The sequence below is a fragment of the Eucyclogobius newberryi genome, unplaced genomic scaffold (assembly GCF_026437365.1).
Source record: "Eucyclogobius newberryi isolate DKJ021-1_F unplaced genomic scaffold, fEucNew1.0.hap1 SCAF_7, whole genome shotgun sequence".
NCBI lineage: Eukaryota > Metazoa > Chordata > Actinopteri > Gobiiformes > Gobiidae > Eucyclogobius > Eucyclogobius newberryi.
Window position 1 is genome coordinate 18797303 of NW_027316389.1, and position 71267 is coordinate 18868569.

The 71267-nt window shown below is 42.1% G+C and overlaps 4 protein-coding genes across 5 annotated transcripts in view; 1 reads left to right on the forward strand and 3 right to left on the reverse strand.

Annotated features, from left to right (window-relative positions):
* Positions 1-1595: 1595 nt before the first annotated feature.
* Positions 1596-21198, reverse strand: slc6a13 (solute carrier family 6 member 13). Of its 2 annotated transcripts, none has more exons than XM_072435187.1 (14): positions 20998-21198; positions 18716-18850; positions 11605-11745; positions 10466-10547; positions 9715-9847; positions 9506-9640; positions 8298-8401; positions 7633-7757; positions 7248-7360; positions 6000-6137; positions 4741-4843; positions 3802-3902; positions 2897-3067; positions 1596-1775 (listed from the first exon to the last, which is right to left on the reverse strand). In XM_072435187.1, the coding sequence occupies exons 1-14, from the start codon at positions 21113-21115 to the stop codon at positions 1617-1619; spliced, it is 1758 nt and encodes a 585-aa protein (XP_072291288.1). In that variant the 5' UTR covers positions 21116-21198; the 3' UTR covers positions 1596-1616. The 2 variants fall into 2 exon arrangements, with proteins under 2 accessions (XP_072291288.1, XP_072291290.1); XM_072435189.1 differs by having other exon boundaries at positions 10466-10571; positions 11554-11745.
* An 8120-nt stretch (positions 21199-29318) lies between these two features.
* LOC140349155 (aldo-keto reductase family 1 member D1-like) lies at positions 29319-39338 on the reverse strand. Its single transcript, XM_072435387.1, has 9 exons — positions 39203-39338; positions 36010-36177; positions 34706-34822; positions 33747-33824; positions 32768-32890; positions 31421-31530; positions 31178-31343; positions 29583-29665; positions 29319-29501 (listed from the first exon to the last, which is right to left on the reverse strand). The coding sequence occupies exons 1-9, from the start codon at positions 39293-39295 to the stop codon at positions 29459-29461; spliced, it is 981 nt and encodes a 326-aa protein (XP_072291488.1). The 5' UTR covers positions 39296-39338; the 3' UTR covers positions 29319-29458.
* A 1292-nt stretch (positions 39339-40630) lies between these two features.
* Positions 40631-52430, forward strand: irak4 (interleukin-1 receptor-associated kinase 4). Its single transcript, XM_072435755.1, has 11 exons — positions 40631-40815; positions 43419-43564; positions 44117-44245; positions 45132-45322; positions 46264-46328; positions 46720-46834; positions 46941-47050; positions 48123-48309; positions 49472-49534; positions 50067-50231; positions 52108-52430. The coding sequence occupies exons 1-11, from the start codon at positions 40655-40657 to the stop codon at positions 52159-52161; spliced, it is 1386 nt and encodes a 461-aa protein (XP_072291856.1). The 5' UTR covers positions 40631-40654; the 3' UTR covers positions 52162-52430.
* A 13156-nt stretch (positions 52431-65586) lies between these two features.
* twf1a (twinfilin actin-binding protein 1a) overlaps positions 65587-71267 on the reverse strand; it is a 12803-nt gene continuing 7122 nt past the window's right edge. Inside the window, exons 6-9 of the mRNA XM_072435186.1 lie at positions 69517-69642; positions 67685-67835; positions 66386-66507; positions 65587-65789 (exon numbers count right to left, since the gene is read on the reverse strand). Of these exons, the coding sequence (XP_072291287.1) occupies positions 65622-65789; positions 66386-66507; positions 67685-67835; positions 69517-69642 (567 nt within the window). The 3' untranslated portion in view covers positions 65587-65621. The remainder of the gene's footprint in view (positions 65790-66385; positions 66508-67684; positions 67836-69516; positions 69643-71267) is intronic.

The window sequence follows — 71267 nt, forward strand, 5'->3', positions numbered from 1 at the left end:
TTAAAGACTTAAGGCATACTAAAGAGTGACTGCGTAATTTTAGGGTTTAATTTATTTATTTATCTATTTTCTATTGTGCAAAGTAATATACATACAACGCAAGCAATAGATAAAATTATATATATACAAAATAGAAAAACAGGTTTAAAGACAGTTTAGGACTTAAGGCATACTGAAGGGTGACTGCGTAATGCATGGCCATATAATAGATCCATGTGCCGTGTCCGGTACGGTTACCATGATCACTGAATGACGAAAACGCGTATTATGACATCACGCCCGGTCATGTGGCGATATATATCGTCAAAGCGGAATCCCAAATTAATTTTAATGACAAAAATCTGTCAAGAAACGCGACCCGTGAAACAGTCCAAAAACGTGTTTCTATATAAAAATAATAATGATAATCTTCTAGAACTAATGGTGACTGCGTAATGTATTACAAAATCCCTCAATAAAAGGCTTCTGGTCATTTATTAATGTAAAATGTTTATCTGGCAAAAAAAAACATTCTCCTCCACACCCCCATCTTCTCACTGACTCACAAAGACAATAAGAAAATTATAATTCTTGTGTTTTATTAAGTCATTGAACTGTAATTTCATTATAAAAGTTATACAACAATCCTATATTCAAGCTCAACATAATATACATTTGAACAATATCACATTTAATTCAATAAAGAGAACAAAAAAGCAGCGCAATTCCAGGACATTTATTGAATTAAATTTAATTCATTAATTCATAGGGGTTAGGGTTAGGGTAGCCCAGCAGTTTCAGGAGCCGCGGCACGGCCATACCCTAACCCACAACCTTAACCTTAACCTTAACCTTAACCCTAACCTTAACCCTAACCCTAACCCACAACCTTAACCTTAACCTTAACCTTAACCTTAACCTTAACCTTAACCCTAACCCTAACCTTAACCCTAACCTTAACCTTAACGCTAACCCTGACCCTAACCCGGCGCAGTCAAATAGCGCAGCAGTTTCAGGAGCCGCGGCACAAAATAACACGCCGCGGCTCTGTAGACACTCCCTTAAAGATAAGTCCTCATATGGACCAAGACCAAATGAATCAGTAAATACTAATCAAAATAAAATACAGAGTTTAGTTTAGCATTCAATTTAAACGTTTGAATATATTAACTTGTATATATTAGCTTGATCATTTTATTCTGATTAGACTTGACAATGGCGTCTTGGTTACTTTTGGTGCCGTGTAATAATCTGCACATAAAGAAAAAACAACCAATAGTGTAATTTGAACATTGGAAATGCCCATAATGTAAAGCTTCCTTAGAAAGCAGACTTGTTCAGATAAATTCTTAACCACTGTGCAAAACAATGATTATGGTCATCGTTGCTGCAAATACACAAATACCACCAAAGTCTGGAAGCGGGGTAGAGCAGCCAAACAATGTACTTAAGTAAAAGTACTCCTATCTAAGTGTACTTGAGTAAATGTTACTGAGTACTACCCAACTCTGTCCTAAGGCACTGCTTGGAGCTCCCCCTGTTGGTGAGTTTGTTCATCTACCTTTTTCCATGAGGTATAGTAAGGTTGACACTTTCACGTCTCGCGATCGTTCATGTCCTTGTTAAAATAATGTGATTTAACACTTGGACTCTTGGTCATCGGAGTGGTCATCCTTATTGAGCGATGTCCTCTGTGTGAGGCGCTCCTCCTCTGCCCCGAGCACGGCCAGCAGCCTCTGTTGCTCCTGCCGTGTCTTTGGCAAGTCTATGGCTGGTGTGATCAGATGATTAAGACGCTGGGGGAAAAAAAAGTCATTGATGATAGATATTGCACTGAGATTAACAAAGCACTGGAGACTGTTTTTGACATCACCATCACTAGATTTGAGAACTGTATCTGGGCCTCAAATCTCATGGACACAATAATAAATGAATTCCTTTGGAGCATTCTTTGGTGGCAGGAAAGAAGGTCATTACAAAAAAAAGATGACTCAAAGTGCACTGACAATCACAAATTGGACCCAAATTATAACTGACATTCCAAAAAAAAAATACTTCGAAAATTTACCTTTTTTTTGACAGACTCAGAAGATGTTTTATTGTTGCTTTGTGTTATTTATTTTCTCTCTCCATCATGTGTCAATCAGGCTGCCTTACCCTCTTGAGTCTCAATATGATTTACCAAATAATATAAGTATTCAGGTTTTTTTTCTGTAGTGGTTTTATAAGGTGCACATTTTAAGGAAATAGTTTTTTTGAGTCAGTAGCAAGAATAACTTCATCATGTAACTTTTGGTTTTGAAATCTCTACAAATGACGTGCTGACATACATGTAGAGAGAGTTACAAGGTTAAAAGAAAATTTGTGCTGAACAGGTGTAATATGAAGATAAGGTTTTTGATTGATTATTTTTACATTTACTTCAGAGCAACAAAGCAACGAGTTGACATTTTCTCTTTGGCTTACCCATGTTTTATGCCTGAATAATGGGCAGATTATTTTCCAGGATGTGTGGGGACCCGGTTGTGAATGTTCTTTTATTCATATTCTCTAATTCATGGCCTTGCACCTCCTGTTTATAGGGAATTTTGTATATTCAAAATATTCTTGCCATCACTTCGAGACCCTTGGATGGATTCCCATCCAAGGGTCTTTATGGCTTTATGATCTTTATTATTTTTAATTTACTTTGACTGAATAATGCAGGTGTAATGTGTTAAATTATAAAACCACTAGAGGGCAGTATAATACGGACTTACAAATCCAGCCATGTTATGTGTTAATACAGTTGAGACCCATTTCACCCTTTTCACTTTAATGTATTCATTTGTAATTGCATTTGGCTTATAATACACAGGTTTGGATTCATTAAAGATGAAATAAAACAATTGTGAACGAGCAGACTGTAAAACATTACCTCCTTCAGGGTTCCAGGAGTGGTGGAGACTTTGAATATAATCCACAGAGGAATACACATGATGGAGGACAGAGCCAGGACCCAGCCAATGCCATATCCCCACCACGGATATACGTACACGCCATTGTACTTCAGAGGGGTGTATTTGATCAGAGAGAAGAGAAATGTCCCCTGAAAAACACGGGACGGACATTAAATAAAGAAATGCACGATCAGATTAAAGGTGCACTGTGTCACTTTTCTCATGGACGGACCAAACACGTCTGTGGAGATGTCGCTGTTGTGCTTGTAACGTTATCGTATCTTATTAAATTTATGCAGTTTACGCAGTTGAGCAATTGAGTAAATGCACGACGTATGTTTAATGCTACTATGGAACATAAAGTAGTAACATCTTCACGCCGACATGCTGCGCAAGTTGAAGCACCACATCAAATTCAAATCATCTGACGAAGAGGATTTTATTTCATGTGAGCAATTTGCTGTTCGTACGTGATTCTAAAATGGAAAAAACAGCACATGTTTGGGTTCCCGTTCCATGCAAATCTCCACATTTAGTGCAACGCCGCCCTCTGGTGGACAGAACCCGTGCAGAATTTAACGCTTACAAATATCACCTGTCCCAGTGACTTTGGAGAGCGACAAAGAGACACATACAACCACTCACTCGCACATTCATTCACGAGGGGCAATTTAGAGTTTCCAATTGATCCGACACAACCACGGTGACGCGAAGAACGTGCACGCTCCACCCAGAGAGATCACGAGAAGTTTGGTCCGGCCCGGGAATCAAACACATAATCCCGAGGCCATGTGCCAAAAAAAATATTCAAATAACAATTCATATATCAGTCAGTGGGTTATTTTAAAAGACAAATTTTAAGGAATAAATCACGATGACTTACCAAGCACGTGGCCGGGGTGAAGAAGAGCCAGCAGTATTTAATGATTGGCCCAGGACGATAGCCGATCATGTCCTCTATGTTGTCGTAGAAACGGTCGGCGCCTTTAACCGAAAGACGGAGAGTTAAAACAATGAGCAGGGACTGGATTAATACGTTTTTAAAAAAGGGTACATTAGCCTATAGCAAAAGGCCAGCTCATGTTTAGACGGTTTGGACCTGGACGCAGGAGGAACAGTGAACATACGGGTGGAACAACCTCGCTGAAGATCAAAGAGGAGATTTATGGATGTAGTGAAAGATTCTTTAAATTTGTCTAATCTTTAACACTTTCTGCACATACGATAACCAACCAGCTGACTAATGGTTAACGAGTCCAGTCCAGACCAGTCCAGATGAGTCCAGACGAGTCCGGATCAGTCCAGTCCAGACCAGACCAGTCCAGTCCAGACCAGTCCAGATGAGTCCAGACGAGTCCGGATCAGTCCAGTCCAGACCAGACCAGTCCAGTCCAGACCAGTCCAGATGAGTCCAGACGAGTCCAGACCAGACCATTCCAGACCAGTCCAGTCCAGTCCAGACCAGTACAGACCAGTCCAGTCCAGACCTGTCCAGACCAGACCAGTCCAGACCAGACCAGTCCAGTCCAGTCCAGATCAGTCCAGACCAGAACAGAACAGACCAGTCCAGGCAAGTCTTGACCAGTCCAGGAGAGTCTAGTCCAGACCAGTCCAGGCCAGTCCAAACCAGGCCAGTCCAGTCCGGTCCAGACCAGACCAGACCAGACCAGACCGCACTCACATTTAGACCGAGCAGCCAGCGTCCTTTTTGTGCTGTGGGATGTGGACAGCGTTCATTTAATGATATTTTTACACCTCTTTTTGCGACCGTAAGGCAAACCGTATCTTTGTGTGACGTTGTGGCAAACGTCCATAAACCCACCGTAAATCCAGGCGACGCAAACGGTTTCAAAGATGGCCACAAACAGGAGGCACATCCCACTGGCGGCGTAGTAGTCAAACAGCTGGAAGATGTACAGGCCGCCCTGAGAGGTAAGAACATGCAGTTTGACCTTTGATGGACGGAGGTGACAGCGTGGATGATGTGAGTCGTGTCGATGCTCGGCGGCGATTTACAGGGATGTCACGGTGTCAAATTTTACATCGCGATTTAACGATTATTACGATTATTGAGTGAGTATTAAGTGAAATCTTTAATTTTCTTTCAGTCCCGTGGTCTAATGTGTGACTGTTCCTCAAGTTTGTGACACAATTTTACTTTCTGAAAGGCAAAATAAGGTTAAATTTGACAAAAATTGCCAGTTAAAAAGTTCTTTACATTTAGGTCTATTTTCTGGGCTGTATATTAAACAAAAAGCACTTAATTTTGCTTCTAAAATTGTCAGGATTTTATTTATTTTTTTCTGACGATTATATTGCAGCCTGAATAATCGCGATTGTCGATTAACCTAACCTCGTGACATCCCCATTATTACCGAAATATAGTAGATTAAACTTATATACATTGTTTGTTCTCTCTGTCCTTAAATGTGCTGCTTCTGCTTCTTTTGAAAAGTGTTCTTTCAATGTCTGATCAGTTATTAAACGTTTCACACAGAACATTTACCGTATTTTCCGGACTATATGTCGCCCTTTTTTTCATAGTTTGGCCGGGGTGCGACTTATATTTATACTTATACTCCAGAGCGACTTATATCTGATGTTATTTGTAATTTTCACACTTGCAACCTTATTTCATACTCCAATGCAATTTGTATATGTTTTTTCTTCTCTATTATGCCATTTTTGGCTGGTGCGACTTATAGTGCTGAAAATACAGTAGCTCTCAGCGTTATGTCGCGATTGTAAACAAAAATAAATACTTTAACAAGAACCAATACAAAATGTCAGGTAAAACAATTAAAGTGTTGCTGGATTTAAGATGTCAATATTATATGTTATGAATGTGGAGATTTTTGTGTGGAATACATGGACCTCAATATTAATTGTTTTTTTGTATCATATGTGGACATAATATTAGGTGTAGAGCTTTGCAAACTTTATACACATTCTTCCAGCATTTTATAGGATGAATTTTCCAGTAGAGCTTTGTAGTTGATCGATATTTACGTGCACTTGCCTAGCTTGTGTTCTACCGTGTGTACCGATTCCAGGGGTATAAAAAAAGTGTTCTGACTCGACCTCGGTTAGCATGATGAGGCCCACGAGGAAGGACACTATGGAGACGCCCAGGATGAACAGCTCCCGGCGGTTCTTGCGGCGAAACATGGCCGGATACATGTCCACCATCGCCGTGACCAGGCTCTCCACGCACACGAACTGGCACGACAAGAAGAAGAAGGAGAAGGAGAAGGATTGTTAAATGGATGTTAAGAATACGTGGTGTTTATCCCGATATAATGCGGTCGTACGGAAAGTCGTCTCAAGTTTGAATGACTAAGAATAACAAAATGTCACTTTATCTTTATAAATTGTTTTGTTTAGTTTAGATTTGTTTAATAAAGGTGCGTTCAAACTTCCTGATTACCGTATTTTCCGGACTATAAGTCGCACCTTTTTACATAGTTTTGGCCGGACTTATACTTCGGAGCGACGCATATGTGATATTGTATTTGTTATTTTCACACTCTCAACCACAAGAGGGCGCTCTAGGCTCTAAGCGACGCAGAAGAAGAATCTGCACTTCCTCTTCCTCTGGAGTTTGTGGAGTTGTTTAGAAGTGACACAGAGGAAGAAGAATTCAATGGATTTAGTGATTTGGGGTAAAACTGATGCTTTGGTAAACTTGTTAGCATGTTCTTTATGCTATACTTATCTGAATAACTGTTAATATGTTACATTAACATACCAGACACTTACCACAGTTCTGTCTGTGCGTCATGTAGCTGAAGGTGTTAGCGTTAGCATACGTACACCTATTCACCATGTTCTCTCATCTGTTATTATTTTAAACTGCATTTCAAGATTAAATGTCTGTTCTTGGTCTTGGATTTTATCGAATACGTTTCCCCAAAAAATGCGATTTATACTCCAGTGAGACTTATATATGTTAAAAAAAATTTCTCTATTATGCATTTTTGGCTAGTGCGATTTATAATCCGGAGAATACGGTAGGTAAGATGTATTTATTAAAGGTGCATTCAAACTTCCTGATTTGTGATTTTGTTTTTGCTATTGTCCCTTTTTTCTAATCCAAATCAAATAAATAATACACATTTTGATGGCCTGTATTTTCTGTTTCTGATTCAAATAAAATCTACATGAACTGTCCAAAAACTAATACATCTATAAATGAACGCACCACTGCAGTTTTCCAGTCATGGACGCCATTATGTAGACTTTTGACGACAAATTATTAATTGCAAGAATAAATAGGATGATCTAACAACCAGACACACACATAAATCTTTCAAATGGTTTGAGCTGCACCTGACTGTCCAAACCGAGAAACACAATCATGACAAAGAAGCAGCAGGCCCACAGAGGAGAGAAGGGCATCATGGAGACGGCGCGAGGGTACGCAATGAACGCCAAGCCTGGCCCTGCAAAACAGAAACCATCTTAAAAACAAATCATAAGTTTATTTAATACCGTCGCCAAGAACAAACAGCGATCAAAATCTCATTAAACAAACAAACAAACCCTAGAGCAATGGAATGCAAAGTGCTGCACGTGCTTTGAAGACGTACAACTACAGAAGACGTACAACTACAGAAGACGTACGATTACAGAAGACGTACGACTACAGTAGGTGGCGGTAATGTAACACTTGGATACCAACCACCATAAAACACCATAGAAGAAGAAGAAGAACCTGATTCTGCCACTTCCGAGATGGGAACGTTTTGCTCGTACGACATGAAGCCCAGGATCGAGAAGATGGCAAACCCTGCGATGAAACTGGTGCCACTGTTCAGGAAGCACAGGCACAAACAGTCCCTGCAAAACACAACATGGCAATGCATTTATTTATTTACATTCATTGAGTAGATTTTTGCGTGTGTTTCTCCACTGTCGGCTTTGATTTTTTGTAAAAAACACTGTTGTAAAATTGTACTGAAAATCGTACAGATGCAGCGCATAGTTATATATAGAATGTAGTTACAGGTGTTTTTATTGCTCAAAAATATGCAAAAACATGCAAAATCACTGTGAGTGGGGTCGCCTCTCCACAGATCTAACCTTTAATTTGGCTTTGTGGGGTCATCTGCTCGTCTCCATGGAGTTTATTTTAGCGTGGAATATTCATGGCAAAGCAATAACACCTCTATGGGAACAAGCAGGTCTATTTAAACTAACATAAGCTTGAACATTTATAATATCTGAGCGCCAAAGTGGCTTGTTAAAATAAAAGGTTGGTTGATTGGTTGGTTGAGTGGTTAGTTGATTAGTCAATCAGTTAGTCAGTCAGTTAGTTAGTTAGTTGGTTGGTCAGTGTGAATTTCCTGCAGATCAGTTGCCACGTCGTTCCATTTTCACCTGTAGCAGTTGTTGTTGTATTTGTTGTAGCTCCCGAGGGCAGTGAGGCAGCCCAGACAGATGGCATAGGAGAAGAAGATCTGAGTGCCAGCGTCCATCCACACCTGAAAGAGCAGATCATCAGGATCACACAGAAGCAGTGCTTTAGATGAATAATATAACATTTTCTGACATGTGTTATTATGTTTTAAAAACAATATTCAGCTCTCTGAGCCCATTTTACCGTTGTAAAGCCCCATTATTATCCAATACATATGGGACAAATGTTGGGGTATTTGTCCATCCATCGAAGAAATGTGGCCATCTGGACAATGTTTTAAACATTAAGACTTCCATCCAAAAGTCATTTTCAATCAACAAAATGTATTTATCGGGTATTTTATTTAAAACATTTTTATACTTTTCATTATTATTGTGTAAAAATAAAGTGCATATTTATCATCTTTGCTCTTCTACTTTTAATGTAACTCTCTAGTCTTTTTACACTAATGGACTGAGACAAACTAGAAATGAAACATGGAAGACTGGGTCAAATAAAATAAATATTGGCTCAATATCTTGGGGAAGTTTTCCGATACCAAGAGCTTATATGAAAAATGTAGCTCCAAAATAAAAAACTATCCTATAACTAAATCGGCAGTCACAATTGTGCACCTCCTTTCCCCTCGTTCCTCAGCCTTTTAGACCTGACATAACGAGAGCAAAAACCTCATTAACTCTCACAGACACTCCAGTGCCAGAAGAGCAGCACTTTCTACTCTGAAAAAGCCCTTCAAATTTCAAATGACCTCTGTGTTCTGTGATGGAGAGGTTTCCCAGCTCAAGGAGCTGAGAGCAGAGGCTGTGAATCCAACAGTCTAACAAGAACTTGAGATTTGGTGTACAAAGAGAGATATTCAGCCCGACAACTTTACATTTGCTGGTTTTGGCCTCAATGACCTGCCAAAGACGCCTGAGTCTTGGCAGGTCATTGGGATAGGGAAAATGTAGCTCAAACTACCATTATTCAGAATGCAATGAAAAGTAGATGGCTACAAGACAGGACATCAATGGCTGCTCATTTTTTTTCTTCTTCACATTATTGTTATTCCTTCTAAAATTTCACACCGGATCCATGAAAGAAGTAAATAAGATCTGTTTGAAAGCTGTGTTGTTTCCCAGGTTGTTTCCCATGTATACATGTCTCTGTCAGTTACACCGTACCGTACCTGAGGGTCGGACAGCCTGCTGAGGTCTGGATACAGGTAAAAGTATACCCCTCTCATGGCCCCTGGCAGAGTCACGCCTCTGATCAGCAAAACCACCAACATCAGGTACGGGAAGGTGGCGGTGAAGTACACCACCTGCACAGATGCATATCATATTAAACATGAGCAATATAGTCACTGTAAAAAAAAACAGAAAACCTGTTCCTCACCTTCCCTGTGGACTTCACTCCTTTCCAGATGCAGAAGTAACAGATGATCCAAGCCACGAGTAAACAGAGCACCAGGTCCCAGTTCAGAGAGCCGATGTGGTGAAGGCCTGAGGAGAGACGCAGGACCCTGCGCCTGGAGGTCACAGTGGGTGCTATAAAGCTATCTTTATTGCGAGTGGGTTTGCATCTCCACAAACCTGACTCGTACTTGGCCTGGAGGAGGAGCCTCTTCTTGCTTTTGTTCCATGGTTGCTTTTGGTTAATATTCCACAATATGGCATAAAACGTGTCATTCTCCATGAAGAATGTTGTGGAGTCTGGTTTAAACTTTCTTTTTCCATGAAATCATACAGGCAAGTATCCACCTCCAGAAAGTTACATACTGTCCACAGTAAAATATACTACTTCAGTGAGAGTAAAAGTATGCTGTAACAGTAGCTATCTGCTCTTGCAATTTAACTAAGGCTGCAACTAAGAATTATTTCCCAGATTATTACCTCGCTAACGGCCCAATAATATGAGATTTTTTTTTCATATTTGACACAAATGAATCCCCGCGGATGGATGGATTGGTATGAACCTTAAAAGTTCAAATTTCCTTCTCTCAGCAAAATCATGGCATGTTTTGGGGTCTGGGTAAAACCAAGATAAGAATTATTCGATTACAATGTTAGTTGCTGAATATGATAATAATCAATTAGTTGTGTATCTCTCTAACATGTCACATCAGGTCACAAACGAAAACACTTACTCCCAGAACTCAATGACGGGAGAGGTAGCGTTGTCATAGTAACCCGTGGAGCGGTTCCCCCTTTGAAACTCCTTACAGGAATCTTGAAAGAAGAGGGCACAAAAAGGGTGTGAATGAAGCATAGAAATCCAAGCGTTCTCTGAGGTTTCCAAAGTTACACAGAGGCCACTGGGACAAAGTTTGTGATGGGAACGGAAAGGATGAAAGGGACAGGACGAGATGGAGTTTTCCCAGAAGTATGACAGGCCACGGTTTGGGGCAAAATAAATTACCCGTATTTTCCGGACTATTGGTCGCACCTTTTTTCATAGTTTTGGCCAGGATGCGGACTTATACTTATATTTATAATTATATACTCCGGAGCGACTTATATGTGATATTATTTGTTATTTTCACACTTGCCATCGCATTTCATACTCCAGTGCAACTTATGTATTTATTTTTCTTCTCTATTATGCATTTTTTGACTGGTGCGAATTATTCTCCGGTGACTTATAGTCCGGAAAATACGCTATTACGATTTTTCTGTGTTGCGATTAGATAATGGCTACGTTTTTGAATCGCGATATACTGTGCAGCTCAAGGTAAAAGAAAAATAAAACCATGAAAGACAAGAAAGTGGGCTTAAAAGTGATGAAGGTAACAGTAACTTATCTGGATTCCATGATAGTGATGGGCAATACCAGGGATTTTTTAGTTTTGTGTTAAAATGCATGGTAATAATTTGGAGTGTTGTTTTCGCTCCATCACAGCTTGAACTGATCTAAACATTAAATACAGTGGGCTATATGTGCACAAAACTAACATTTATCCATGTATTTCAAAATAGTTAGTTAGCTATTGATATTTTTGCACTTTGGAATGCTTTTTGATCCCTCTGTCAGCATCACTATTCGATAATGAAAAAAGTGTAATGTAATAGCTTAAAACAAGTTTGAAAAACATTTTAACTGCACTGTAAGTAACATATGTAACGTATATCTTGAGAAGTAACATATCTTGAGAAAGTAATGTGTGATGAAATTTTTCTGATAACAGTTGGTAAAATACAAATTGTAGAGTAGCAGTAGCAGTAGTAGTAGTGGTAGTAATAGTAGTAGCAGTAGCAATAGCAGTATTGTAGTAGGAGTTTGTCCTGCCTGTGTTCCAGGTGTTGTTGCAGGAGGCCCAGGGCAGGTCCCAGGTGAAGGAGTTGGACAGGTAGAAGATGGCCCAGGCTAACACTATGATGTAATACACATTCAGCAGAGCCACGATCACCTGCGTCGCATAGCCCACTCCTGCAGAGACCAGAGAGAGACCAGAGAGTGAGACCAGCGAGAGACCAGAGAGAGAGACCAGCGAGAGACCAGAGAGAGAGACCAGCGAGAGACCAGAGAGAGAGACCAGCGAGAGACCAGAGAGAGAGACCAGCGAGAGACCAGAGAGAGACCAGAGAGAAGCCAGAGATAGACCAGAGAGGGACCAGAGAGTGAGACCAGCAAGAGACCAGAGAGAGACCAGAGAGAAGCCAGAGAGAGACCAGAGAGGGACCAGAGAGTGAGACCAGCAAGAGACCAGAGAGAGACCAGAGAGAAGCCAGAGAGAGACCAGAGAGGGACCAGAGAGTGAGACCAGAGAGAGACCAGAGAGTGAGACCAGAGAGAGACCAGAGAGAGACCAGAGAGTGAGACCAGAGAGAGGCCAGAGAGAGACCAGAGAGAGACCAGAGAGTGAGACCAGAGAGAGACCAGAGAGTGAGACCAGAGAGAGACCAGAGAGTGAGACCAGAGAGAGACCAGAGAGAGACCAGAAGGGGACCAGAGAGAGACCAGAGAGAGACCAGAGAGTGAGACCAGAGAGAGACCAGAGAGAGACCAGAGAGTGAGACCAGAGAGTGAGACCAGAGAGAGACCAGAGTGAAACCAGAGAGAGACCAGAGAGAGACCAGAGAGTGAGACCAGAGAGAGACCAGAGAGAGACCAGAGAGTGAGACCAGAGAGAGGCCAGAGAGAGGCCAGAGAGAGACCAGAGAGAGACCAGAGAGTGAGACCAGCGAGAGACCAGAGAGAGAGACCAGCGAGAGACCAGAGAGAGAGACCAGCGAGAGACCAGAGAGAGACCAGAGAGAAGCCAGAGATAGACCAGAGAGGGACCAGAGAGTGAGACCAGCAAGAGACCAGAGAGAGACCAGAGAGAAGCCAGAGAGAGACCAGAGAGGGACCAGAGAGTGAGACCAGCAAGAGACCAGAGAGAGACCAGAGAGAAGCCAGAGAGAGACCAGAGAGGGACCAGAGAGTGAGACCAGAGAGGGACCAGAGAGTGAGACCAGAGAGAGACCAGAGAGTGAGACCAGAGAGAGACCAGAGAGTGAGACCAGAGAGAGACCAGAGAGAGACCAGAGAGTGAGACCAGAGAGAGGCCAGAGAGAGACCAGAGAGAGACCAGAGAGTGAGACCAGAGAGAGACCAGAGAGTGAGACCAGAGAGAGACCAGAGAGAGACCAGAGAGAAGCCAGAGAGAGACCAGAAGGGGACCAGAGAGAGACCAGAGAGAGACCAGAGAGTGAGACCAGAGAGAGACCAGAGAGAGACCAGAGAGTGAGACCAGAGAGTGAGACCAGAGAGAGACCAGAGTGAGACCAGAGAGAGACCAGAGAGAGACCAGAGAGTGAGACCAGAGAGAGACCAGAGAGAGACCAGAGAGTGAGACCAGAGAGAGGCCAGAGAGAGGCCAGAGAGAGACCAGAGAGAGACCAGAGAGTGAGACCAGAGAGAGACCAGAGAGAGACCAGAAGGGGACCAGAAAGTGAGACCAGAGAGAGACCAGAGAGTGAGACCAGAGAGAGACCAGAGAGAGACCAGAGAGAGACCAGAGAGTGAGACCAGAGAGAGACCAGAGTGAGACCAGCGAGAGACCAGAGAGAGACCAGAAGGGGACCAGAAAGTGAGACCAGAGAGAGACCAGAGAGTGAGACCAGAGAGAGACCAGAGAGAGACCAGAGAGAGACCAGAGAGAGACCAGAGAGTGACCAGAGAGAGACCAGAGTGAGACCAGCGAGAGACCAGAGAGAGAGACCAGCGAGAGACCAGAGAGAGACCAGAGGGAAGCCAGAGAGAGACCAGAGAGGGACCAGAGAGTGAGACCAGAGAGAGACCAGAGAGTGAGACCAGAGAGAGACCAGAGAGTGAGACCAGAGAGAGACCAGAGAGAGAGACCAGCGAGAGACCAGAGAGAGAGACCAGCGAGAGACCAGAGAGAGACCAGAGAGAAGCCAGAGATAGACCAGAGAGGGACCAGAGAGTGAGACCAGCAAGAGACCAGAGAGAGACCAGAGAGAAGCCAGAGAGAGACCAGAGAGGGACCAGAGAGTGAGACCAGCAAGAGACCAGAGAGAGACCAGAGAGAAGCCAGAGAGAGACCAGAGAGGGACCAGAGAGTGAGACCAGAGAGAGACCAGAGAGTGAGACCAGAGAGAGACCAGAGAGTGAGACCAGAGAGAGACCAGAGAGAGACCAGAGAGTGAGACCAGAGAGAGGCCAGAGAGAGACCAGAGAGAGACCAGAGAGTGAGACCAGAGAGAGACCAGAGAGTGAGACCAGAGAGAGACCAGAGAGAGACCAGAGAGAAGCCAGAGAGAGACCAGAAGGGGACCAGAGAGAGACCAGAGAGAGACCAGAGAGTGAGACCAGAGAGAGACCAGAGAGAGACCAGAGAGTGAGACCAGAGAGTGAGACCAGAGAGAGACCAGAGAGAGACCAGAGAGAGACCAGAGAGAGACCAGAGAGTGAGACCAGAGAGAGACCAGAGAGAGACCAGAGAGTGAGACCAGAGAGAGGCCAGAGAGAGGCCAGAGAGAGACCAGAGAGAGACCAGAGAGTGAGACCAGCGAGAGACCAGAGAGAGAGACCAGCGAGAGACCAGAGAGAGACCAGAGAGAAGCCAGAGATAGACCAGAGAGGGACCAGAGAGTGAGACCAGCAAGAGACCAGAGAGAGACCAGAGAGAAGCCAGAGAGAGACCAGAGAGGGACCAGAGAGTGAGACCAGCAAGAGACCAGAGAGAGACCAGAGAGAAGCCAGAGAGAGACCAGAGAGGGACCAGAGAGTGAGACCAGAGAGAGACCAGAGAGTGAGACCAGAGAGAGACCAGAGAGTGAGACCAGAGAGAGACCAGAGAGAGACCAGAGAGTGAGACCAGAGAGAGGCCAGAGAGAGACCAGAGAGAGACCAGAGAGTGAGACCAGAGAGAGACCAGAGAGTGAGACCAGAGAGAGACCAGAGAGAGACCAGAGAGAAGCCAGAGAGAGACCAGAAGGGGACCAGAAGGGGACCAGAGAGAGACCAGAGAGAGACCAGAGAGTGAGACCAGAGAGAGACCAGAGAGTGAGACCAGAGAGTGAGACCAGAGAGAGACCAGAGTGAGACCAGAGAGAGACCAGAGAGAGACCAGAGAGTGAGACCAGAGAGAGACCAGAGAGAGACCAGAGAGTGAGACCAGAGAGAGGCCAGAGAGAGGCCAGAGAGAGACCAGAGAGAGACCAGAGAGTGAGACCAGAGAGAGACCAGAGAGAGACCAGAAGGGGACCAGAAAGTGAGACCAGAGAGAGACCAGAGAGTGAGACCAGAGAGAGACCAGAGAGAGACCAGAGAGAGACCAGAGAGTGAGACCAGAGAGAGACCAGAGTGAGACCAGCGAGAGACCAGAGAGAGACCAGAAGGGGACCAGAAAGTGAGACCAGAGAGAGACCAGAGAGTGAGACCAGAGAGAGACCAGAGAGAGACCAGAGAGAGACCAGAGAGAGACCAGAGAGTGACCAGAGAGAGACCAGAGTGAGACCAGCGAGAGACCAGAGAGAGAGACCAGCGAGAGACCAGAGAGAGACCAGAGGGAAGCCAGAGAGAGACCAGAGAGGGACCAGAGAGTGAGACCAGAGAGAGACCAGAGAGTGAGACCAGAGAGAGACCAGAGAGTGAGACCAGAGAGAGACCAGAGAGAGACCAGAGAGTGAGACCAGAGAGAGGCCAGAGAGAGACCAGAGAGAGACCAGAGAGTGAGACCAGAGAGAGACCAGAGAGAGACCAGAGAGTGAGACCAGAGAGAGACCAGAGAGAGACCAGAGAGAAGCCAGAAGGGGACCAGAGAGAGACCAGAGAGAGACCAGAGAGTGAGACCAGAGAGAGACCAGAGAGAGACCAGAGAGAGACCAGAGAGTGAGACGAGAGAGACCAGAGTGAGACCAGAGAGAGACCAGAGAGAGACCAGAGAGTGAAACCAGAGAGAGACCAGAGAGTGAGACCAGAGAGAGGCCAGAGAGAGGCCAGAGAGAGACCAGAGAGTGAGACCAGAGAGAGACCAGAGAGTGAGACCAGAGAGAGACCAGAGAGAGACCAGAAGGGGACCAGAAAGTGAGACCAGAGAGAGAGACCAGAGAGAGACCAGAGAGAGACCAGAGAGTGAGACCAGAGAGTGAGACCAGAGAGTGAGACCAGAGAGAGACCAGAGAGAGACCAGAGAGAGACCAGAGAGTGAGACCAGAGAGAGACCAGAGAGTGAGACCAGAGAGAGACCAGAGAGAGACCAGAGAGTGAGACCAGAGAGAGGCCAGAGAGAGACCAGAGAGAGACCAGAGAGTGAGACCAGAGAGAGACCAGAGAGAGACCAGAGAGTGAGACCAGAGTGAGACCAGAGAGAGACCAGAGAGAGACCAGAGAGAAGCCAGAGAGAGACCAGAAGGGGACCAGAGAGAGACCAGAGAGAGACCAGAGAGTGAGACCAGAGAGAGACCAGAGAGAGACCAGAGAGAGACCAGAGAGTGAGACGAGAGAGACCAGAGTGAGACCAGAGAGAGACCAGAGAGAGACCAGAGAGTGAAACCAGAGAGAGACCAGAGAGTGAGACCAGAGAGAGGCCAGAGAGAGGCCAGAGAGAGACCAGAGAGAGACCAGAGAGTGAGACCAGAGAGAGACCAGAGAGTGAGACCAGAGAGAGACCAGAGAGAGACCAGAAGGGGACCAGAAAGTGAGACCAGAGAGAGACCAGAGAGAGACCAGAGAGTGAGACCAGAGAGTGAGACCAGAGAGAGACCAGAGAGAGACCAGAGAGAGACCAGAGAGTGAGACCAGAGAGAGAGACCAGAGAGAGACCAGAGAGAGACCAGAGAGTGAGACCAGAGAGTGAGACCAGAGAGTGAGACCAGAGAGAGATCAGAGAGAGACCAGAGAGTGAGACCAGAGAGAGACCAGAGAGAGAGACCAGAGAGAGGCCAGAGAGAGACCAGAGAGTGAGACCAGAGAGAGGCCAGAGAGAGACCAGAGAGTGAGACCAGAGAGAGATCAGAGAGAGACCAGAGAGTGAGACCGGAGAGAGACCGGAGAGAGACCAGAGAGAGAGACCAGAGAGTGAGACCAGAGAGTGAGACCAGAGAGTGAGACCAGAGAGAGGCCAGAGAGAGACCAGAGAGAGACCAGAGAGAGACCAGAGAGTGAGACCGGAGAGAGACCAGAGAGAGACCAGAGAGAAACCACAGAGTGAGACCAGCAAAACACCAGAGAGAGGCCAGAGAGTGAGACCAGAGAGAGACAATAAAAACACCAAGCTGGCTAAACATTTCAGACAATGCAATAAGATCTCTGATGGAGAAAAAAGGCAAACCCCCTCAGCAGAAAGGTGACAAATTGCACCTTCTGAAAAGAAATACCAATGACTAAGACTATTGACTGCATTGCACTTAAGACTATTGACTGCATTGCACTAAGACTATTGACTGTATTGCACTTAAGACTATTGACTGCATTGCACTAAGACTATTGACTGCATTGCACTAAGACTATTGACTGTATTGCACTAAGACTATTGACTGCATTGCACTAAGACTATTGACTGTATTGCACTTAAGACTATTGACTGCATTGCACTAAGACTATTGACTGCATTGCACTTGGACTATTGACTGCATTGCACTAAGACTATTGACTGCATTGCACTAAGACTATTGACAGCATTGCACTAATATTATTGACTGCATTGCACTAAGACTATTGACTGTATTGCACTCAAGACTGTTTACTGTATGGCACTAAGACTATTGACTGTATGGCACTAAGACTATTGACTGTATTTGCACTAAGACTATTGACTGTATTGCACTAAGACTATTGACTGCATTGCACTAAGACTATTGACAGCATTGGACTAAGACTATTGACTATTGCACTAAGACTATTGACTGTATTTGCACTAAGACTATTGACTGTATTGCACTAAGACTTTTGACTGCATTTGCACTCAAGACTATTCACTGCATTTGCACTAAGACTATTGACTGTATTGCACTACGACTATTGACTGTATTGCACTAAGACTATTGACTGCATTGCACTAAGACTATTGACGGCATTGGACTAAGACTATTGACTGTATTGCACTAAGACTATTGACTGTATTTGCACTAAGACTATTGACTGTATGTCACTAAGACTTTTGACTGCATTTGCACTAAGACTATTGACTGTATTGCACTCAAGACTATTGACTGTATTGCACTAAAACTTTTGACTGCATTTGCACTAAGACTATTGACTGTATTTGCACTAAGACTATTGACTGTATTGCACTAAGACTTTTGACTGCATTTGCATTAAGACTATTGACTGTATTGCACTAAGACTATTGACTGCATTGCACTAAGACTATTGACTGTATTGCACTCAAGACTATTGACTGTATTGCACTTAAGACTATTGACTGTATTGCACTTAAGACTATTGACTGTATTGCACTAAAACTTTTGACTGCATTTGCACTAAGACTATTGACTGCATTTGCACTCAAGACTATTGGCTGTATTGCACTTAAGACTATTGACTGTATTGCACTTAAGACTATTGACTGTATTGCACTAAGACTATTGACTGCATTGCACTAAGACTATTGACTGTATTGCACTCAAGACTATTGACTGTATTGCACTTAAGACTATTGACTGTATTGCACTCAAGACCATTGACTGTATTGCACTTAAGACTATTGACTGTATTGCACTAAGACTATTGACTGTATTGCACTAAGACTATTGACGGCATTGGACTAAGACTATTGACTGCATTGCACTAAGACTATTGACTGTATTGCACTTAAGACTATTGACTGTATTGCACTAAGACTATTGACTGTATTGCACTAAGACTATTGACTGTATTGCACTAAGACTATTGACTGCATTGCACTAAGACTATTGACTGTATTGCACTGGCCCATGGTGGTACTGGCCTTCGAATAAAGGGCATATTTTCCTCCAGCAGGTGATGCCTCCTTCACTGGTGAACTGCCCCAGAGCCGTCTCCAGGAGGAAGACTGGGATGCCACAGGCAAACAAAAAGATCAAGTACGGGATGAAGAAGGCTCCTGCAAGAAACAAAGTATTAAAATACACAACATATCCTTAAAATCAAATCAGAAGATCATTATTCAATTATTTGTACTTCAAAAGTATACTTGAAACACTTCGTGTCAGGGTCTGGTGATGGTGTGTTGATGGTTTGGTGATGGTGTGATGATGGTTTCTTGATGGTGTGATGATGGTTTGGTGATGATGGTTTGGTGATGATGTGGTGAGGGTGGGGTGATGGTGTGGTGATGGTTTTGTGATGGTGTGATGATGGTTTGGTGATGGTGTGGTGATGGTTTTGTGATGGTGTGGTGATGGTTTCGAGATGGTGTGGTGATGGTGTGGTGATGGTTTTGTGATGGTGTGGTGATGGTTTGGTGATGGTGTGGTGATGGTTTTGTGATGGTGTGGTGATGGTTTCGAGATGGTGTGGTGATGGTGTGGTGATGGTTTTGTGATGGTGTGGTGATGGTTTCGAGATGGTGTGGTGATGGTGTGCTGATGGTTTTGTGATGGTGTGGTGATGGTGTGGTGATGGTGTGGTGATGGTTTCGAGATGGTGTGGTGATGGTGTGGTGATGGTTTTGTGATGGTGTGGTGATGGTTTCGAGATGGTGTGGTGATGGTTTCGAGATGGTGTGGTGATGGTGTGGTGATGGTTTTGTGATGGTGTGGTGATGGTTTCGAGATGGTGTGGTGATGGTGTGCTGATGGTTTTGTGATGGTGTGGTGATGGTGTGGTGATGGTGTGGTGATGGTTTTGTGATGGTGTGGTGATGGTTTCGAGATGGTGTGGTGATGGTGTGCTGATGGTTTTGTGATGGTGTGGTGATGGTGTGGTGATGGTGTGGTGATGGTTTCGAGATGGTGTGGTGATGGTGTGCTGATGGTTTTGTGATGGTGTGGTGATGGTTTTGTGATGGTGTGGTGATGGTTTCGAGATGGTGTGGTGATGGTGTGGTGATGGTTTTGTGATGGTGTGGTGATGGTTTCGAGATGGTGTGGTGATGGTGTGCTGATGGTTTTGTGATGGTGTGGTGATGGTTTCGAGATGGTGTGGTGATGGTGTGCTGATGGTTTTGTGATGGTGTGGTGATGGTGTGGTGATGGTGTGGTGATGATTTGTAGTACTGTCCCAATATATTACTCAAGTAGGAGTAAATGTACGGTGTATGGAAACTACTCCAGTTAAAAATGTATAACTGACAAAGTACAACCCGTTCTGCAAATAGCGAGTTTTTACTGTACACATTAACTTGTAAATGGACTAAGTGGAGAGTTACTGCAGTCTAATGTTTACTTTACTTTACTTTAGTACTTTGGGATTGAGCAATTGCAATAGATAACTAATTAACCAAGATATGTCTTAAAAACTGCAGCCAGGCCTTGGTCTGCAGGAGTGTGAAAAGCTGCACTGCGTTCTCATTTAAACGTGTAGAATAATATAACTCTGCACGAAATAAATACAATTATCATCTGCTAGAAAAGTTACACACATATAAATGAAATAAATGAAATAAATGAAATAAATGAAATAAATGAAATAAATGAAATAAATGAAATGAAATAAAATAAAATAAAATAAAATAAAATAAATACATGGATAGATAGATAGATAGAAAGATAGATGGACGGATGGACGGATGGACGGATGGATCGATAGATGGATTGATTGATTGATTGATTGATTGATTAAATAAATAAAATAAAATAAATAGGGCTGCAAATGCACAATCAGCAATTTATTATGATTTTTTTTTCAATTAATCAACTATAGTCAAATCATTTTCTCTGTTATGTTTAGGTTTTTAGGGTCAAATTGACTTCATTTACACCTAAAATAGCAGTGTCCTGGGGTGATCTCCAGAGATTGCAGGTAGTTCTTTTGTCTGGTCAGAGGGTCAAATAAATAGTACAAATCACGCTCAAACTGGAACAAATACGACTCCAATTATTGCTCATGTATCTGAAATAAATGCTTGTCGTGAATATATTTGGACAAGGGGGACTCGGCAAGTCTCAAGTTTAGATTTCCAGAGAAAAAAAGTAAAGTCCTGATTATTTGTCATTAAAATAGCCAGATTAATCACTGGAGCCCTTTATCATCTTTTCAAGAGTCTATATGAACACGTCGTGAGCGTCTTGTGTCTGTCCCGTCTCTCACCCCCTCCGTTCTTGTAGCATAGGTACGGAAAGCGCCACACGTTCCCCAGGCCGATGATCTCTCCTGCCACGGACAGCACAAACTCCAGCTTGTTCCCCCACTGGCCCCTCTCGTCCATCTTCACCTCTGAACCCGACGGCACGTCCAGGCCCCCGCTCGGCCCGTTGCCGTGGTCACCTTTGGGGTCTGAAGCCGCATCTGCGTCTCCGGCTGAGGAAGCAGCAAAAAGGACAATTATGGAACGTTGTTTGTTGTGTTTCTGGTGTTGGTTGTACATTAAAGATATGAGAGATATAAGACCGCTGGAAATATGAATTATTACAAGGATTATAATATTGTGCGCTAAAGTGACATTGAAACTTCTAGTTACGGTAGGTATAAAAATATGATTTATTGAATAATGAGGAATAAGAGTAAGTAATAATAATTATTGGTTTTCTTAGGTCTAAATCAGAATGCTGTTGTCTTCTATGTTTTGACTCGATAAAGCATGTTTGGGGAAAATAAACAACAAAATAAATAATCTCGTCGACCTGGCATTACTTTAAAACAAGTATATCTTTTGACTGGTTAAAACATCTCAAAATACTACAAGCAACTGCAATATTTTATTATTTTTGTGTGTGTGGTAAAATCAAAGCCATTTATAAGTTCTAGCTGTATTTTTTGTTTAATTTCATTGCATTTTCCCTCTATAAAGCAATTTTAATTAAAGATGTATGTAACTTTTCTAGAAGGATACATCACACTGTGGTTTTAACTTCTCCGTTTTGAATTGATTTGATTCCAGTTGATTTAATTGCTTAAAAAGTGCTCGTCTTCATGGAGATATAAGTACGTTTTATATCATGCTGCGGCACATTTTAGGCAAAGCAATAACGAAAGAAAAGAAAGGTTGTGGTCGCTCCACCAGAAAAGCTACACCGTCCACCTTTAAATACACCGTCCTTAAATACACCGTCCACCTTTAAATACACCGTCCTTAAATACACCGTCCACCTTTAAATGCACCGTCCACTTTTAAATACACCGTCCACTTTTAAATACACCGTCCACCTTTAAATGCGTCTGCACCATGGCCCTCGCACCTGCTCCTCATCCCCAATCAACGCTCCCAGTGACTCCTCCCCGCTCCCAATCAGCACCAGGCGGTCGATTTAAGCCCTCAGGCAGATGGCTCGACCGCTCAAACCGTACTGCGACCCACCACCTCCCCAGCTCCTCCTCTGCATTCCCCTCATCCTCTACCTTCTCTCCACATCTACCACCACCAGTCTCCAGGCTCCGGGGGAAGACATCTAATTCAATCAGATCATGGAGTGCCCATAATCGCTACGCCTTCCACCGGGGTCTGAGCGCCAAATAAACTTTGCAATAGAGTTCGCTAAAATATCTTTTCTGCTTTCTGTGTCTGAGTCTCTCCAGGGTGAAATATAACAAATATCTTATGTCTGTTTGCATATTCGGATCCTGTTTAACTCGTACGCGAAATCCCTCGACCCTCTCAGAGTTGACAAGTAGGAATGACCAGTTTGTGCTTTTTTACAGTCAGAGGTGGGAGAAGTTCCTGTAACCTGGAATGCCACACTGTGCAACATGTGGAACACCTGGCTTTTCTACATAATAATACGTAATAAACAAACGTAAAAGAAGTATAAGAAAACAGACAACAAACATTTGCAAAAAGCCTCTGCGTGCGTGTCCAATTAGCCCATCGGCACAAACTACATAAGCAAACATATAATTACAGCACAAAAAAGGTTTGACAGAAGAAAAATGAATCGCTAAACCAAAACAAGCGTCTGATCAAATAAAACAGATAAATAACTGTGATTGGGAAATTGCAAAACGTCTTACCTTTCATTATGTCCAATAGTTTCCCAGAGCAGAGGCTGAGGAGCGAACGGAGCTCCGTCTGGTCCACGTTTGACTAAATAAAAGGCATGAATGGGCGGAGAGATGAGTGGAGATAAAACAAGCCCCTTTAGACCCGCTCCCCCCACTGCACTGCAAAAACACACTCTCTACACAGTTTCTAGTTAACATGACTTATTATACAGCCCTTTACACTGATTCTAGTTAACATGACTTATTATACAGCCCTTTACACTGATTCTAGTTAACATGACTTATTATACAGCCCTTTACACCGATTCAAGTTAACATGACTTATTATACAGCCCTTTACACTGATTCTAGTTAACATGACTTATTATACAGCCCTTTACACTGATTCTAGTTAACATGACTTATTATACAGCCCTTTACACCGATTCAAGTTAACATGACTTATTATACAGCCCTTTACACTGATTCTAGTTAACATGACTTATTATACAGCCCTTTACACCGATTCAAGTTAACATGACTTATTATACAGCCCTTTACACTGATTCTAGTTAACATGACTTATTATACAGCCCTTTACACCGATTCTAGTTGACATGACTTATTATACAGCCCTTTACACTGATTCTAGTTAACATGACTTATTATACAGCCCTAAAACCAGTCAATGTTTGATTATCTCGCTTAAATATCTGGACTTAAAAATACATTAAATAAAAATAAATAGATAAAAAAATAAAATATGATATACATACAATACACAATACATTACAATACAATACACAATACATTACAATACACAATACATTACAATGCACAATACATTACAATACACAATACATTATAATACACAATACATTACAGTACACTACACTACACAATACACACTACAATAGAATAAAATAGAATAAAATAGAATAAAATTAAAAATGAAATCAAAAATGAAATTAAAAATTAAATTAAAAATTAAATTAAAAATTAAATCAAAAATAAAAATTGGACCAATTGTCCAAAATTGGACATTTGGACAATTGAACAATTAAATAAAAAAATAAAAAATAAATAAATAAATTTGACTCAAAAAAGTTAGAAATGTTGCAGAATAAAAGGTGCCCTGTAACTTTCCTGATGTGCGCGTCTACTGCTCGCTCATCTCCACATGCATTCTTATTGTGAGCGGCATTGCCTCTCCGCAGATCTGAGCTGGAACAACAACCGTTGGCGTTCCGGTTTAATGCCACACCGTGGGGCATTTCAGGCAAACCAATGGTCCTCTGTGTAGACAAACAGGGCCGTCCGGCAGAAAAGTGACAATTCCAGTTGTTTAACTCGAGCCTTCTTTGGCAGGTTTGACTGGTTTGACCGATTACGTAACGTCCAGACACGTCTCTGTGATGTCACACTGGGTCACGGAGAGGGTCAGAGGTGCAGCCGGGTCAGACCTGGACATTCACACTTCAGCAGGCTCAGTATGTTCAAACTCAATGATTAAAGCAATGATTATTGATGCCAGGTTTTACGAGTCGATCGATCGTATTTTATGGTTTATACATTTTATATACTGTATAAAAAATAAAAAAAGTGTCTTACCTGAGAAGTAATAATAAGGGAAAATAGAAAAAAACACAGAGAAAATAAATGTTATTTTGCATTCACACTTAAGGCAACCATAAAGTCTGAACAAACTACTGTAAACATACATAAATAAACAGTATGGCATTTAATGTGTGGCCAAATGGTGGTGTCTCTTATACTCTGTTTTATACAAAAATAAAGCGAGAGAAAGAAAGAAAGAAAGAAAGAGATTTATGCATAAACTTTGCCTGGAAGGAGTGTCCTTATTGTGATGTCACTTCCTGTCATTTTCAACAGATTTTTAATTTTCTCCACAATTACCTGCTCGATCGGTGTAAAACTATAATTCATATGTAAAACAAATACACCAAATAAAGTAAAATTGAGAAAAGCGTAAAAACCTGTCACACGCCCTTTAATGTATAGTCACATTTGTTCTGGTTTGGTCCTGGTTTGAGCTTGGTTCCGTCCCCATGTACACTTGGTTTGGTCCTGGTTTGAGCTTGGCAGACTTGGTTTGGTCCTGGTCTAGTTCAGGTTTAGTTGTGGATTCTGTCCCAGTTTATGACTAGTTTATGACCCTTATGAATTGGATGAACGAATTGAATGAACACTTAGGTGACCCACACAGTCCGTGTGGGTCGTGCTCACAGTTTCGGGGCTCGGTGTCGGAGAGGTTTTTCTGGAGGAGGGAGCGCGGTGCCTTAAGGGTCGGTCCCATCCCCCGCACCAATCATTATTCTGCACACGGGTTTGGTGAGGTTAATCTGGGACTAAAACGTGTTTAAAAAGTACTTCTTAAATGTCTTGATCATCGGCTTTAACGCAGTGAAAAGAATACATTTGACAAGTTCAATCGCGTTTAGAAAATGTGTCAAAAAGTTGATTTTTGTGTTATATTTTTACTACGTTGTAATAGATATATCTTTTAAAAACACTTCTAGACAAGGAATAAATAGGACGGTTTTGATGTTTTTTTCAGACGGAATGTATCTGTTTTGTTATTTGTTTTGGCAAATGATCTCTAAATTTATATGTTTTATTGTAATTTAAATCATTAAATATTTATTGCATTATTTTATTTAAAAAGATGGAGCCTACATTCATTTCAGATTTGGGTTGAAAACTACAATTTGCCCTGCTCTTTTTCAAATTAATCTTCCATCCAGTATGGGATTTAACGCGTCCTCACACCTAATGATGTCATAAAACGACACTTAAAAACGACACATTTTACGCTCTGGTATTCTTTTGACATTGAGTCCCTTTATCTAAATTAGTAAATAAGTTAGCGGCGATCAGTGGAGTTGTAGTGGAAGTAAACGTTGCAATCTGAAAGTACAAAAACACAAGAGGAATGTAATAATGAACAGTTTTCCCGCTGTTTTCCCGCCGTGCTCTGGCTTTGACGCTGCATAAATGAATCAAACTCAAACGTCTCATTTCCCTGAACAACAAGTTTATTTTGTGATATTCTGAGGTAAATCCCAGGTTCTCCTTCATGTTTGCCTTATTCTGGAATATATGTTTCTCAATCTATAATGTTTCTATAATGTTTCTCAATCTATAATGTTTCTATAATGTTTCTGAATCTATAATGTTTCTATAATGTTTCTGAATCTATTATGTTTCTAAACTTTTGAAGGATCAATTGGTGATTTTAAGAAATACACGTTTTGCACAAATAACCAATTACAACCCGGTACCACTTTTGAAAGGTTTAAAAGATGCAACATGTAACTTTTCTGTTAGAAGTTCCACCGCCTGCTCATCTCTGTGGGGATGTCATCACTTTGAGTATTTAAGGTATTAAAAACAGAACTGACCAAACTAGGTTAAAGGTAGAGGACGTTCAACTTTGTGTAAATAAAATCAGAGGAAAGTCATTCACCTCTTGACTCGTCACACATATATTTATCTTAACTGCATTTTAGTTCAATAAGTTGCCCGACCTGTAGGGGGCGCTTTAAACGCTAAGAGTGCAGAGTTCAGTCTATGAACTCTATCTTTAAAGGCTGAAAGAATAGTGAATGTAGCCATGTTGGCTAAAAACAGAAACCTTCACTATTTAACTCAAGTGATTAATAATCAACTTTAGTCTTATTACGTCAGAATAAATCTGCATGGACCCAGCGACCCAGACACTCACTGAAGTCAATTATTCTTGAGATTATAAAGTCACTGTATTTTAGCCAAGACCTAAACTTCTCCATCGCACAGATGTTTAAACTGTAACTGTTCATAAATCTGCTACAACAAAGTATAACATTTGTAACAGCCACATTTATTTATTCTACTTCAGTTTCACTCATGCTGTAAAATATTCTTTAAAAACTATATTTTAACCTCCTTCTAGACTCATAAACCAGTGTTTGTCTCTTTCGGGTTTAAGTAAAATCTTTCAAAACAATCACAAAAAAGATATGGATTTTTTTCTGACCATTGGATTTAAATACAATAATACTCTGTTACCATCTCTATTTGGTATAATATAAGATTTGTTTAATGAACAGTGAGTGACCGTAGTGGACCACAATGAGTCCCAGTCATATTACAATCAGTCAATCATGCTTTTTTCCTAAATTATTTGGTAAATTAAGTGTGAATAAATATGTCTTGTATTATCTAGTCAATGCTATGATATAACTATTTAAATTGACATAAACTAATATAACATTTAATTTCAGTAAATTTTGTACACACTTTGCACATTTGAAAAAAATAACAGTAAGATTTCAAGATACTGTCAAGTGAGAGGGATTTTATGGATTTTATTTTGTGAAAAACATGGGTGTTAGTAAGACATTGAAGGTTAGCAATTAATATCACTACACACTTTTGGGGAGCAAGATTTAGCGCAGTTGAATCTAACTCAAAATGTGAACGGTCACAATCAGCAAATCGTATAAAGACTAAAGTATTACAAACTTTACAAACAACATAATATCAGCTGCTAACCCTGTAGTTTAGACCTCTATAAACATGTTCTGGAATAAATAAGATAGTTAGATTAGTTTAAATTTTATATTTCTGTGGGATGTTAACGTACCTGGGCAGGATTAAAATGTGCACTTTAATCGAAGGTTCCTTATAATTTTTCTTATAATAAAACAATTTAAAAAGTGCATATTTTTTGCATTATTTGTCTTTTTAGAAGAAAAACACGAGTTGAAATCACAAATAGAGTCACAGTGTTGTTTAGGGTAATGGGTAAGGTTAGGAACATCGTTAGGGTAATGGGTAGGTTAGGAACATCGTTAGGGTAATGGGTAAGGTTAGGAACATCGTTAGGGTAATGGGTAAGGTTAGGAACATCGTTAGGGTAATGGGTAAGATTAGGAACATCGTTAGGGTAATGGGTAAGGTTAGGAACATCGTTAGGGTAATGGGTAAGGTTAGGAACATCGTTAGGGTAATGGGTAAGGTTAAGAACATCGTTAGGGTAATGGGTAGGTTAGGAACATCATTAGGGTAATGGGTAAGGTTAGGAACATCATTAGGGTAATGGGTAAGGTTAGGAACATCGTTAGGGTAATGGGTAAGGTTAGGAACATCGTTAGGGTAATGGGTAAGGTTAAGAACATCGTTAGGGTAATGGGTAAGGTTAGGAACATCGTTAAGGTAATGGGTAAGGTTAAGAACATCGTTGGGGTAATGGGTAAGGTTAAGAACATCGTTAGGGTAATGGGTAGGTTAAGAACATCGTTGGGGTAATGGGTAAGGTTAAGAACATCGTTAGGGTAATGGGTAGGTTAGGAACATCATTAGGGTAATGGGTAAGGTTAGGAACATCGTTAGGGTAATGGGTAAGGTTAGGAACATCGTTAGGGTAATGGGTAAGGTTAAGAACGTTGTTAGGGTAATGGATAGGTTAAGAACATCGTTAGGGTAATGGGTAAGGTTAGGAACATCGTTAGGGTAATGGGCAGGTTAGGAACATCGTTAGGGTAATGGGTAGGTTAGGAACATCGTTAGGGTAATGGGTAAGGTTAAGAACGTCGTTAGGGTAATAGGTAGGTTAAGAACGTTGTTAGGGTAATGGATAGGTTAGGAACATCGTTAGGGTAATGGGTAGGTTAGGAACATTGTTTAGGGTAATGGGTAGGTTAGGAACATCGTTAGGGTAATGGATAGGTTAGGAACATCGTTAGGGTAATGGGTAAGGTAAGGAACATCGTTAGGGTAATGGGTAGGTAAGGAACATCGTTAGGGTAATGGGTAAGGTTAGGAACGTCGTTAGGGTAATAGTAGGTAAGGAACGTCGTTAGGGTAATGGGTAAGGTTAAGAACATCGTTAGTGTAATGGGTAGGTTAGTAACATCGTTAGGGTAATGGGTAGGTTAGGAACATCGTTAGGGTAATGGGTAGGTAAGGAACATCGTTAGGGTAATGGGTAGGTTAGGAACATCGTTAGGGTAATGGGTAAGGTTAGGAACATCGTTAGGGTAATGGGTAAGGTAAGGAACGTCGTTAGGGTAATGGGTAGGTAAGGAACGTCGTTAGGGTAATGGGTAAGGTTAAGAACATCGTTAGTGTAATGGGTAGGTTAGTAACATCGTTAGGGTAATGGGTAGGTTAGGAACATCGTTAGGGTAATGGGTAGGTAAGGAACATCGTTAGGGTAATGGGTAGGTTAGGAACATCGTTAGGGTAATGGGTAAGGTTAGGAACATCGTTAGGGTAATGGGTAAGGTAAGGAACGTCGTTAGGGTAATGGGTAGGTAAGGAACGTCGTTAGGGTAATGGGTAAGGTTAAGAACATCGTTAGTACATTAACATGCAGTAATGATTACATTATTATTATTTTTTTCTTAATAAATGTAGATTATCAGATACTAGCCTTATCTCATCTTATGCTATAAAATAAAACATACAAAAGTCAGAAATCAAACTGTTTGGGCCGGTTTAGCGCCAATGTTAACTCATTTCCATGGCAACCAGATCACTTCTGTCCCTTCTGATGACCTAGAACAAGTCAGGCCTGTCTAAAAAACAGTGTACTGCTGCTCTCCTGTGGTCACTCTTCTGTGGTACAAGTTTAGTATTCGTCATGAAAGGGGTATTCGGGATGGTCGCTCCACCTGTGTGAACCCAAACACATTTGAATGAATATAGAATATAACCAACAGCCCAGAGCCGCGGGTTTATGTGGTAATACTTACATGAGAAGCTCAACAAAGCGTATGTTTTTATTTAGAGCCTCAATCGCCTGCATTTCCTCCTCAGTGAGTGAAAAGTCAAATATCTGCAAGGACAGGGTTTCATTCATTTGTATATTGCGTTTATACTTTACAGCTGGGAAAAAGCTTTTTTATCAGAACATATCAGTGAACATGAGCAAATACAATTCTGATTTTATTGATAACATGCATAATGTTATTGACAATTCCATCATCCTGTTCAGAGACAAGATGTAAACAGACTATTTCAGAAATCCAACCCGGGAAAAGCTGCTGGACCAGACCGTGTCACCCCGGCCACCTTAAGACACTGTGCAGGAGAACTGACCCCCATCTTCAGACATTTTAACATTTTAACACCTCCCTGGAATCATGCCGTGTCTCAGCCTGCTTCAAGACGCCCATCATTGTCCCTGTCCCCAAGAAGCCCCGGATCACTGGACTTATGACTACAGACCTGTGGCACTGACGTCTGTAGTCATTTGAGCGCCTGGTCCTCCCCCACCTCAAGTCCCTCAAGTCCCACACCTCCCCCCTTCTGGACCCCCTGCAGTTCGCCTTCAGAGCCAACAGGTCTGTAGATCAATCTGGCACTACATTTCATCTTGCAGCACCTGGACTCCCCAGGAACCTATGCCAGGATCTTGTTTGTGGACTTCAGCTCTGCATTCAACACCATCCTCCCTGCTCTGCTCCAGGACAAGCTCTCCCAGCTCAATGTGCCTGACTCCACCTGCAGGTGGAGCACTGACTTCCTGAAGGATCAGAGGCAGTGCGTGCTGCTGGGGAAGAATGTCTCAGACACTCGGACTATCAGCACAGGAGCTCCACAGGGCTGTGTAATTTCGCCCCTGCTCTTCTCCCTGTACACAAACTGCTGCACCTCCAGCCACGACTCTGTTAAACTGAGCAAGTTTGCGGATGATTGTGCAATTTTACACAACCATCATCGAGTCCATCCTCACCTCCTCCATCACCGTGTGGTATGCTGGAGCCACAGCCAGGGACAAACAGAGACTACAGCGCATTGTGTGCTCTGCTGAGGTGATTGGCTGCAGACTTCCATCTCTGCAGAACCTGTACGTCTCCAGGGCTCTGGGACGAACAGGTCGGATCACAGCTGACCCTTCTCACCCTGGACACAAACTATTTGAGCCACTCCCCTCAGGTAGGAGGCCACTCCCCTTTGGTCCATCCAGACCAGAACTTCCCGCCACAAGAACAGTTTCTTTCCCTCTGCCGTTGGACTCATGAACACTTCTAAACACTGTCGCTTTAACTATAATTTAATCATTCACTGCACTGTGCACTGTCTGCACTACACATGTAAATTCACCTGTAAAATTTGTGTACATAGTAAGCTTATTTTTATTTTTTTATCTTATGTTATCTTGAGTTTCAATTGTTTTACTTCAATACATACGCTTTTTGACTCTATATATCGTTTATATATATTCTTTTTATTATTGTTGCACCGAATCACCAAAGCAAATTCCTATATCTGTGAATTTTGTTCTGTGACAATGACAATAAACCTTTTCTGATTCTGATCATGTGTCTAATAAAATAATCTGCACCTGGAAGTTGTGCCTGATCCTGTCTGGGTTGAAGCTTTTGGGGATGACCACGACTCCTCTCTGGACGTTGAAGCGCAGAGCGATCTGAGCACTGGTTTTGTTGTACTTTTTACCAATGGAAACCAGCACCTCATCCTCGAGCATGGGAGGACACTTCAGGTTCACCCTGTGGCACACGATTATATAATGACAGATAATATACACATTGTGCCATCGATTTGTGTTAAACTCCAGTGTGTTTACCATGATGCGTCTCTGGAGGAGCCGATGGGGCAGTAACCCACGATCACCATCTCATTCTGTCGACAAAACTCCAGCAGCTTCGGTTGCGTGAAATACGGATGACATTCAACCTAAAGACAGAGAAAGATATTAGTTTATATCTCATAAACATGATCACCTGTGACCCTCCAGATAAGAAGTACACAGGCTCCACGATTGTTTTACTGATAATAATCGTTGTACATTGTACTTTTAACTGCAAATTTTAGCCAAAAGCCACAAAAGTAAAAATATATATTGAAGCTCGACTGGGCAATAAGGAAATATATAATTTTTTTATATCCCAATATTTATGCCCTGCAATATTTAGACAATAATCAACCAGAACAGGCATATTGAAATAAAATAAAAAATAGGAGTAGAACTAATTTTTAAAAAGGAAGTATTAGTATTTTTGTTGATAAAGAAACAATACGAAATACCGCATTTTCCGGACTATAAGTCGCACTGGACTATAAGTCGCACCAGCCAAAAAATGCATAATAGAGAAGAAAAAAACATATATAAGTTGCACTGGAGTATGAAATGAGGTTGCAAGTGTGAAAATAACAAATAATATCACATATAAGTCACTCCGGAGTATAAGTATATAAGTATAAATATAAGTATGAGTATAAGTCGCACCCCGGCCAAAACTATGAAAAAAGGTGCGACTTATAGTCCTGAAAATACGGTACTATAATTCAAAATATAAGCGTTTAAAAAGAGGGGTAAAACATTTTTTTTTGAAAGCGAAAGCGCTCTGCTATGATCCTTGTACTGTACTTAATCTCTTCCATAAATGTATTAAGTCCTACATTATGTTTGCTGCTGATTCACTGCTTTTCTTGGAGTTCTTGTGTTTTATTGATTAATTGCGTTGGATGTTATAATTTGTCCTTTTTCACTTCAGGCTTAAACACTTTGGTCGTGAGTCTGTGGTGCATATCTTTGTCGAACTGTAAATGATCAAATACACTGCTACTACTATAACGTTAGTACAATCCATCAAAATCGTGCTATGATGAGCTTTTAAATGTCAAAGTCGATTCAAATGTTGCACAAAAGCTCATGGGCTGTAAAATGAACCACAGAGGAACAGCAGTGTTACAGTCTTTGAAAGATTACACTGAAAGTTTGTATTTTTTCTTGTATTATTCAGCTTTTTGCAGCCTTTTTTGAACGCTTTTCTGTTAGATATATTCTCTATTTACACTCCTTTTGCGAGTCTCCAAATCAGCTCTTTTCTAATATGTTTTACCTCTAAATAAAGTATTGCTACTCCTTTCTGCAGTGGTTTGAAGTACTTTCTGCAGTGCTTTGAAGTACCTGGTTGGACACGGGTTTGTGCTTCAGGCCTGGTTTGTTCAGCAGCAGCTCCAGTTGTCTCTTGTTGAAGTTGGAAACTCCCAGAGACTTGACCAGTCCGGCGTCTTTACAGGCTTCCAGAGCCTGGCCACACCCACCGGAGCAGAAACACATTCAGTTGTGGTCATCTGGATTTTACATTGTTTTACAGTGGAACGCTCCTGGACGAATGAGGGATTACAGCCACGTACACTAGAGTGAGCTTTCTTTATTTGAATTTCATGAAGCCCGTGTCAGAAATATAATGCAATTGCAGCATTTCATGAATTCAAGTAAAAATACTATCAAATGTAATTTAGTTTCTTTTGCTGTTTAGATGATGTCCATTTGCGTTCTTATTTGGACTTTCGCTCTCTGGTCATGCAGTTTTCTGTGTTGTTCTGTTTTTAAATTTAAATATTTTTAAATTAATAAAATGAAACAAAATAAAATAAAAAATAAAATAAATAAAAAAAAAATATTAATGAATAAAAAAATACAAATAATAAAATAAATAAAATAAATACAATAAAATTACAATCACTGCCAAGTAAAAACATTAAAAATAAACTAGAAAAAAAAGGCCACAGTGATAAAACAATTTCCCTATCCTCTCCTTGACTACAACTGAATCTTTTTCTACAATTTCACTATAGTTCTTTTGTGTTAAAGAGATATTAACCATAAACCATGAAAAAACCTTCTGCGTTTTTAGCAGTTTAGTTGATTCTACCGTAGAAACCTGCCCTTCAGCTCAAAATTAAACTTGAAAATTGTGATTGACACGTGAACGCAACTTTCACAATTTACACTTATACAAACGCGTAGCTTATAAGGTTCATTCAAAAGATCAATAGATATCAGAATAGATAAAACAAGCATGAAACTTATGACAGTGTTATCTGTGAGCGCGGCCTTGACCGGGTTTTTGCAGCAATGATTAACTAGAGGCTCCACTCACTTCCCATGTGGCACAGAGGTCCGTGTGGTGGTAGATGTACTTCCCGTTCTCATCTTTGGGGTAAAAGCTTTTTCCAGGCTGAAATTTAAACACAATTTTACAACATGTATAGGAGAGCTTTTTTTATAATGATGGTCCTGGTACAATGCATTAATTCAGCCTCAGGGTTAAACGGCATTTAAGTGGCTGTTTGTGGAGAAAAGTTGAAAAATCTTTAGAGTGACATCATTCCATCCAAAGTTTAGGCAGAATTTACCCTTTGACCCTTTTAATATGAATTCAACAAAATAACTGTTTGAGTATTCGAGTCTACAAAAAGCACTATAAAAATGGGTGCATGACTATTATTAAATCACATTATTACATATTTTGGATAGTCAGTATTAAACTATAAAATACATCATTTTTGTGTTTGACATTTTAAAATAATTCAAAAAATAAGTCTTGAGCTGTGGGATAATGATGAGAGAACACCACTGTTGAGTAAGAGAATATTTAAATAAAAATGTGTCAATTAATTAGGTTTAGAGACATTTTCTTGCTTTTTTTTTTAATTATTCAAGGAGATACTGTGCTTTTCTCCATTTTTTAGCTCGGAGGGAATGTTTTTTGGCTTGACCTCACTTTGTGAATATTATATTTTAACATTTAAATGAGTGTAAAACCAGTCTGAACTTTGCATAGCAGGTGATGGTTCTGCTTTAAAGGTGAACTGAACTGAATTTGTGCTGCACGACTTTGGAAAAACTTTAATTTGAGGACGAAAAGAACTGCTAAACGAATAAGAATCAGAACATTTTCAGCCATTTCCCACGTAAAAAACAGGATATCTTGTTGTTTGCAGAGAGACATTTTTACCACGAAAATACAGGCAGCTTTTGAGTTGTGCTCATTGTGAACATTCAAGCTGAGATCTTGATTAGATCGTGATTAACTGTGCAGTCCTACTCGGCACAAACCTGAAAAGCTATGGGCAGTTCAACGATGTAAAGATCCACGTAGTCCAGTTTCAGGGCCTTCAAAGTCCTCTCCAAAGCTGGCCTGACCAGCTCCGGGGGATGGAAAGTGCACCATAACTGAAGACATTTACAAGGAAGTGGTTGAAGTAGTTGATATTTAGTATGTTATGTTCATTGACTTTGTTGTCACTTTTCAACTATGAATAATGTTGTCAGTCAGTCTTTTTAAGTTTAGAAGTTTAGTTATTTTTTCTGTCATTCAAACGACAGGTCACCAGAGAGTTCACTGCCTGCTTGTCTCCTGTTTTGCCGGGAAAGTTCCACAGTGTGGCTTTAGCGGGCTATCGTCAGGGTGACCCACAGTAGTAGCACAAGGGTTAAAATGATATAAAGCCTTGGAGACAAGGCAATAAAGAACCTGCATTTGAACAAATGCATGACAGATAATGCCATTTAGGTCAAGGTTTAGTCTACTTAGGGTTTTAGTCTAGGTTTAGTCCAGGTTTGGTCCAAGTTTAGTCCAGGTTTTAGTCCAGGTTTTAGTCCAGGTTTGGTCCAAGTTTAGTCCAGGTTTGGTCCAGGTTTTAGTCCAGGTTTGGTCCAGGTTTTAGTCCAGGTTTTAGTCCAGGTTTTGGTCCAGGTTTTGGTCCAGGTTTTGGTCCAGGTTTTGGTCCAGGTTTTGGTCCAAGTTTTAGTCCAGGTTTGGTCCAGGTTTTAGTCCAGGTTTTAGTCCAGGTTTTAGTCCAGGTTTTGGTCCAGGTTTTGGTCCAGGTTTTGGTCCAGGTTTTGGTCCAAGTTTTAGTCCAGGTTTGGTCCAGGTTTGGTCCAGGTTTGGTCCAGGTTTAAGTCCAGGTTTTAGTCCAGGTTTTAGTCCAAGTTTTAGTCCAGGTTTGGTCCAGGTTTTAGTCCAGGTTTTAGTCCAGGTTTTGGTCCAGGTTTTGGTCCAGGTTTTGGTCCAGGTTTTGGTCCAGGTTTTGGTCCAGGTTTTGGTCCAAGTTTTAGTCCAGGTTTGGTCTAGGTTTGGTCCAAGTTTGGTCCAGGTTTAAGTCCAGGTTTTAGTCCAAGTTTTAGTCCAGGTTTGGTCCAGGTTTGGTCCAAGTTTGGTCCAGGTTTTAGTCCAAGTTTTAGTCCAGGTTTGGTCCAGGTTCGGTCCAAGTTTGGTCCAGGTTTTAGTCCAAGTTTTAGTCCATATTTAGTACAGCTTTATTCCAGATTTACTCAAAATTTACGACAAATTAGATTTAGTCTGGCACAGAGCCAACTTTCAGATCCACTGAAAAGGTTAAATATCGTGTCGGTTTCACCTTCCCGCAGTAGAAGACGTCGTCCCTCGTCACCGTCCCGTCTGCGATCTTGTCTCGAATGGCTTGTCCCACCTCATGTTCGTTGAAATAAACCAGAGCGCCATCGAAATGCCTGTACCCGACGTCTATGGCCGCTTTCACGCAGTCGTACGCCGTTCCTTTGGGAGTCTGTGACAACATCATTTAGCTGACAAATGCTCATCACTCATATATAATACTCCATATACATACTCCATATACATACTCTATATAATATAGGCAATGTAACCTTTCCAGTATCTCCTGCTCGTCTCTTTGGAAATGGTATTTATTTGCCACAGCATAGTATTAAACTCATCTTTCTTGCATTTATTCATGTACTCTTCTTAATTGTTACCTGGACAAGACCGACACCATTATTTTTATTACTAACTTTTATTTAACCAGGTAAAACTCATTGAGATCGAAACCTCTTTTTGACTAAAACTAATACTTTTATAACAAACACAGAGGTATTACTACATTATTAAAAATATTTATGATCCTCCTCATTAACACACTTTAAATGTTCTCCATCTGGAAGCCTTCAGTCCCAAGATTTCAAAAAATATATTTAAAAAGTGTCAATATGCAATAGAAATAATCGTTTGACTAGTCGACTAATTCAAATAACTACGAAACCTCGACAAATCTCCACAATTATATTATAATTGTGGAGATTTGTCGAGGTTTCGTAGTGCATCTTTAACTTAGGACCTCTGTGGGTACGCAAGCACTAACGGGGGGACAAAATTGAGTAGTATTTGATTATAAAATGTTATTTGTATATTTTACATCCTGGTTTTGGACATCAGTATCAGTAAAACAAGAAAAAAGTCATAGTAATAATTGAAAAAAACTGATTTAGAGACAAAGTTTCAGGGGTATTGGAGCCACACTGCTGAACTGTGAACTTCTGTGGCCATAACTGCCCTGGGACTGACTACAGTGAGGTGACTGCCATTCAGCTCATGTTCAGTAAAGTGACAGCAGCGGTGGAAATCAAATAACGAATACTTAAGTAAAATAATGAAGTCGATTTTTGGGGTGATTGTACTTTTTGATCAGTTCTTAAACGTGTAGGTGTATTTGTACTTACAAAAAGGAGAATAAGTCCAGGCATATAATTGTACTTTATGTCAAATCATTGGAATTAATGAGAATATGATCAACTGCAAAAATGTGTGTAAAAAGAAAATAGTAACTTGAGTTTCTAGTATTTTAAATTTCGTTGGTGTTTTGACTTTGACTGAAGTGCAGATTTTGACTGCAGTACTTGCAAATGAGTGAGTACATTTGTAACTTCCCAGTGTTCAAACGGAACAAAGTACAAAAGCACTGCACTTGAGTAAAACGTTGATTTCAGTACTTATTTGTTTAATTTTTTTACAGTGGAGACTTGTTTACTTCACAGGCATCTGTACTTTCTACACCACTACATTTTTGAACAGGACTGAAAAGTATATTTTCTTAAGGTTTTATACCTGCTGAAATGGGTGAGGAGTATTTAAATGAGGGATATTTGAGTTCCATTTGAGGAAGCAAAAATAGGCTCTATAGAGGAAAACCTGGAAAGTTGTCATGGTTGTAATGACCAAAAACAGTATATTATTATTATAATTAGACTTTATGATTTAGACTTTATTCTTTAGACTTTATTCTTTTTGCCACAATTCGGGTATTTTTGACCCCCTGAACGTCAATGAAAAGTCCCGGGTCACAGAGTTCAGCGTTCAGCACGATCTTGCATTTTGTCAGGACAAATAACTATTTGAATCGCAAACTATTGCAGCTACTGCGGCTTTAATTTGGATTTTTTCCCCTTCCCTACACCTAAAACAAACAAACAAACAAACAAACAAATAAACAAACAAACAAACAACCAGGGCAATACCAGAAAGGAAAAAAGGCACAATTGTAAATAACAATTCAAGAGGGTGTAATAGCCAAAGAAAAATAAAGTTATGGCACAAAAAGTCCTGTTTCTGTTAAATTTGTCCAAATGTGATTTCCCCCCCCCCATTTCCCGTATGTTGATGACAGTGTCCAGCCCTTAATCGTCGGAGCAGTTTTTGCCATCCATTTTTTATGTTGGCCTTTTCCTCAGAAGTATGTTCCAAACGTATTAATTTATTGTGTCCATGGCAGGAGTTTTGAGGCCCAGATACATAGTTCTGAAATCGAGTGGGACAGCAGTGTCAAAACAAGTCTGCAGTGTTTTCTTAATGTCTGTCCTTTTCTGTGTGCAACAGGACAGTCCCAGGACACATGAGGATCCACCCTAGCAACCACAGCTTCTCCAGCACGTAGCCCCTCCCTCTGAACAATGAGCACTTTGGCACGAAGTTTTGAAGAGACGAGTCTTCCAGCAGAGTATCTTACAGACATGTTGTTGCTGTTGTTGTTGTGTTGCTTTAAATGGCGGTTGGCAGCTGAAAAGCTGCATATACTGCCACCTCCTGGATTGAGTTTGGACAGAAGAAGCTTCCAGACATGTGATTTTGTCGTCCTCCATTGTGAAGTACGCATAGGTTTCCATTTTTTGTCCGTCAAAACAAAATGACCCTCTTTTCCCCATTTAGTTTTAATATATTTAGTAGATTTTCTGTCCAGGTCATTAATGCATTTATATAATTAGTTAAGCCAAAGGATTCTTTCAACATATCAAAGCTTTTCATTTGATTTTCTTTTACAATCTGCTAAAAAAAAAGAAGAAAAAAACCCCAAATCTTATACCTTATGTTAGCTTTGATCATAAACCAACCAGATTAAGATTTTTTCTTTGTGTCTTATTTCTTTTTCAGTGTTCAGAGCACAAGTTGTACACAGGCATTCTCCACTTCAGAATTATTTATCAAGATAAATTACAATTTGATGCTTTAGTAATAAAATAAAGAATAATTAATTAGATTTTTTACCCTTAAAGTCATTTTTTAAAGGAGCGCTTTAATGCTTTTACTTAAATCGATTTTACAATGTGATACTTTTACCTGAGTATTTGTTGTCCACTTGTATCTGTACTTTCCTTCATAAATAGAGTACTTAATCCACCACGGTAACTTGAGTACAACATGTCAGTACTCTTCACTGAGCAGGGGTAACGTAGTGGCAGATTAGACTAAATAACCGGCAAAACATTAACAACGATCTGAGTGACTTTCTGCTCCAGTCTCACCGTAGTCGGATCTCCGTACGTGCCCAGACCGATGAGGGGAATCCGGTTCCCGTCGCTCAGAGGAACGCAGTGGCTCTCAGCTGTCAGGCTCATCTCTGCAGACTGAACTGTCGACTGAACTCTGTGGACTTTGCACCCGGACTGTTCCAAGCCTTAAACTTAAAGGCAACAACTTAACGGGCCCATGGTAAAACAGGGTTTTACCATGGTCTAATTCTGACTTTATTTGGTGTATTCATACCTGTCGTGCATATACATTGTAGTTTTACACCGATCGAGCAGGTATTTGTGGAGAAAATGTTGAAAAAACTTTAGAAAATGACAGGAAGTGACATTACAGTAGGGACAAAGTTCATGCATAATTTACACAAAAAAACTACTCTTTTTGACTCTCTAAACATTAATTCAACAAAATAAAGTCGCTTTCATATATTTTTATTTGTCAAATAAAATAAATTGTGACATTAGATGAGTTTTTGCCCAGTGTTTGTTGGGTAATTTCCTAGTGTGATGGCATCAATTACAAACAGGAAGTGAAATTATAAACCTAAAACATGTGCTATTCTGTGATGTTTTAAATAATTTTTAGCAATACTTAAAATATATTTATCGCGGCATTTTAGTTCAATGACTCATCCAACCTGTAGGGGGCACTTTAATTCACTATAAAACGGAAGAAGCGGAAATTACGCACTCTTTTTATGTGCAAAGTTACAAAAGTAAAAAATGTAGCCTGTGTCTGTTCTTTACTTTACTGATTTCTACAGTTGATACTTTTTACTTATTTACTACACGCCATTATGTTATTGACATGGACAGAAAAGTAGAAAAAAGAAGTGCATTTTCCCTTTGGTTTAAGGCATTATTTTAGCATTATTTTAGCGCTTTCATGGTTTGAGTCCTGGATTTGTGCAAAGAAAAATAAACGCCTACACATAAAATTCTCCAGAAAATAGTGCATATGAGTTTTGCACAATTATTTTCATTTAACGTTTTAAAATATAACAAATCTCAAAACTCATGCGGAATTTTGAATATGCTACTTTTTACTGTGTTTTATTGCTCTATCTGTATTTCAAAGTTTGTTGAGTAAGCCACTTAATCCTCCACTGTATCTCACACTTACTATATATATATATATATATATATTGTTTTATTTAATTTATTTGTAACTCCAATTTATGCCAAAAATGTATTCTACGACACGTGTCTCACGCACAAAAGCTGCTGTTGTCGTTGTTGTTGTTTTATGGCGGTTGGTATCCTAGTGTTGCATTCCTTTTAGTTGTTTTGCTTCCGCGTTGTGGGCGGAGACTTGCCTTAATCCCGCCCCCGTCACTGTTTAGGAAGTTGCTTAATTTGGGAAATACACCACTTGTTGAGCATCTCATTTAATAGTTGTTTTGCCAGAGATGTTCGCGCGTTGAGACTTTACTTGCGTCAGTTTGGACGATGGACAAACCCGTGGATCCCGGCGCGTACGTGCGTAATCTTAGTTTCGCTTTACGTCGCGAGCTGTCGTACTTTTTGGACCCGTACGACCGATGGAAGGAAGTGATCGTGTGCGTGAGGAAGCCGAGCGGGGAGCTGAGGTACTCCCAACACCACGTCAGGTACTCACGGGCTCATCACGCACGTTTATTCACGTAGAGCACGTTTCAAAGAGAAACAATCCATCAAAAATCACAAAACAGATACAGACATGAAAGAGAAAAGTGCAAAGAAGATCCAAAACTGTTTTTTTAGTTTAGATTTGAACATTGTCAGAGTAGAACCTGTCTCACATCTTCATAAAACTGAAACACAAATTCCCCATGTTTAGTCCTGACTCTGGCACCAGCAGGAGGCTGGTCCATGTTTAGTCCTGACTCTGGCACCAGCAGGAGGCCGGTCCATGTTTAGTCCTGACTCTGGCACCAGCAGGAGGCCGGTCCATGTTTAGTCCTGACTCTGGCACCAGCAGGAGGCCGGTCCATGTTTAGTCCTGACTCTGGGCACCAGCAGGAGGCTGGTCCATGTTTAGTCCTGACTCTGGCACCAGCAGGAGGCCGGTCCATGTTTAGTCCTGACTCTGGCACCAGCAGGAGGCCGGTCCATGTTTAGTCCTGACTCTGGGCACCAGCAGGAGGCCGGTCCATGTTTAGTCCTGACTCTGGCACCAGCAGGAGGCCGGTCCATGTTTAGTCCTGACTCTGGCACCAGCAGGAGGCCGGTCCATGTTTAGTCCTGACTCTGGCACCAGCAGGAGGCCGGTCCATGTTTAGTCCTGACTCTGGGCACCAGCAGGAGGCTGGTCCATGTTTAGTCCTGACTCTGGCACCAGCAGGAGGCCGGTCCATGTTTAGTCCTGACTCTGGCACCAGCAGGAGGCCGGTCCATGTTTAGTCCTGACTCTGGGCACCAGCAGGAGGCCGGTCCATGTTTAGTCCTGACTCTGGCACCAGCAGGAGGCTGGTCCATGTTTAGTCCTGACTCTGGGCACCAGCAGGAGGCCGGTCCATGTTTAGTCCTGACTCTGGCACCAGCAGGAGGCCGGTCCATGTTTAGTCCTGACTCTGGCACCAGCAGGAGGCCGGTCCATGTTTAGTCCTGACTCTGGGCACCAGCAGGAGGCTGGTCCATGTTTAGTCCTGACTCTGGCACCAGCAGGAGGCCGGTCCATGTTTAGTCCTGACTCTGGCACCAGCAGGAGGCCGGTCCATGTTTAGTCCTGACTCTGGGCACCAGCAGGAGGCCGGTCCATGTTTAGTCCTGACTCTGGCACCAGCAGGAGGCTGGTCCATGTTTAGTCCTGACTCTGGGCACCAGCAGGAGGCCGGTCCATGTTTAGTCCTGACTGACACCAGCAGGAGGCCGGTCCATGTTTAGTCCAGACTCTGGGCACCAGCAAGAGGCCGATCTATGTTTAGTCCTGACTCTGGCACCAGCAGGAGGCCGGTCCATGTTTAGTCCTGACTCTGGCACCAGCAGGAGGCCGGTCCATGTTTAGTCCTGACTCTGACACCAGCAGGAGGCCGGTCCATGTTTAGTCCAGACTCTGGGCACCAGCAAGAGGCCAATCTATGTTTAGTCCTGACTCTGGGCACCAGCAGGAGGCCGGTCCATGTTTAGTCCTGACTCTGGCACCAGCAGGAGGCCGGTCCATGTTTAGTCCTGACTCTGGCACCAGCAGGAGGCCGGTCCATGTTTAGTCCTGACTCTGGTACCAGCAGGAGGCCGGTCCATGTTTAGTCCTGACTCTGGGCACCAGCAGGAGGCCGATCCATGTTTAGTCCTGACTCTGGCACCAGCAGGAGGCCGATCCATGTTTAGTCCTGACTCTGGCACCAGCAGGAGGCCGGTCCATGTTTAGTCCTGACTCTGGGCACCAGCAGGAGGCTAGTCCATGTTTAGTCCTGACTCTGGCACCAGCAGGAGGCCGGTCCATGTTTAGTCCTGACTCTGGCACCAGCAGGAGGCCGGTCCATGTTTAGTCCTGACTCTGGGCACCAGCAGGAGGCCGGTCCATGTTTAGTCCTGACTCTGGCACCAGCAGGAGGCCGGTCCATGTTTAGTCCTGACTCTGGGCACCAGCAGGAGGCCGGTCCATGTTTAGTCCTGACTCTGGCACCAGCAGGAGGCCGGTCCATGTTTAGTCCTGACTCTGGCACCAGCAGGAGGCCGGTCCATGTTTAGTCCTGACTCTGGTACCAGCAGGAGGCCGGTCCATGTTTAGTCCTGACTCTGGGCACCAGCAGGAGGCCGATCCATGTTTAGTCCTGACTCTGGCACCAGCAGGAGGCCGATCCATGTTTAGTCCTGACTCTGGCACCAGCAGGAGGCCGGTCCATGTTTAGTCCTGACTCTGGCACCAGCAGGAGGCCGGTCCATGTTTAGTCCTGACTCTGGCACCAGCAGGAGGCCGGTCCATGTTTAGTCCTGACTCTGGCACCAGCAGGAGGCCGGTCCATGTTTAGTCCTGACTCTGACACCAGCAGGAGGCCGGTCCATGTTTAGTCCAGACTCTGGGCACCAGCAAGAGGCTAATCTATGTTTAGTCCTGACTCTGGGCACCAGCAGGAGGCCGGTCCATGTTTAGTCCTGACTCTGGCACCAGCAGGAGGCCGGTCCATGTTTAGTCCTGACTCTGGCACCAGCAGGAGGCCGGTCCATGTTTAGTCCTGACTCTGGCACCAGCAGGAGGCCGGTCCATGAATTATGTGTATTTCTCTTTCAGGCAGTTTGAACTGTGTATTCCGCGAGGGAAAAGTCCCACGATGGAGTTACTGAACGACTGGGGAACCACAAACTGCACCGTGCGAGACCTGGTGGACATTTTGAAGAGTCAGCAACTTCTGGCAGCCGCTAGTCTTTTGTTACCAGGTAAAAGCGTGTCTTAATTTGAGGGTTATTACAACAACAAAAACTGCATATATATTTAATAAAAAGAAAAAAGAAACTGATTGCAGTGCTTGGGACAAATAAAGGTTCTCTCATTGTGTTTTATTCATTATTATTATTTAATCTTTATTTATTTTAATTAAATTTAAATTTTCACATTTAATTTTCACATTTATTTATTTTATTTATTTTTTATTTTATTTATTTTATTTATTATTTATATAAATGTGTTTATTTACATTTTAATATATTTTTTGATTTTATTTTTATTTTATTTTACTTTTATTGTCATTTAATTTGAATTTTTTTTAAAAATCTTTTACTTCGCTAGGTTAAATCTTAAAATCTTAAACCCCAACCAAGACATTTACAGACAAATTTGAGCACATTTCACAGAAGATAATCAGATACAAGAATGAAAATTACAACGTGAGTCGCATCTCAGAAACACAAGGTCCAGAGCAAACAACAGAAAATGCACAATACCCGATACTTTCCACCTCTAACTCCTCCACACATGTTTGACCTGCACAGAAGAGGTTCCGTCTGCGCCTGACCCGGTTCCTGCTGCCGCGCCGGACCCAGAAGCCACTGCTGTGATCGGTGACGACACGAAAACCAAGATACACATGGAACAGGAGCGCGCTCAGGAGAACCACACAGGTCTGTAACCGATAGCAACCACAGCCAGGGGTGGAAACATGCTCCAGGACTGTGGACTGTTCAGATGGGATGTCACATGTTACGATTGTTGCACCACGATTTAACCATCTTCACCGTCACTGAGAGCAAACCACGTTCATTTTCTGTCATTCCCTTTGTCGTAACTCGTTAATATTCCACATTCCTCATTAGGAAATCAAGCTTTCTGAATGACAAAATAAACATTATGGGACAAAAAAACAACTTTATATTTAGGCGCACTTTTTTGCACTCTAGATTGAATTAAAAAGGCCAAATGTTTCCTCGAAAATTGTCACGATTATTATTATTATAACATTTTTAGGATTATATTGTCACAGCTGATGATTATTCGAATTATCTTGGCATTTCTACCATTCAGCGATTTAGATTTTTCAACAAGTCAAACAATCGCTTCCACTGTACACCGGGATAACTATTGTACAATTGATGTGGATTTAGGCCTTTTGTTTACAGTATGGTTGCTAGGTAACAGTTCTCTACCTACGTTACGTCCGCTGTCCGTGTCCAACCGGGAAGCGACGTTATAAACTTCACAAAAATGGTCGAACTGGGGACGAATGGGCAAAACGTTTAGTGAAATCTGAAATATAATTGTGTTAAGTACGTCTGTGTACTCTGTGTACTCTTGACCTGTCATATACACACCGAGAAGTATTTACACGACCTATTTTCTACTACAATGATTAATGGGATGGGCTACATTTTACTGCGTTTGTTTCCTTTTTGCTGCTTTTTTTTTAAAGAACATCACTGTCAAATACGAACAGTTTTACGTCATTGCCTTTACCTTGTTGTTGTTGTTGTTGTTGTTGTTGTTGTTGTTGTGGTTGACGTGGTCCAGCAGATGGCGCTCCAGACCCTCTCCTCGTCCCGGGCTCCCGCAGGTTCCCGTTTGCCGAGCTGAGGAGGATCACGGGGGGCTTCGACGAGCGGCCCGTGTCACAGGGCGGGGCCAGGCTGGGACAGGGCGGGTTCGGGACCGTTTACAAGGGAACGCTGAGGGACCGAGAGGTGGCGGTGAAAAAGCTCAACCCCGTAAGAGCAAAACGTGGCTCAAATATTCACTGCGCAGTATTTATTTGATGTAAACTGCGTAAGTAAGTAGTCGCGGTCAGTGGTGGAAAGTAACAAAGTACACAATTAGGAAAGACATGTATGTATCTGTACTTTTGAGTAATTTGTATGTGTTTTGAGGGGTTATTTTGAACACGTTTATAGTGATATTCTGAGTAAAGGTTTAGAATATAAGTACTACCTTTGAAAAAAAATAGAATATACTGTATTTTCCGGACTATAATTCGCACCTTTTTTCATAGTTTTGGCCGGGGTGCGACTTATACTTATATTTATACTTATACTTATACTCCGGAGGGACTTATATGTGATATTATTTGTTATTTTCATACTTGCAACTGCATTTCATACTCCAGTGCAACTTATATATGTTCTTTTCTTCTCTATTATACATTTTTGGGCTGGTGCGACTTATACTGTGTAAAGGTTTAGAGTTTAAGTACTACCTTTGAAAAAACTAAATATATAAATGAAAATACACTAGAAATGTTTAAAAATGTATTGGAATGAACTGCTGTTGACCAAAAATATGCACAATTCTGTATCAAAATCACTACATTTAACAAAATCTGTCTGAAGTACTTTTACTTTTTACTCTTAAAGTACGTTTTTTAAACTGGTACTGCTCCCGTATCTGTACTTTTACTTTTGTTTAACTAAACTAAGTACTTCTTCCACCACTGATTGTCGTAGTTTTAGCAGTCAAAAAGAGTTATTAAGGGGTTATTTTTGGTAATATAAAATAAAATAAAGGTTTGTACTAGTTTATAATGAGAGTCAATACTGTATTTATTGTACTGTGTGTTGTAACTAGTCTAACAAAGGAACAACTACTTCCTTTGTACTTTGTTCCCCTTTCTTTCGTAGTACTACGTATTACTAACTCCACCTCTTCTCCACAGGTGGAAAACGTCACGATGGAGGAGCTGCACGTTCAGTTCAATCAAGAGATTCAGACGCTGCAAATGTAATTCTTATTTTGTTCTTATTTTGTAAAATAAATATAACGTTAAAACCTCAGAACATTTTAAGCAAAGCCACATCTCCATGACGCCAAATCAACCAGCTTTAAATCTTGAGAATATTTGCCGTGATAGCGAGAAGGTTAAGCTAACGGTCGGACTATTACCGTATTTTCCAGACTATAAGCTGTACCTTTTTTCATAGTTTTAAAACATACTTATATTTATACTTATATACTCAGGAGCGACTTATGTGTGATATTATTTGTCATTTTCACACTTGCAACCGCATTTCATACTTTCATATATGTTTTTTTCTTCTCTATTATGCATTTTTTGGCTGGTGCGACTTATACTGCGGAAATTACGGTAGTCATTATACTTTTTCATCTGAAGGTTAAAACATGAGAACCTGGTGGACATGGTTGGATTCTCCTGCGACGGCCCGAACCCGTGTCTGGTCTACGCCTTCATGTCCAACGGATCTTTACTGGACCGACTGGCTCTTCTGGTGAAAGAAATAATACCAATAAATAAAACGTTAAACTGTCTTCACCGTTTTTCACGCCGCCGGCCTAAACGACAGAAAATAATGTGACTTGACTGTTTTGTTCCAGGACGACAGCGCGCCTCTGTCCTGGGGCCAACGATGCTGCGTCGCCTTGGGAACGGCACAAGGCCTCGGATACCTTCACGCCAACCATCACGTCCACAGAGACGTTAAAAGGTAAAACGGTTTGTCTCCGGCGCAAATGGAATTTTACTGCTTTTATTGTGTATTTACTTCTTTGACGTCGTCGTTTAGGCAGTTGAAGTAGTAAATAGACAGAAGTGTTGAGCAGGTTGACAACTTACATGATAAAAATATAGAAAGCAAAGCAAAGTGCAGTTTTAGCCATATTTAACCAAAGGAAATACCGTATTTTCCAGACTATAAGTCGCACCAGCCAAAAAATGCATAAGAGAAAAAACAACAACATAAAAATCACACTGGAGTATGAAATGCGGTGTGTGAAAGTGTGAAAATAACAAATAATATCACATATAAGTCGCTCTGGAGTATAAGTACATAAGTATAAATATAAGTATATAAGTACAGATATACATATAAGTTGCACCCCGGCCAAAACTATGAAAAAAGGTGTGACTTATAGTCCAGAAAATACGGTAGATTGATGCATCACTTTAGAGACATATTTATGAGCGTTTAACGATGCGATAATGCTTTTCCTCATCATTAGTTTAGACTCGGACATGTTTGGATAATCCTGTGTTGCTCTTGTGATTCTTTAAATAAATCCTCAGACTTCGTGTCATACGCAAATGTTAAAATATGTTTTTTCCCCGCACGCTTAAACCAAACATTTAAAGTGTCACCTACAGGTTGGACGACTCACTGGACTAAAATGCAGTTAAGATAAGTAATTGCAGTAAGCAGTTAAGATTTGTAATTGATGACACACTGGGAAATTACCCAGCAAACACTGAGAATCATCTAATGTCACAATTTCTTTTCATTCGAAAACTTTATTTTGTTGAATTCATGTTTAGAGAGTCAAAAAAGTTGTTTCTTTGTGTAAATTCTGCATAAATTTTGACTGGAATGAGTGTCCCTACTGTGATGTCACTTCCTGTCATTTTCTACGATTTTTTTCAATGTTTTCTCACCAAATACCAACTCGATTGACGTAAAACTATCATTTATAAGTTCAAAAGGTACAAATACACCAAATAAAGTCAAAGTTAGACAATGGTATAAACCCGTCATACGCCCTTTAACCGCACTTCTTTTCCCTCAGCGCAAACATCTTGTTGGATGACAATTTCGTGGCCAAGATCTCGGACTTCGGTTTGACGCGGGCCTCGTCCAAACACTCGTCGTCCACGGTGATGACCGGCAGAGTCGTCGGCACCAGCGCCTACATGGCCCCCGAGGCCCTGAGGGGACAAATCACCCCCAAGTCTGACATCTTCAGCTTCGGAGTGGTGCGAGCGTTAAACAGTAAACTCTTACGCAAAAAACATGAACATCACCGATATCTTTGTGTCAGATCCTAGTTTAAATGTGATCACGCTTCACGTACTCTTTTTTTCGTATTGTCCTTTTGTCTTTAAGAGGGAATTAATATCATCGAGCGTGACAAAAACTGGCCAGTAGGGGGCGTAAGAGGAAGGGAAAAGTGTGTTTGCATTTCGTTCCTTGCCGTTTATAAAATAGTTCAAGCAAATGTATTATTTTTGTTCTCTGTTTTAACCTACATTTACTCATGTATTCGTGTATTCATTTTTAGATTGATTTACACTTTTAGCATCCATAAACGTGCTCTTATGTCAGTCTTTGTTCAGTGTCGGGCATATTTAAAGTGTGCCGTGAGCTGAATATTGATCATAAAACACACATTTGAAATTTAATCGTAATCGCGACATAAAGAGTTTTTTTTTTTTTTTGTAATACATTTATTTTTTCTAACAATTCCGTTTGAACAAAGGAGCAAAAAACCCCTGATCCGTGTGAAATCGTAGGACGTAAACGTGGCAGGTTTTCCTCCGTGTCGTGAAATTACTCTAATCACTTTAAATCACTTTCTCAGCAAAACCGAGGCCGCTTTCTATTACTGCTCGCATTAATATTTATGTCGACTGCATACAGTTTGACCATTCATAAAACTAGTGAAATAGAAGGAAAACATTTTTTTTTTAAATGAAATTTTTCATCATTATTATTTTATTTAGTTTAGTCAGATTGACCCGTCTCTTGATCCTGAGCTAAATTAAGTCATTTTAAGATTATTGGGTTAATTATTAGGATTATTCACCCAAAAATAATAATCGTGACAATTTTTCAAGCAAAATGAAGTACTTTTTGTTCGAGAAACAGCCCAAAAATAGAGCTAAATGTATTTATTATTTATTTATTTTTATTTTTTGTCACATATAACTTTATTTTGTTAAATTTCATAAAACTTGAGGAACAGTGACGCGTCAGATCACAGGAATAAAGAAAATTAAATATTTCACTGTTGTGCGGTCACAGTCTCAATCATAATCGTTAAATCGTGATGTTTTTTTCACACAATAATCGTAACTTAAACTTGACATTGTGAAGTAAAGTGGTTCTCACTGTTGATGACCCGTGTGTTGTGTTCAGGTTCTGTTGGAAATCCTGTCTGGACTCGCTCCGGCCGACGAGGACAGAGAACCGTCGCTCCTGGTGAGAAAACAACGAATATTTAATTTGGCAATTCGCGTTTTTAAAACTTTAAAGTACGTTTTCAAAAATGTGTTTGTTTGTTTGTGAATATGGTTCTTGAACGATCTATGCCCCGATATGACTCGATTCTTAAACTAGTATTGACATTAGACAGCCGTTTTAAGCTGATGCGAGACGGACAAACTAATGCGGCAAAGACAAAAATGAAAGAGAAAATGTTAACGATTGAAAGCTTTATTTTGAAATTCCTTGTACTTTATCTTCCAAATTCAACATTTACTCCAAAAATCAATGTTTTATTTCCTCATTTGTTATGACAATCGTTTTTCTTTTGTCCGCGTTAACGCACAACCCAAAAATTAAATCTAATTATATTCCCTGATTATTCTAATTGATTTGACGTCTGATTTTTTATTTTTTATTTTATTGCACGTTTATTAGAAAATCTTGCAGTTTCTATCCACTTTTGCCTCGGTACCTGAGCTCTTTTTGACACTAATATAAAGTAAAACCCTGCGTTGTGGCGCTGCAGATGGAGTTGCGGTACGACATCGACGACGAGGACGAGGAGCTGACTTTGCAGATGTTTCTGGATAAAGGCATGAGCGACTGTGAGATGGGGCAAGCGGAGTCTGTCTACGCTCTGGCCTCCAGCTGCCTCCACGACCAGAAGAACAGACGGCCGCTCATCACGCAGGTCCAGCACTGCAGCCTGCGCTCGCTTCACACGCTCTGCGCTCGCTTCACACGCTCTGCGCTCGCTTCACACGCCCTGCGCTCGCTTCACACGCCCTGCGCTCGCTTCACACGCCCTGCGCTCGCTTCACACGCCCTGCGCTCGCTTCACACGCTTCACACGCCCTGCGCTCGCTTCACACGCCCTGCGCTCGCTTCACACGCCCTGCGCTCGCTTCACACGCTTCACACGCCCTGCGCTCGCTTCACACGCCCTGCGCTCGCTTCACACGCCCTGCGCTCGCTTCACACTCCCTGCGCTCGCTTCACACTCTCTGCGCTCGCTTCACACGCTCTGCGCTCGCTTCACACGCCCTGCGCTCGCTTCACACGCCCTGCGCTCGCTTCACACGCCCTGCGCTCGCTTCACACGCCCTGCGCTCGCTTCACACGCCCTGCGCTCGCTTCACACGCCCTGCGCTCGCTTCACACGCCCTGCGCTCGCTTCCTCTGCGCTCGCTTCACACGCTCTGCGCTCGCTTCACACGCTCTGCGCTCGCTTCACACGCTCTGCGCTCGCTTCACACGCCCTGCGCTCGTTTCACACGCCCTGCGCTCGCTTCACACGCCCTGCGCTCGCTTCACACTCCCTGCGCTCGCTTCACACGCTCTGCGCTCGCTTCACACGCGCTGCGCTCGCTTCACACGCTCTGCGCTCGCTTCACACGCTCTGCGCTCGCTTCACACGCTCTGCGCTCGTTTCACACTCTGCGCTCGCTTCACACACTGCGCTCGTTTCACACTCTGCACTTGTGCTTAAAGGAATAATAGAGGATTTTTGACGCGCAATCCGAGTCTCATTTCGTGGCGTGGACAGCCGAGTAGTTCTCCCACATGTCAATCATTCCCTGCGTGCTGCTGCACACCTGCAGCCTCGTTCTCAGGATAGCAGCACGTTTCACTGGCTGCGCATGCGTGGTTGATATGTCGGTGTGTGTTTAGAGAATTCCTTCAGTGTACAGGACAAAATGACAACAGAGAAAGACTGAGTTTGAGCACAGAAGAGATGGAAATCTGCGGAGACTGAAATGCAATGCGATCCGTTGTGCTAATAAACAAACGCATGTGTAGCAGCGAGGCTGTTACATGCTTCCACACGGGGGTGAGTCAGTGCTGTAAAAGCAGATTTATGCAATGAAATTAATGAAAATGCTGGAGGAAATTGCGTTTAAATGGGCGTTATTTTATTTAGTTGCAGCGGAGATAAAAGACAAGCAATAGTGGTCCAGAAATCAATTTTTTTCGATACCACTGGTCACTGGCAGGGGTCTCGAGAATAGTATTTAGACAATATTTATTATTTTTATTTTATTATTTCAGTTATTTTTAATAGTTTTAATTATAGACGATATACTTGATTTTATTTATTTATTAATGTTTTATTTTTTCAAAGGATAAAACATAAACCACAAAACAAACTGAAAGCAAACAGACAAATAAGAATAAATCAACTGTTAAAATTTGTCCTTTTCCAAATTAAGTTTAAAAGTCATTTTTTTCCATTCGTCTTAAATTCTGTTGTTATGTCAGTCCAGTCGTGGGGGGGTTGTGTCATCCGTCTCTTAGTAACGGCCTTTATTCCTGCCGCCAAAAGCACATTTCAAAGGTATTCATCCATCGTGTCCATAACAGTTCTGAGGCCCAAGTTCACAGTTCTAAAATTGTGTCATTCAAAATTAGAATATTAATATTAAGACTATCTCCAATAAAACAACTGCAATATTATTATTTTTGCGACATATCGTCCACTTCCACTGACAGGTCTTTCTGTTCAGCGCAAACATATAAAAATGCCCACATGTCGTGTGTGTAAACTGTACTTCTGTGTTTCTCAACAGGTGATGGCCGAGCTGAAAAGTGTCATCAAAAACATCTCTGTGGACTCGCAGTGAAGGCTATGAAATATTGTGTATTGTATTATATTGTGTAAGGACAATATACTGTATTATTTGCTATGTTCAAGCTCATTTTGCCCGAGTTTGAAAATGATGTGTATTAAAGTAGACGTGGCGCGTAAATGTGTGGACGGGCAAAGTTAAAGGGCATTGTGCAGGTCAATCCGAAACCTTCTGTTCTCCATGGAGATGTTGTCGAGGTGTTTCACAAAAATCCGTAACATTCTCAAGTAGATTGACGCCTCCAAAACTAGTCTGGGGAATAAAAACACCTGCAATTGAATATCGTATTTTCCGCACTATAAGGCGCACTTAAAATCCTTTGATTTTCTCCAAAAAGGTTTTTTTTTTTTTTTTACTGTGTTTGTTTTTTACTGTGTGTTTTTTTTTTTTTTACTGTGTTTGACTTGTGTTTTTATTGTAAGGATTTTTAAATGTTAAGTGCCTTTTTTGATCTTGCCGTTTACCGTACTTTCCGCACTATAAGGCGCACTTAAAAGCTTTTCATTTTCTCAAAAAATTACAGTGCGCCTCATATATGGATAATCGTGTTGTGCTCACTGACCTCGAAGCGATTTTATGTGGTACACGTTTTGTTTTGCGTAATGCGCCTCATAGTTCGATGCGCCTTTATATATGAAAAATTATCAAAAATGGACCGTTGACAATGTGGAAAATACGGTACATGAAATAAGTTCATACTATACTGTGGAACATTCCTGGCAAAGCAACAGTGTTTTAATAAATATATATAAGCTGTTACGCCACACTTCAAAACGAGTATTAAAATGACGGCGATAACAAGCACGGCACCAGAAAAGTGACATACTGTTCCTTTAAGTAGATGTGCGACGCCTTCGTCACAGAGTGTTGAGGCACGTTTAAGTGACGTGTGCAGTGTGTTACAACTATATATGACATGAACTGAGGTGTTATTGGCCGTTTTGACCCAAATTGTAATGAAATTCAACAAAATAAACATTACAATGTCGAGCCGAGAGTTGTGATGAATCAGGATTGTGGTTACAATTTAAAACTAAAGATGATCTATTGTTTTTGTTTCCATGGTGCTCTTTTGTGAATGTCTTTAAAGTATTGTATTTTTTCAAATTAACACAAGAGGTGGAGATTTTTGCAGGAAGAACGAGCAATGTAAAGGTGAAGTTTCATTACTTTCCTTACTAATAATTAACTTATTCATAATTTTGTGACTGTATTTTCCTCTTTTGGTTTATTATTATTAAGACTTACAGTGAGGAAAATAAGTAATTGATTGATTTGATTTTGTCAATTCCCAACACTGAGAGACGGACTCATATATAATAATAAATTCCTGAAATAAAATTTTATGATTTTCAGATCATTTTGGTGGTGGTGGTGTATTTTATATCTCTGGTAGTTAAGCAGTTATAATTTAGTTTCTATTCTTGGGTTTCAGGGTGATGAAAATCTAGCACTGTTGCCATAGAAATGATCAAATAAAAACAAAATCTTAAATATTTTGAAAAGACTGAAAGTGGGAACGATATTGCCAATAAACAGGAAGCTGAAAGATACAATCCTTCAAAAGTAAATCATGTTTAAGTGCTGTTGCTGTTTGGTGTTTTGGTCGAGAGCTATCAGCGCCCCCTGCAGGAGAAGAGCCATACATTGCCATTAAATGCCAGCTGGATTTATTTAATGCCACGCTGTGGAATATTCCAGGCAAAGCAATCATGTTGTAACATTTTCCTCGGTCTTTATTTAAAGTGTGATTTGATCTGATGCTCTGGAAATCCCTTTGCAGTCGAGCAGCAGGCGGTAGATGCTCCGACAGAAAAGTTACAGAGTGCACCTTTAACTTTGGGGCTGTGATGTCAGGACAGCTGAACATGTTATCTGGGGTTTCCTCTAGAGATGATGAACATAAATGATCTTTTACAGTTATAGATCTAGGCCTAAATCATCATTAAATATGCCCCTGATGTGTGAACAGTCGCGTGGAAAAGTGTGGTACTGTAGATACCTCTGTCGCTGCCCCGCCGGGTGACGCTGCCCCGCCGGGTGACGCTGCCCCGCCGGGTGACGCTGCCCCGCCGGGTGACGCTGCCCCGCCTGCCCGCCGGGTGACGCTGCCCCGCCTGCCCGCCGGGTGATGCTGCCCCGTCGGGTGACGCTGCCCCGCCGGGTTGTTGTTGTTGTTGTTGTTGTTGTTTTATGGCGGTTGGCATCCGAGTGTTGCATTACCGCCAGACGTTTCGTAGTCCTCAGACTCTGTCGTAGTCCGTAAAAGTAGTGACGCTGCCCCGCCGGGTGACGCTGCCCCGCCGGGTGACGCTGCCCCGCCGGGTGACGCTGCCCCGCCGGGTGACGCTGCCACGCCGGGTGACGCTGCCACGCCGGGTGATGCTGAGGCTCTGTACCGTCCACAGCTCCAGGAGACGGTCGGAGAGGACGGGACACGGGCACATCAGGGAGACGGTGGACCTGAGTTAAAACTAGTCTGGATGAAACACAGTGGACTTATTTATTATGATTTATATTTTAATTTTCCGTATCATTTGTTTTGCTTCATTTATTTTTTTACCCCCTCTTCTGGTGTAATAATTGTTGTTGAGTTTGTGTATGTTTTATGTTCTGATGAAAAATAAAATAGTAAAAATAAAAACACAGTGGACTATGAGAGAGCTAAAGGCGATCATACTTTTCTAACATGCTAGAAACTAAACAATGGCTTTGTTTAAAATATCGCCAGAATTAGGGCTGTTTTAGTAGTTAACTAGTCAGTACAGTGAGAAAGATTATTGCTATTTAACCAAGTGAAGTCTGAACAATGGTGAAGGCTTCTAGTTAGAGAATATAAACTAAATTAAACAAAATAAAAGGTGTTTCAAGAGTCCGTGGTGCAGATAACGATGACAAGTTACTTCATGGTTGCAGCCCTAATCAGACGATGCCAGTAAATAAGTGAAATAGATGCAGATGATTTAGTCCTGGTTCTCTGTCTGCAGTGGTCAGCTAAGCATCAGAACCAGCACCGCTCTGCTCCGGTTCAGCCGTTTTCCGCTCACTAAATGCTGGCTCCTAAAAACGGGTTCTGACTCTCCAGTTACAGAGGGACAAAACTGAGAACCGGTTCTGGTGGAATATTAAACATAAACATTACATATTCCCATACTTAAAGTTGATAATGGAGAAGGCAACGCAAAGTCAGTTTTAAAGACTCGGGACTGTTGTTGTTGTTTTATGGCGGTTGGCATCCAATTGTTGCATTACCGCCAGACTTTATTCCTCAGACTTTGTCGTAGTTGTTGTTGTTGTTGTTGTTTTATGGCGGTTGGCATCCAAGTGTTGCATTACCGCCAGACTTTATTCCTCAGACTTTGTCGTAGTTGTTGTTGTTGTTTTATGGCGGTTGGCATCCAAGTGTTGCATTACCGCCAGACTTTATTCCTCAGACTTTGTCCCACGCCAGACGTAGTCCTCAGACTCTGTCGCAGTCCGTAAAAGTACTCCTTCCATTGCTTTGGTGTTACAAAGCCCATGAGGTCATGATATGTCTTTGTGACTAGAATAGTTGTTGTTGTTTCAGAGACCAACCGCAACAACAACAATAAAGCCGGTTGGTCTCTGACACAACGGCTGGAGAGACGGGAGATGGCGGAGGAGAGTGGATCGGGGATGGAAGACGTTCTGGACGGCGTGGAGGAGCAGCCTTTTCTGCCTGCACGTGCCCGGAAACGTAAAAAGTCCCTTAGCTCGTCCAAGGGTTCTGGGAATGAGCAGCAGGATGAGGCTGAAGCTATTGATATCCGGGGTGAGAGCAGAGACTGTAAGGTGATCATAAAGCTTGCACAGGATAGTGCATCCTTTAAGGAGTGGAATTCGGTGGCATTGTCAAGGAGCCTAACTGTAGCTGTGGGAGTGATCAAGAGTGCGAGTGTCCTTAGAGATGGCTCGCTGCTGGTCGTGTGCAAGGACGCGGCTCAGCAACGGAAGGCGATTGGAACTAAACGTCTGGGTGGAAAGGACATTCTTGTGTCTAATGCTGAAAGAAACACGGTCAGAGGAGTTATCGTAGGTGTCCCTACGGCGACGTCTGTGGATGAAGTTAAGGAGAATTTGACTGGAGTTACGGTGGTGGACGCTAGGCGTTTGAAGGTGACCCGGTTTGGGGTAAGATGTGACAGCTTGTCGGTAATGGTAACACTTGAAGGGAGGTGCCTGCCTAGTAAGGTGTTCATTGGGTACATGTGCTATAGCGTCAGGCCATATGTTCCGCCGCCCCTGCGTTGCTTTAAGTGCCAGCGCTTTGGGCATATTGCAGCGGTCTGTAGAGGGAGGCAAAGGTGTGGTAAATGTGCAGGAGATCATGAGTATGGGAAGTGTGACGTGGGTGCAAAACTGAAGTGCTGTAACTGTGGGGAAGAACATAGCTCTGCCTACGGGGGATGCAGGTTTAGCAAAAGAGCTGCTGAGGTGCAGAAAATAAAGGTCTCTCAAGGTATATCCTATGCAGATGCAGTCAAGAAAGTTTCAAGTAACGAGTTTAGAGTAAATACAGAGAGAGGAGCCAGCGCTGCTCCCAGCCAGGGCGAAATGAGAAAGGCCAGCGTGGCTCCCAAGAAGTGTGAAGGTTTCAAGAGTGGAGGTCCCAAGTGTGCAGGTTCCAGAATCAATGAGAATACCCTGGTTGTGGATAGAGAGGATTTTGTACTCTTTATGGTGGATGTTGTAAACTGTGCTGCTCAGACTCAAAGCAGAACTGAAAGGATCAGGATCATTGCTAAAGCTGCAGGGAGATTCCTTGGAACAAAGGAGCTTGATTGGGCAGATATAGAAAACAGGCTAAAGGCGCTAAATGGGAGTCGGAGTGATGGGGGTCTGCTTGTGGGGAGTCAGAGTGATCAGAGTGACGAGATGGGGGTGGGGGTGGTCTCCTGTCCTCGCCCAGTCTCGTAGACGCACGGCTACCAAGCGGCGACATCAGTGGAAATATTAAAGCCTAAAGAATGTTGTTGTTGTTGTCGTTGTTTTATGGCGGTTGGCATCCAATTGTTGCATTACCGCCAGACTTTATTCCTCAGACTGTCGTAGTCCGTTGTTGTTGTTGTTGTTGTTTTATGGCGGTTGGCATCCGAGTGTTGCATTACCGCCAGACTTTATTCCTCAGACGAATGAAGCCTGAAGAATAAAGCTGTACGGTGGAAGCACCGAACGTCAAAGAAGGAGAGGAAGGTGAAGAAGAGTCTCCCTGGAATGAAGCCGGTCACAAAGACATATCATGACCTCATGGGCTTTGTAACACCAAAGCAATGGAAGGAGTACTTTTACGGACTACGACAGAGTCTGAGGACTAGGCGTACAACTGTTGTTGTTTCAGACAACAACCGGCTTTATTCCAGGGAGACTCTTCTTCATCTTCCTCTCCTTCTTTGACGTTCGGTGCTTCCACCGTACAGCTTTATTCTTTAGGCTTCATTCTACAGGCTTTAATATTTCCACTGATGTCGCTGCTTGGTAACCATGCGTCTACGAGACTGGACGAGGACAGGAGACCACCCCCACCCCCATCTCGTCACTCTGATCACTCTGACTCCCCACAAGCAGACCCCCATCACTCCGACTCCCATTTAGCGCCTTTAGCCTGTTTTCTATATCTGCCCAATCAAGCTCCTTTGTTCCAAGGAATCTCCCTGCAGCTTTAGCAATGATCCTGATCCTTTCAGTTCTGCTTTGAGTCTGAGCAGCACAGTTTACAACATCCACCATAAAGAGTACAAAATCCTCTCTATCCACAACCAGGGTATTCTCATTAATTCTGGAACCTGCACACTTGGGACCTCCACTCTTGAAACCTTCACACTTCTTGGGAGCCACGCTGGCCTTTCTCATTTCGCCCTGGCTGGGAGCAGCGCTGGCTCCTCTCTCTGTATTTACTCTAAACTCGTTACTTGAAACTTTCTTGACTGCATCTGCATAGGATATATCTTGAGAGACCTTTATTTTCTGCACCTCAGCAGCTCTTTTGCTAAACCTGCATCCCCCGTAGGCAGAGCTATGTTCTTCCCCACAGTTACAGCACTTCAGTTTTGCACCCACGTCACACTTCCCATACTCATGATCTCCTGCACATTTACCACATCTTTGCTTCCCTCTACAGACCGCTGCAATATGCCCAAAGCGCTGGCACTTAAAGCAACGCAGGGGCGGCGGAACATATGGCCTGACGCTATAGCACATGTACCCAATGAACACCTTACTAGGCAGGCACCTCCCTTCAAGTGTTACCATTACCGACAAGCTGTCACATCTTACCCCAAACCGGGTCACCTTCAAACGCCTAGCGTCCACCACCGTAACTCCAGTCAAATTCTCCTTAACTTCATCCACAGACGTCGCCGTAGGGACACCTACGATAACTCCTCTGACCGTGTTTCTTTTAGCATCAGACACAAGAATGTCCTTTCCACCCAGACGTTTAGTTCCAATCGCCTTCCGTTGCTGAGCCGCGTCCTTGCACACGACCAGCAGCGAGCCATCTCTAAGGACACTCGCACTCTTGATCACTCCCACAGCTACAGTTAGGCTCTTTGACAATGTCACTGAATTCCACTCCTTAAAGGATGCACTATCCTGTGCAAGCTTTATGATCACCTTACAGTCTCTGCTCTCACCCCGGATATCAATAGCTTCAGCCTCATCCTGCTGCTCATTCCCAGAACCCTCGGACGAGCTAAGGGACTTTTTACGTTTCCGGGCACGTGCAGGCAGAAAAGGCTGCTCCTCCACGCCGTCCAGAATGTCTTCCATCCCCGATCCACTCTCCTCCGCCATCTCCCGTCTCTCCAGACCGGGTGTTGAGCAAGGTCTCCTCACAGTTTTAGTCCAGGGCTTCACCAATGGAAGGAGAACTTTTACGGACTACGACAGAGTCTGAGGACTACGACAAAGTCTGAGGAATAAAGTCTGGCGGTAATGCAACACTTGGATGCCAACCGCCATAAAACAACAACAACAACAACAACAACAACTGCATCTCAAAGCACTGGAAGTCAAGGCACTGGAAGAAGAACACTCGGATGTCAACCGCCATAATTGTACAAAACTGTGAGGAGACCTTGCTCAACACCCGGTCTGGAGAGACGGGAGATGGCGGAGGAGAGTGGATCGGGGATGGAAGACGTTCTGGACGGCGTGGAGGAGCAGCCTTTTCTGCCTGCACGTGCCCGGAAACGTAAAAAGTCCCTTAGCTCGTCCGAGGGTTCTGGGAATGAGCAGCAGGATGAGGCTGAAGCTATTGATGTCCGGGGTGAGAGCAGAGACTGTAAGGTGATCATAAAGCTTGCACAGGATAGTGCATCCTTTAAGGAGTGGAATTCAGTGGCATTGTCAAAGAGCCTAACTGTAGCTGTGGGAGTGATCAAGAGTGCGAGTGTCCTTAGAGATGGCTCGCTGCTGGTCGTGTGCAAGGACGCGGCTCAACAACGGAAGGCGATTGGAACTAAACGTCTGGGTGGAAAGGACATTCTTGTGTCTAATGCTGAAAGAAACACGGTCAGAGGAGTTATCGTAGGTGTCCCTACGGCGACGTCTGTGGATGAAGTTAAGGAGAATTTGACGGGAGTTACGGTGGTGGACGCTAGGCGTTTGAAGGTGACCCGGTTTGGGGTAAGATGTGACAGCTTGTCGGTAATGGTAACACTTGAAGGGAGGTGCCTGCCTAGTAAGGTGTTCATTGGGTACATGTGCTATAGCGTCAGGCCATATGTTCCGCCGCCCCTGCGTTGCTTTAAGTGCCAGCGCTTTGGGCATATTGCAGCGGTCTGTAGAGGGAGGCAAAGGTGTGGTAAATGTGCTGGAGATCATGAGTATGGGAAGTGTGACGTGGGTGCAAAACTGAAGTGCTGTAACTGTGGGGAAGAACATAGCTCTGCCTACGGGGGATGCAGGTTTAGCAAAAGAGCTGCTGAGGTGCAGAAAATAAAGGTCTCTCAAGGTATATCCTATGCAGATGCAGTCAAGAAAGTTTCAAGTAACGAGTTTAGAGTAAATACAGAGAGAGGAGCCAGCGCTGCTCCCAGCCAGGGCGAAATGAGAGAGGCCAGCGTGGCTCCCAAGAAGTGTGAAGGTTTCAAGAGTGGAGGTCCCAAGTGTGCAGGTTCCAGAATTAATGAGAATACCCTGGTTGTGGATAGAGAGGATTTTGTACTCTTTATGGTGGATGTTGTAAACTGTGCTGCTCAGACTCAAAGCAGAACTGAAAGGATCAGGATCATTGCTAAAGCTGCAGGGAGATTCCTTGGAACAAAGGAGCTTGATTGGGCAGATATAGAAAACAGGCTAAAGGCGCTAAATGGGAGTCGGAGTGATGGGGGTCTGCTTGTGGGGAGTCAGAGTGATCAGAGTGACGAGATGGGGGTGGGGGTGGTCTCCTGTCCTCGCCCAGTCTCGTAGACGCACGGCTACCAAGCGGCGACATCAGTGGACATATTAAAGCCTATAGAATGAAGCCTGAAGAATAAAGCTGTACGGTGGAAGCACCGAACGTCAAAGAAGGAGAGGAAGATGAAGAAGAGTCTCCCTGGAATAAAGCCGGTTGGTCTCTGAAACAACAACAACTATTCTAGTCACAAAGACATATCATGACCTCATGGGCTTTGTAACACCAAAGCAATGGAAGGAGTACTTTTACGGACTACGACAGAGTCTGAGGACTACGACAAAGTCTGAGGAATAAGGTCTGGCGGTAATGCAACACTTGGATGCCAACCGCCATAAAACAACAACAACAAGCTTACCAACAAAATTAAAGTGTCATTCCTACATGGTCTGTTCAATACAGAAGTATATGAAGGACTGAAAATGTTATCGTATATATGTCCTGTAACACGTCATTTGTCCCTTGGGATGAAAGATAAGTTGACCTGCGCTATAAAATTATTCAACACGGTGCTTTTGAAAAGAACGGTCGCCGGCTAGTTTTATACCAAGTCGGTCGGGTTACGGCAAACAGCTCAGCCTAATGATAAAAAGAAACCAGGCGTAATCAACGTCTCGTCACAAAGTCATATCATGACCTCATGGGCTTTGTAACACCAAAGCAATGGAAGGAGTACTTTTACGGACTACGACAGAGTCTGAGGACTACGAAACGTCTGAGGAATAAAGTCTGGCGGTAATGCAACACTCGGATGCCAACCGCCATAAAACAACAACAACAACAACAACAACTACGACAAAGTCTGAGGAATAAAGTCTGGCGGTAATGCAACACTTGGATGCCAACCGCCATAAAACAACAACAACAACAACTATTCTAGTCACAAAAACACATCATGACCTCATGGCTTTGTAACGCCAAAGCAATGGGAGGAGTACTTTTACGGACTACGACAGAGTCTGAGGACTACGAAACGTCTGAGGAATAAAGTCTGGCGGTAATGCAACACTCGGATGCCAACCGCCATAAAACAACAACAACAACAACAACAACAAAGCACTGGAAGAAGAACTTTTAGGACTACAACAAAGTCTAAGGAATAAAGTCTGGCGGTAATGCAACACTCGGATGCCAACCGCCATAAAACAACAACAACAACAACAACAACAACAACAACCGGCTTTATTCCAGGGAGACTCTTCTTCATCTTCCTCTCCTTCTTTGACGTTCGGTGCTTCCACCGTACTTTTAGGACTACGACAAAGTCTGGGAAATAAAGTCTGGCGGTAATGCGACACTCGGCTGTCGACCGCCAGAAAACAATAACAACAACAACAACACCACCGTACAGCTTTATTCTTTAGGCTTCATTCTATAGGCTTTAATATTTCCACTGATGTCGCTGCTTGGTAGCCGTGCGTCTACGAGACTGGACGAGGACAGGAGACCACCCCCACCCCCATCTCGTCACTCTGATCACTCTGACTCCCCAAAAGCAGACCCCCATCACTCCGACTCCTATTTAGCGCCTTTAGCCTGTTTTCTATATCTGCCCAATCAAGCTCCTTTGTTCCAAGGAATCTCCCTGCAGCTTTAGCAATGATCCTGATCCTTTCAGTTCTGCTTTGAGTCTGAGCAGCACAGTTTATAACATCCACCATAAAGAGTACAAAATCCTCTCTATCCACAACCAGGGTATTCTCATTAATTCTGGAACCTGCACACTTGGGACCTCCACTCTTGAAACCTTCACACTTCTTGGGAGCCACGCTGGCCTTTCTCATTTCGCCCTGGCTGGGAGCAGCGCTGGCTCCTCTCTCTCTATTTACTCTAAACTCGTTACTTGAAACTTTCTTGACTGCATCTGCATAGGATATACCTTGAGAGACCTTTATTTTATGCACCTCAGCAGCTCTTTTGCTAAACCTGCATCCCCCGTAGGCAGAGCTATGTTCTTCCCCACAGTTACAGCACTTCAGTTTTGCTCCCACGTCACACTTCCCATACTCGTGATCTCCTGCACACTTACCACATCTTTGCTTCCCTCTACAGACCGCTGCAATATGCCCAAAGCGCTGGCACTTAAAGCAACGCAGGGGCGGCGGAACATATGGCCTAACGTCATGGGACTCGGAACTCGGAACTGAACTTTGAACTGAACTTTGAACCGAACTTTGAACCGAACTTTGAACCGAACTTTGAACCGAACTTTGAACCGAACTTTGAACTGAACTTAGCCCTTTTGAGGTGGAAAACAGCCTGCACAGCCCAGAAACGCCTCCGAACTGGGTGTAAAAGTGCCCCTCTTAAGCAAAGATCTTGACCGGGAGAACACGGGACGAGCCCACTGCGCGCTTTATGTTGAGGAGAAAACCCAAACACAGGATGAACATGCAAACTACAGAGGGCACTGAACTCAGCACCTTCCCGCCCGGTCGACTCACTGCTAAACCTTGAATTGGTCGCGTCAAAAAAACAAAAGACAGCCCTTGAATTGATTTAAATATTTTATTTTTTAAAAGAATGATTCGTAAGAAAACAAATAAGACTGAACAGTTCTGTTATCATGGAATCAATGAGTGTAAAAGGTGAGTTTCCCTTTACGCGAGGTGAGCTTAGCTTGAGCCTAATATTAATCAGTAGACAGGAGATAGTGGCAAAAACATGATTAATATTATCGACAGTGATCCCTTTCTGTTCATTTGGCCTCCAACGTGGCAATGGACCAATGAACACGCTTCCCAGAGGTTTAAAAGTCCTATAATATGCTAAATCAACCTTTTCAGCAAAGTTATTATATTCTCACATCAAAAACAATCTGACGCAGGCGTGGGCAATACTGATAAAAAGGAATATCTACATTTTTTGGGGGGGGATTATCAGACAAATGTGCCAAAACATGCCTGTTTCAAAACGTGAATGGGCTGTAAAGTGTAACGTGCAGAAATATATCACTTTGACGCAATCAAGTATTTTGTGATCTGCAGTAGCGTTTCATCCACGAGCCTAAGAGCAATCCGGAATAAATCGTCCGTCACTCGCTCCCGGAGCTCATCCACCGCATGACGTCATTAAGTGGCTCTTTTGGGTTTTTGAAAGTCCACGTACACTCAGAACTCGGGGTTTACCTTTCTTGCATCGATTTAACTGTAAAATCTTGCACCGATCCGTGTGAAAAGCAGCATTTATTTTTACTGTTAATTCAAATTTCAGAGTCAGAATTTCAGATCAGAAATTTGTCATAAGCATGATTTAGTTATTTGTTTTAAACGCAGCTCGATGCTTAAACACAGATGTTTGTCACCACAAATTCCTCCTTTTGGTCTTTTACTCACTTCCAATAAGCAATATACAGTATTTTCCGGACTATAAGTTGCACCTTTTTTCATTGTTTTGGCCGGGGTGCCCCATAATTAATGTTAATTTGCGATGCACATTTTCTGACCTAAAAGCCGTGGTCCCAAAAAGGCAGAGGAAAGCACAATACAAGACCTTTAAGAGACGTGGACGAGATGTTGGACTGGAAGCCCGTAGTTCTCAGGTCAGATCCTCAAGAGAAACGCCGGCGGAGCGAACCCAACACAGCTACAGTATGTACAGTTACAGCACTTTGCATAGAAAAATAAGTTCAGTATCAGCAGATGTTGTCGTTTCTCCCCTGTATGTAATCCACAGTTATATATATATATATATATATATATATATATATATATATATATATATATATATATATATATATATATATATATATATATATATATAAAATCAAAAAAAGTTAATTTCCAATATAAAACGTTCAAACGGATCGTCGTTATTTATAGACACGAGTGAAGAGTGGACCGTTTTGTGGGTTTTCTCTTTTTTTTCTACTTTTTGGAGCGCCACGTTTGTGCAAAAGAACAGTACGATTAGACATTTCGTTTTGACACGAGGAATGCGAGGAGCGAGGGGAGATTCTGGCGCGTGAACTTTAATACATGGGAGTCACACATTGGCGTAAGTTCACTGTTTTTTTTTTTTTTAAACGTGAATATACCTCCATTTGACAAGCGACAAAAGGAAAAATGGCGTGGTTTTTTTTTTGTTGTTGTTTTTAGTCATTGCTCAGTTGTGTCCACGGTGTGCATAGTTGAGGGGTGGGGGGGTGGGGGGTTCACGTGAAGTCGGAATAGTCGAAACGGCGAGCGAGCGTCGAAATCGAGACGGAGGGTTGGCGAGATTTTACAGAATCGGTCGTTCGGGCGCGAAAATGGAAACGTTTCGTCCCATTTTGAGAAGGTTTAACGTCTCTGCAACTGGGTCGAGTCGCGTGGAACGAAAACTGGCACAAAGCTCAATATTTATTTAAGAAACATGATTATTTCAGCGATTATTTGAGACTTTTTGAATACATTTTTAACTAAATAAACGCTTGAAATGTGGTGACAAAAAGCTTCTAGCAAATAATATTGACGAATAAAGTGAATTATTGATGAAAATTGTAAATTGTTTGACAGGTTTGATTTAATAATGCCACCGTCTTCATTAAAGTCTTTTCATATGTTTTTTTAGAGTCTGTATTGTCCGGATAATGATTATAAAGTATATATTTGCCGTTCATGAAGCTTGAAACTGTTGATCTTAGTGATTTGATGCGATTATTGAGAGAAAAAAAAACATGAGTTTGAGATTATTCATAATTGTTGGACTATTTCCATAAAATCAAACATTCTGAATGAAAACGTAATGATATTGTCAAATAAACAGCCAAATAAAAAAGTATTTTCTGTGTTTTTTGTGACTTTGTTGGCGTACGCACTGAACTGAAAGTACTCAATTGTTGCCGCCTTCGATTCCCCTGATCATTATTCATCCGTTGTTCGCTTTACCGCGTGACGTCTCTGTAAAAGACCCCCAGCCCTCCATCGTTTGGCATCGTATCGCGAAACGTGAACGCAACCTTTTTCGTTGAACCGAGCGCGTGGTGGAGCCCCCCCCCCTCGTCACAGGACCGTCCCGCGGGTGAAGAGGTGTCGTCGGTGTGTGTTGAGGCGCTTCAGTCCTCCTCCTCTTCCTCGCCGGGGCGCCGGGTGATCCTGCGCCCGCCCCGCTTCCCCGTCGGGCCCTTGGGCTTGGCGAAGGCCTGCTTGTGCGCGTGCTGCTTCGGGTGCGCCTCCTCGTACAGGAAGTCGCTCGTCAGCTCCTCGCCGTTTTCGATCTCCAGCTGCGAAACGGGGAAGTGAAGACGGTTGTGAGGTTTGATGACAGAAACGTGCTCTTTATTGTGCAAACACTTAAAGACAGTTGTTGGTGCTTTAAATCAGGACCGCCATGACTAAAACTAATGCTTTACAATAGTTTTAGTCGTAATGCTGTCTTCTACCTTTTGTAAAACATCTTTGAGTGGCTTCAAAACGCTTTACAAAATAAAATGGGTTTCAGAATGATGAGACATTAGAACTGTTGCCATAGCGATTTAAAACTAAATGTTGCATAGAACATGAAGTTGAGCATTTACTTTATTTATTTTTTCATTATAGTGCTTTTCTACCTTCAAGACACTCAAAGCTCTTCACTAGTTAATGTGGCTGAAGTGTCTTGCCTAAGGACACAGCGACATGCCCTCTAGCGCCCCTTTGTGGCACCTGGTGTTCGGTTCCGGCGGCCTCCCATCCAAGTACCGACTAATGAGCTCGGGCTTTGTCAAACACGTCCGTCCCGTGATTAAAGAGCGTCTGGCACGTCTGATCACATCCGGAGTGACTGTGGCGGCTCGTGCTGCTCTGCCCGTTAATCATACCTTTTCAAACGCTCCATTACCTTTTTCAAAATCTCCATTTGAAGGTTGTTCTCCACCATATCCACCAAAGGGTTTTTGCAGCTGGAGTAGAGCATCCTCTCCTTGATGCTGCACTTGTATCCAGGCATGGAATAAATGAAAACTAAAGGACACAAAAACACACAAGTTTCATTTTAAATTGGACGTATCACACATTCATTTGGCATTTATTGTTTTGTTTTTTAAATGTCTTTGGTCAATTTGGCTTTCATATTTCATGTTTTTGAACTTAAAATAGTGGCTATGTCTTTAAAAGCAAGATCACATCTGCGTTAGAGCCTTCACAACTGAAAGACACAAGCATTAACCGTGAAACTACGGGCCTTTTAGCATGTTAATATATACATGTGCGCGTGTCGTGAAAACGATGTGAATTCAGAAATGTTCAAAACTTTAAACCAGGTTCCCAATCTATTCTGTAACAATCTGGGGAAGATAGAGTCCTTTTTGAGTGCTCAGGGCAATAAATGACCAAGTAAACAAACACTTTATCGATGCTGTAACAGGAAGAGAAGAGGACGGTAAATACAGAGAAAAATTGCTCTGAAAAGTAAATAAAAACATGAAAAAGTTTTGGGAAGCTGACAACGGCTTTGGGTGAGTTATCAAAATACATAAAAAGATAAGACTTGTTTTGAAACTCCCTGGCTGCTTCAATAAACTACAAACAGGAAGCAGGAAGGTTGTCCCACAAATCTGAAGCACAGTGGTGAGCGGAGTAGTCATAAGGCTGAGCAAAATAATATGTCTGTTTGCCGTAACCCGACCGACCCGGTATGAAACTAGCCGACTGAAAAAAAAAAAAAATCAGCATTTTGTTGAAAAAACGTCAAAATCTTTTATTTTTCAATTATTTCGCCAACTCACCGACCTGCCTTTCCTGAACCGCTGTGTCGAATAATTTTATCATGTTGGTAAATCTATCTTTCATCCCAAAGGACTGATAACGCGCCGCGCAACACATGTGCCATTCATTTTCAGTCCTCCACATGCATCTGTAACAAAACTGATTGTGCAATTTTTTTATCTTTTGCGCAAAATTTTGATCTTTTTTTTGCCTTCAAAGTAAAACAAAAATAAGAATTTGCCTACCGTCCGACCCAATTAAAAAATGTTGACTCGGGTTACAGCAAACAGACAATTTATTTGGGGTAGCCTAATCAGCCTTCTTTTTACAGGCTTTTGTTCACTTTGCATTATTGTAAGTGAAGCGTTTTGCGTTACTGAGAATGAATAACCCTTTATAACCCCTGGAAAACAACATTAAGCAGCGTCTGTACTTGTGGACTCCAGGTAGTCTCCTTCGTGCGAGTGTTTGTAGAGGAAGAAGTGGTATCGCGCCGCGTCTTTGGGGATCCTCGACGGCAGGTCTTTTATCTCGGTGGGTTCAGTGCAGCACAGTTTAATGAGCTCCTGTTCAAAGTCGATTTTCTGGAAAGCAAAAGGGGGAAAAAACTAATGGTCTGAGATACCGACAACAAATGGAAATCAGCATTATGTCTGACAATTATCACACAATCAAATACATGGCAGTCGATTTGAATCCAAAAGCAATTAGAAAACCACACACACCAGGAACTTGTTGAAAGAATAATTGTGTTGATTTTCTTCCATTTTTTTTACTAACGTATTTTCCAGACTATAAGTCGCACCTTTTTTCATAGTTTTGGCCGGGGTGTGACTTATACTTATATATTTATACTTATACTCCGGAGCAACTTATACGTGATATTATTTGTTATTTTCACACTTGCAACCGCATTTCAAACTCCTGTGCAACTTAGATGTTTTTTTCTTCTCTATTATGCATTTTTTTGGGCTGGTGTGACTATTGTTCATCAGAGTCACTAGGAAACAATAAAACTCCACAAGAATCCATCTAAATAAAACGTTCCATCACTGAAACAGCTGTTGAAAGCACAGTGAAAACAAAAAGAGGTCTGCACCATTCAGCCTTTGTACTCCGGGCACAAAGAGTTGTTAGATCCAATTAGTGCAAAAACAACACAGGCTTTTGGGACACATAGTCGCCCATTGTTCTGGAAAGTGGCGCCACCAAAATCATTTCACCCGGTCCAACACCACTAAAGAAGGAACAGCTCGAAAGTAAAGGGAGTAATGAACAATTTCACTTATTTTCTCTTTTTTTAACAAATTAAAATAACACAGAAATAGTATTGGGAATTAGTAGTAGCTAGGGCTATCGCTAGGTTTGATGCATTATAACATTTATGGACAAGAAAGTAGCAACCATTTGTTTTAACCCCATTAGTTACAAGTATTGAACCCGGTTTTCCCCCTTCACTGACCTTTTTGAGGCTAAATTATTCACACATTTTCCGTATCAGCGGCGACCCGGACTTTAAGTATTGATCAGATGTCATTGAAAAAAAATACTGTATTTTCCGCGCTATAGGGCGCACTGGATTATACGGCGCACTGTCAATAATTTTTCATATATAAGGCACCCCAGACTATAAGGCGCATTAAGTGAAACAAAACATGTACCACACAAAATCACTTCGAGGTCAGTGAGAACAGCCAGATTTCATCCATATATAAAGCGGATTAGATTATAAGGCGTACTGTCATTTTAGAGACAATCAAATGCTTTAAAGTGCCCAGTGGGCAGGGCTTACCACAGAATAGAATAAATATCTGAGTTCTCGGTCTAAATTTGCAAATTGACAATAACTCTTGGATGAGAGTCGAAATGTTTTTTCTAAAACAGAGTCCAGATGACTACAACTGAACCTTTTTCTACAATGGAACACTCCTGGACGAATGAGGGATTACACCGGCATGCGCCTTATAGTGCGGAAAATACGGTAAATAAAATAAACTTATTATGCATTATTTGTATGGTAATTAGCCTTTACACATGCTCTTGAGTAATTTTACTTTGGCATCTCGCGTTTTAGAACTTGAAATAACGAATGTGCTTTGTGAGGCTCAGAGCGGACAGGACCAGGATTGATGAAACACGTGCGAATGAAGCGAAACAACTCCAGATGTGTTTTTGAGGAGGGAACATTGTTATAACGTGGTAAAAAGCTCATAATATGCATAATATGTGTTGTTTACTCGTCCAGGTTTGGACCGCGGGACGCACCAGTTGTAAGTAGTTGAGTTTCCTGTCCCTAAACTTCTTGAGCGCTGCCACTCCGTCCTGGTGAATGGGGAAGGCCACTCCCTGAAGAGTCTGCTGCTTCGTGTCCACACCAACGTCCGTCTGCACCTGAACGCAACACGGTACAAAAAAAATGGTACAAGTTCAACAACACATGACGATGTGCGAGCTGCGGTGTCAAAGTTTTCCGGACTATAAGTCGCACCAGCCAAAAATTAATAGAGCATAATAGAGAAGAAAAAAACATATATAAGTTGCACTGGAGAAATGTAGTGTGAAAATAACAAATAATATGACATAAGTCGTTAAATAAATATATATATTTATATATAATTAAATATAAGTTTAAGTCGCATCCCGGCCAAAACTATGAAAAAAGGTGCGACTTATAGTCCGGAAAATACGGTAAGTTTGAGTCAGGTTTGTTTAGTATTGGAGTATAATCTGAAGAACTGGAAAAGCTACAGTCACGTTCCAATAAAATAAATGTAGATCCAAATCACTTCAGATGAGCAGTATCTTACCAACAGAAGTGGTAGTAAATCAAATCAGGTAAAGTTACGCAAAGTACAGCTACTTAATAACTTAATTAAATGTGTATTTTTTGGGAGTCGTTTTCAGGCACCATTTATTCATACATTATTTAAATGTATTAATTTATTACAACTTGAGTAATATAGCATTTTACACTGCACTAACAGCACTCTTACTTCAGTAAAAGTGTTTAGTTTTGTTCCTGTTGTGAGGAACAAGAGCTTTAGTTTGACAATATTAAATGTTTTGACGTTTCTTGCAATTCTCCTTCACATGTTATTCTGGTTTTATGATTGTTGCGGTTGAAAATAATCAGATTTTGTGCATTATTTAAAAGCAATTCATTTCTCAGACCACTTCTTTGTGCTTCTAATTGATATAATTATGGAAGTAACATTAATCCTTTTTTCTGGCCAAGCTTTATACCCCGTCTTTACTAGAAAAGTATTTAACAGTGTGTATTTTGTTCTGTACTATCGGTCTTCTTCAGCTGGACTTCCCACTTGCTCGAAAGCTCTAATTGACGAGACTTTAGAGGACTCAAAGTGTTTCCTTATTTGGTCACACAGACACTTCTGGCGGATGCGTCTGGAAGAGCAGCAGCAGCAGCAGCAGCAGCAGCAGCAGCAGCAGCAGCGATGAGAGCAGGACGGATGATGAGGGTTTCAAAGTCATTTAAGACATTAAGACATTAAGACTAGACAAGAGCTAAACCAAGAGAAATACAGTCAAATCAACTGTTCAAAGGTCGATAAGGCTGGACGGTGTGTCAAAAATAATTACCGTATTTTCCGGACTATAAGTAGCACCAGCCAAAAAATGCATAATAGAGAAGAAAAAAACATATATAAGTTGCACTGGAGTATGAAATGCTGTTGCAAGTGTGAAAATAACCAATACAATCACATATAAGTCACTTTTGAGTATAAGAATAGGTATACTAGTATAAATATAAGTATAAGTCGCACCCCGGCCAAAACTATTAAAAAGGTGGAAAATACAGTAATTTGTTTTTGTATTATTCTGGGACTATAGGGGGAAAAAATCAAATTGTTTTTTTTTGGGACTAGTGATCAAACTGAAACTGACAAAAAAACAAAAAGGCCTATGAACAAACAAACCAATAAAATAATCTTGTATTCTATAACGTGGTTGTAAATGTGCTGCGTTTGTATAATTTGTAAGTTGCGTCTGTTCAA

What these genes read in the sequence shown, in the direction of transcription:
- slc6a13 (XM_072435189.1), bottom strand. Translation starts at nt 21,115, where the DNA reads ATGGACGAGAGGGGCCAGTGGGGGAACAAGCTGGAGTTTGTGCTGTCC. An exon ending in CTCGGAAGTGGCAGAATCAG is followed by an intron (nt 7,361 to 7,632) that starts GTTCTTCTTCTT and finishes TCTGTTTTGCAG; the next exon opens with GGCCAGGCTTGGCGTTCATT. An exon ending in CTCCTGGAACCCTGAAGGAG is followed by an intron (nt 1,776 to 2,896) that starts GTAATGTTTTAC and finishes TTTTTCCCCCAG; the next exon opens with CGTCTTAATCATCTGATCAC.
- irak4 (XM_072435755.1), top strand. Translation starts at nt 40,655, where the DNA reads ATGGACAAACCCGTGGATCCCGGCGCGTACGTGCGTAATCTTAGTTTC. An exon ending in TACTCCCAACACCACGTCAG is followed by an intron (nt 40,816 to 43,418) that starts GTACTCACGGGC and finishes TTTCTCTTTCAG; the next exon opens with GCAGTTTGAACTGTGTATTC. An exon ending in ACAGAGAACCGTCGCTCCTG is followed by an intron (nt 49,535 to 50,066) that starts GTGAGAAAACAA and finishes GTGGCGCTGCAG; the next exon opens with ATGGAGTTGCGGTACGACAT.
- LOC140349155 (XM_072435387.1), bottom strand. Translation starts at nt 39,295, where the DNA reads ATGAGCCTGACAGCTGAGAGCCACTGCGTTCCTCTGAGCGACGGGAAC. An exon ending in ACGTCTTCTACTGCGGGAAG is followed by an intron (nt 34,823 to 36,009) that starts GTGAAACCGACA and finishes AAATGTCTTCAG; the next exon opens with TTATGGTGCACTTTCCATCC. An exon ending in ACAAACCCGTGTCCAACCAG is followed by an intron (nt 31,531 to 32,767) that starts GTACTTCAAAGC and finishes CTCTGTCTTTAG; the next exon opens with GTTGAATGTCATCCGTATTT.